Source organism: Ailuropoda melanoleuca, chromosome 15 (assembly GCF_002007445.2).
Source record: "Ailuropoda melanoleuca isolate Jingjing chromosome 15, ASM200744v2, whole genome shotgun sequence".
NCBI classification, from domain to species: Eukaryota; Metazoa; Chordata; class Mammalia; order Carnivora; family Ursidae; genus Ailuropoda; species Ailuropoda melanoleuca.
The window spans coordinates 38989177-39061265 of record NC_048232.1 but is presented as its reverse complement, the minus strand read 5'-3'; the positions used below and the strand labels follow the sequence as shown (position 1 = coordinate 39061265).

The 72089-nt window shown below is 39.5% G+C and overlaps 1 pseudogene; it reads right to left on the bottom strand.

Annotated features, from left to right (window-relative positions):
- Positions 1 to 41528: 41528 nt before the first annotated feature.
- LOC117796299 lies at positions 41529 to 43364 on the bottom strand (annotated as a pseudogene).
- Positions 43365 to 72089: the final 28725 nt, after the last annotated feature.

Genomic DNA, 72089 nt, shown 5'->3' with positions numbered 1-72089 from the left:
TTCTTTCTCTCTCTCTCTCTCTCTCTCGGAAGTGTACCATCACAGATATTCTGTATATCAGTGCTTTATACATTCAAACAATAAGTATTTTTTGGCCTCAAGTTCACTATCTGAGTTTCACCCCATTGGGGATGAGATCACCCTCATTGGAAATGCATACCCAAAGTTCTCACAGAAATTTCTCCTCCCGTCCCCAGCCACCTCTGCCGTCCCTACCACACCCCCAGAATCAGGCCAGGATTTGCCTATATCAGCTTTAATCATAAGTCAGGGGCTGCTGACACCAGTGAATCTGTCTTCACATGACAAACGATAAAAACAGGAAGATAGAACAAAAAAAAAAAGTCAAGTGGAATTTCATAAATAAGGTCTTAACTGACAGGGACAAGCCAAAGGGGGGTAAATCACCAGTTATGAGTAAAGACTGAATCACTGTCCAGAATTATCAGAACCCAAAACAAAATCCATACCCACCCTTAAGGAAACTGAAGGTATGGATAGCAAAGGAAATGGCTTTCAAACCAACACTGTTCCACATTTTCCTGATTTTTCTTCTCTTTTTTGTGTGTGTGCATGCGTGTGCGTGCTCCTGTATGTGCATCACGAAACAATTAAGCATAATTTAGATATTAGCTGGTATTACATCCTGATGAGTATTTAGAATCCTTCTAGTATATTTCATTTTGTTAAGCTCACTCAATAATTATGCTCCAGTCAATCTAATTTCCAGAAGCAATGTTTTGTTGATCTGCAAGCTTATTAATTTTTTTATTACCTTACTAAATCTCTAAAGCTGATTGTTTAGGAAATGACATAATGAGCAAAACCTCCAAGGATGTGCTAAATTTGCACTTGACATTTAATCAGTGTACCTATATGTATACATTTGAAAATATAATTATACCATGACATAATTAAAAAAAAATAAATCTAACCATAGGTAATTAGTGTGCTCATACTCTGATTTTCTTAATGAAGCAATTAAAGCAACTTCCCAGATCAAATTTCAAAGAGATTATTTGTAGACCGGTTCCTTTTGGTAGGTATGATCATTTGTTGAGTTAGACATTATTTTCTCTTAGTCTGGCATTTTAACCTGAATTAAATTCTTTGCTGAATTGTCCCAGCAACAAGTATTGCTAGGAATTAAATTTAAAGAACAATGACAAAAGTAGATCCAGTTGATGTGAATTATATCCTTAGGCTACTAAATAACATGATTCTCTGTACCTTCAAAGACTGAGAATCCTAAACCAGGAGACTGGGATTTCCTGGTTAAGCAGGATTAGGTTAACTGCCCTGAATTTCTTGAAGCATGGAGTTCTCAGTTTGATTCGCTAGCTATTTGGGCTAGAGTAAGTGAGGTGTTTGGTATATCCATTGTGAAGTCTGTGCTTCTGTGGGCTTTAAGCAATGACTGATATGGGATCAAAAATGGTTGCAACTTAAATTGTAAAAAAAAAAAAAAAAGAAGAAGAAGAAAAGAAAAGAAAAAGAAAAAAAGAAAAAGTAACAAAGAAACTAGTACTCACACGAGTGATAGGACTAGAATTTGTTACCATATTTCTAAAGGGCAGTTGGCAATATTTATCAAAAGCCTAATGTGTGCATACCCTATAACCCAGCAAATAGACTTTAGAAATTTATTTTAAAGAACAATGAGTATACCTAAAGAATTAACTATAAGGATAATAATTACAGTGTCGTTTATAATGATTTACTTTATGGTAAGCTCCTAAATATCCCACTACAGAGAAATAGTTAAATAAATGATGGTAGATCCAAACATTTCCTTACAAAAACAGGTAACAAAACTATATTAAAATATGAATTATAAGTAAAATAATCCAGTCTCAAAAAGACAAATAATGTAGGATCCCACTTACATGAAGTACCTAGAATAGACAAATTCATAGAGACAGAAAGTAGAATGATGGTTGCCAGGGGCCGGGAGTACTTGAGGGGAGCTGGTATTTAATGGGTATGAATTTTCGGTTAGGAAAGATGAAAAAAGTTCTGGAGATTGGTTTCACAATACTGTGAATGTACTTAATACTATTTAACTGTACACTTTAAGATGGTTAAGATGGTAGATTTTATATTATGTATATTTTGCCACAATTAAAGATTTATATCTTTAAGATATTATGAGTCATTTTTCTTCATTTTCTGTATTTTCTGAATATTTTCTATAAATGTATTTAGCTTATAATAAAGGGGGGCCTAATTATACAAAAAAAGAAAACCCATTTCATCTTTAATATTATTTTTTTAAAAAATATTTTTAGTGGCTAGTAACTTTGTGTGACAATAAAGAGGGATTCTGGTCATTGTCCTTGCTGAACATTTTTTCTTTATCTAGAATGCTCTCCCTGCCACACACCCCCATACTTGTCTACAGAAGACCTACATACTCTTCAAGACCCAATTTGCATCCATCTTCCCTAAGAAATCTTCTGATATGACCTCAGTGAGAAGTCATTCTCATTCTCATAGCATCTGTAATAACAGTAATAATAGTTAATGTTATTACGTGCTTAAATTTTAATTAGCACTAAGATTAACATTATTTCACCTCCTAATAGTTTTAATTAAGTAGGTGTTATCATGCTTATTATACAGATGAGGAAACTGAGAAACAGACACAAAACACCTTGAATTATAAAAGAGGTTACAGTCCAGGTCTGTCTGCCCCAGAACTCATAGCCTTATACTGCCTCTCCTATCTTGCAAGACTAGGGAGAATGCTATGCTGACTTCACTTACTTTGTGGAACAGAATTTTCAACCAGTATTTGGCAGGAAAAATATTTCTCAATTTTTTTTTCCTTTCTCCCAGTATTTCCCATGACATTTGCAGAGATACTAGACTCTAAGCTCCTTGCCATCGGGGAGAGAGATGATCGATACAAAAGTAGAGCCTAGCTAACGAGACTCTTCCTGACTGTGATTTCTGAGAGCTGCAGGACAGGCGAGAGGGTTGCCACAAGCTTCATGAGAAACAATAGGCCTTCCTTCTGTCAGCACTCCCATAACTATACCCCCCAATACCCCTACACATAAAGGGAATGGAGGAAGAAGATGTGTCAGGTGAGAACCAAAGAGAACTGTGACCTAGGTGGGCATCTGCAAGAGGGGACCGACGTCCCACTTCCCAGGTTGGAGCTGGGGTGAATGAGTGACTTTGATGCCTAAGTAGACATGGATCACAGAGGATTTCAGAAAAGTTACTGTGCCCCAGAGGGTAATGAAAACCTCGATTGGAGCACTAAAGCAGAGAAGCGTGGTCCTGAAGGAGTCAGAGGAGAGACTTCTCTTGCTGACCAACATGCCACCAGTCCCATGCCTTGGGCTGGGCAGGTAGGAAAACTGCTCGCAGCCTCGTCGTAGGGGGCAGTCATGGGACAGTATACCTTCCCCTTGTTTTCTGAGCATCATTAAAATTCAGTACTACCGTATACTGTCTGGGGTTTGCTTTAAAATAATCCAGTGTAGTGGGGATATAGATGAAACAAAAAAGTTATGATCATTGCAGCTGGGAGAGGAAAACTTGGGGGGTCCACTGCTCTCTATTTTTATGTATGTTTAAAGTTTTTCATAATTTTTAAAATTTTAACTTTAAAATTTCTAATAATATCCCAAAGATCTTAGAAGAAAGATGCCAGCCATATAGTTTCATTCCAACTACAATTACAGACGGTCCCCAATTTATAATGGTCCAACTTACAATGGTTGGACTTAATGATTTTTCAACTTACAAAGGTAAAAAATCAACAGGCATTCAGTGGAAACTGTACTTTGAATTTTCAATTTTGATCTTTTTCCGGGCTAGTAATAGGCAGCATGATGCTCTCGTGATGCTGGGCCATAGCAGCGAGCCACAGCTCCCAGTCAGCCACCCAATCACGAGGGTAAACGACCGAAACACTTGCAACCCTTCTGTCCCCCTTACAGCCACTCTGTTTTTCACTTTCATTGTAGTGTTCAACAAATTATATGTGATATTCAACACTTATTATAAAATAGGATTTGTGTTAGGTGATTTCATCCAATTGTAGGCTAAGGTAAGTGTTCTGAGCACATTTAAGGTAGGTGAGGCTAATTATGATGTTCATTAAGTAAGAGTATTAAATGTGATTATTTTCAATTTACAACAGGTTTACTGGGACATAATCCCATTGTAAGGTGAGAAAGGTCTGTATCTTGCGCTTGTCTACCCTACATTGGTTGAGTTACTCCAGTACCTAGACACTTCCAAGGAAGGCCATGCCAATGTGGATGAATGCAAGGACCGATGGGACAACGAACGGATGTTTCTGTGATGCCTGCATCATATGGAGACTTCATTTCTTCCCCTTCTCTCCTTTCCAGGCCTTGGGCCTTACTTCATAAGCCCCTGGAATTTATTAGATTCAATCCCAGGAGGAAGGTAGGAACACAAATGACTGAGATTGTGTTTCTACATAATGGAAACAGAATTAAAGGCAAATAAAGCTATATTTCTTATACCTGAGACTTTATTTTGATATTCTTCTTTGCTACAAATATTTTCAAGGTGCTCACTATACCCTGCCACTGCAAAATCAGTTTGCCAATATCTGATTCCATTGGTTCCAATAAAACTTATGTAAAAGTATAAATGTGCCATACTTCATATCCATATGAAGTGGGTAACATATCCCCCAAAGGCATTCAGGGCTAGGATTCCTAGTTGCTGGGGAAATTTTTTTTTAGGGTATAAGTTCCATTAAAAAAAAAACTCACATTATTTTTTAATGTTTTTTTATTATATTATGTTAGTCACCATACAGTACATCCCTGGTTTTTGATGTAAAGTTTGATGATTCATTAGTTGCGTATAACACCCAGTGCACCATGCAATACGTGCCCTCCTTACTACCCATCACCAGCCTATCCCATTCCCCCACCCCCCTCCCCTCTGAAGCCCTCACTTTGTTTCTCAGAGTCCATAGTCTCTCATGATTCATTCCCTCTTCTGATTACCCCCTTTCTTTATCCCTTTCTTCCCCTACCGATCTTCCTAGTTCTTACGTTCCATAGATGAAAGAAATCATATGATAATTGTCTTTATCTGCTTGACTTATTTCACGTAGCATTCTCTCCTGCAGTCCCGTCCATGTTGCAGCAAATGTTGAGAAATCATTCTTTCTGATAACTGAGTAATATTCCATTGTATATATGGACCACAGCTTCTTAATCCAGTCATCTGTTGAAGGGCATCTCAGCTCCTTCCACAGTTTGGCTATTGTGGACAATGCTGCTATGAACATTGGGGTGCATATGGCCCTTCACTACGTCTGTATCTTTGGGGTACCCAGTAGTGCGATGGCTGGATCATAGGGTAGCTCAATTTTTAACTTTTTAAGGGACCTCCACACTGTTTTCCAGAGTGGCTGTAACAACTTGCATTCCCACCAACAATGTAGGAGGGATCCCCTTTCTCCACATCCTCTCCAACAATTGTTGTTTCTTGCCTTGTCTATCTTTGCCATTCTAACTGGCGTAAGGTGGTATCTCAGTGTGGTTTTGATTTGAATTTCCCTGATGGCTAATGATTTTGAACATTTTTTCATGTGTCTGTTAGCCATTTGTATGTCTTCATTGGAAAAGTGTCTGTTCATATCTTCTGCCCATTTTATGATTTGTTTATTTGTTTCTCGTGTATTGAGTTTGAGAAGTTCTTTGTAGATCTTGGATACCAGTCCTTTATCTGTGGTGTCCTTTGCAAATATATTCTCCCATTCCGTGGGCTGTCTCTTAGTTTTTTTGACTGTTTCCTTGGCTGTGCAGAAGCTCTTTATCCTGATAAAGTCCCATAAGTTCATTTTATCTTTTATTTCTCTTGCCTTTGGAGATGTGTCGTGAAAAAGGTTGCTCTGGCCGATGTCATAGAAGTTGTTGCCTATGTTTTCCTCTATGATTTTGATGGATTCCTGTCTCACATCGAGGTCTTTCATCCATTTAGAGTTTATCTTTGTGTATGGTGTGAGAGAGTGGTCAAGTTTCATTCTTTTGCTGTCCAATTTTCCCAGCACCATTTATTGAAGAGACTGTCTTTTTTCCACCGGATGTTTTTTCCTGCTTTATCAAAGATTAGTTGCCCAAAGAGCCGAGGGTCCATTTCTGGGTTCTCTATTCTGTTCCATTGGTCGATGTGTCTGTTTTTGTGCCAACCATGCTGTCTTTGTGATCACAGCTTTGTAGTACAGCTTGAAATCTGGCATTGTGATGCCTCCAGCTTTGTTTTTCCTTTTCAACAGTTCCTTGGTGCCTTTTCTGGTTCCATACAAATTTAAGGGCTGTTTTTTCCAGTTCTTTGAAAAATGTCGTTGGTATTTTGATCGGGATGGCATTGAAAGTGTAGGTTGCTCTGGGTAGCATGGACATTTTAACTATGTTAATTCTTCTGATCCATGAGCATGGAATATTCTTCCATCTTTTTGTGTCTTCTTCAATGTCTTTCAAGAGTGATTTATAGTTTCTAGAATATAGGTCCTTTACGTCTCTGGTTAAGTTAATTCCAAGGTAACATATGGTTTTTGGTGCTATTGTAAATGGGATGGATTCCCTAATTTCTCTTTCTTCTGTCTCATTATTCGTGTATAGAAATGCAACTGATTTCTGAGCATTGATTTTGTATCCCGCCACATTACTGAATTGTTCTATAACTTCTAATAGTTTGGGCGTGGATTCTTTTGGGTTTTCCATATAGAGTATGATGTCATCTGTGAAGAGAGACAGTTTGACTTCTTCTTTGCCTATTTGGATGTCTTTTATCCCTTTTTGTTGTCTGATTGATGTTGCAAGGACTTCTAGTACTATATTGAATAATACTCACACATTTTGTTATGATGTTTATTTTACCTTTGTCGCCAGATTGTTCTCCAAATTAGCTTAACTGCTTAAGCCTTATTTGCAAAGTTGTCTGATGCAATCTGATAACACAACAGTTTGAATCTAAGCACCAGTTAGATTTTGAGATGAAAGAATGAGATTGGTTTTAGGTCTATACTTTAAAAGATGGGTGGGTCATTTTTGCCTGGGCATCCCGGATTCCAAATGCTTAACTGCACTTGATACACGTCAGATCTGTGCTAGCTCCCCTGTAACCGAGGTCGTTCCAGGGCAGCCTGAGGCAACAGGGCACATATTCAGGGCCCCTGGCTGCTACCTGCTAAAATCCACTGGAAGAAGAGCTACTTTCCCTGACGCCATGAGAACTACTCTACTGCTTTCCAGCTCTGTGACCCTTGATAGGTTTTGACTCGGCCCAGGCTTTCATTTCTCCGTAAATAAAGTAGACATCGTACTACCCACACTATCATAAACATATTTTGAGTACTTAGTGTCTAGCAGATAAAAGTGCTTAATAAATGCTAGCTCTAAGAAACAAATGTATCCAGGAAGGTAAAGGCACCAAACAAAGATAAAAACCCCACATCTAGAGACATGGTCAAAAACAAAACAAAACACAAAACACAAAACAAAAACTCTCCGGTGCAAAAATACAGTTTGGGATGACTCCCGACTGACAAAGAATGAGGTAGCCCTGGGGAAACAGCAGAACTGGAAGCCACAGCCGGCATCAGAGTTGAAGGTCAGGGCAAGTAAAGCCCATCTACCAGGCCTATCATAAAAGATTTGCTCTTTTTTATGAAACTACAGAAGACCACTGATAACGTTGAATTGGATTGGTCTGCAGTGCACGTGTGTTTGTGTGTGTGTGTGTATGTGCATATTGAGCTAAAATGAGTTGTATGCTATTCTGATTGCTTTATAGATAGAACGCATCCAACCTTCATTTAAAAAACACTTTAAACATCACCGTCCTCAAAGAGTGGGAGCTGGGATGCAAACCCATGAAGTCGAGTTCTTGAACTCACACACCTAAGGCCTGTTTTATGGGGCCTCAGTGTTTTGCCTCGTAAATTGGAAGCTTCCAAACCTCCTGTGTCAATCTGGCCCTATTCATCCAGCAGAAGGAGTAACAAGCTGAGAACTTGGCCTACACCTTAGTAATACAAAGTCAGAAGACACAAATGACCGGCCCCCCCCATACACCTCTCCTGGTGCCCTTATTGCCTTTGCTCAGGAGGCCAATGCCATCATCTTCTAGACATGCGGCAGACATGGGGAGCCCTCGAGCACAAGGCGACAGTTGCCAAGCTATTTTCTGCCTGGAAGATGTACACGGGCCCCTCTTTCACTGATCAAACTATCATCAGCTGACAAAAGGTACATTCTCTTTCTCCAAAGAGCAGAGCTATTGAATTCCAACCCCGGTGTCTTTTATATGGAAATGACTGAGGTATTCTGCTTTCTCTGAAAGTTTCTGGTTGAAGTATCCTTCTTTCAATTACTGAATAGTGTATGTCTGACCTGTCTTTTTACTCAACACCCAAGGCCTATTTGCCAGCTTCCATTTACCCACACAATGCACCAGTCATCCGATTTCAGTTGGAAAAAAAGGCAGATGGGAACAACCGTTTCATAAACAAAGACATTTTTATTTCATCTTAAGCATGCATCCTGGTGCTGCAGTGTTAGTAACAACACATTCTCATGGTAGAAAAACAGTCTTATGTGAAGGATAAATAATACGTTATTAGTTGACTCTTTTGCCAGTAAATTCCTATAGTAAATTTTTGACTGAGAGAAATGACTACATACTAGTGCATGACATTAAGTGAGATTCCATTAGTAAGTTCCAGTTTTCCCATCTGTTAAACAGGGTCTTGATCATAAAGAGTGCCCTTAATGCATAAGGTTTGAGAATGAGAAGTAAATACGATCTTCCGTGTACGTGGCCTAACACAATGTCTGCCATATATAGGCACTTGATATATATTAGCAATTCTAATTAATCATTTGAGAAAAGTACAAAAAGAATGCTGGTTTTTTTTTCTTTTTCAGTTTACTATAGATGCTTTGAGATGCTTAGTGCATGTTTCCTCTATTTGGACTTCTCTTTCATTGATAATGTCTTCTGACTCTAAAATCATAGCCTCACTCATTGCTGAAGGTGTGATTTGTCTATGGATTTTATATAACAATTGGTAAAATAAGACCTTTAGTGACTATAATAAAATGATGAATTAAATGTTCTTATAATTTGGAAGAAATTGTTTCTGTTGTTACCCCTTAAAACTTTTCTGAGATATATCAGTTTGTATATATTTTTTAAGATTTTATTTATTTATTTATTTAGAGCATGACTTGGGAAGGGGCAGAAGGAGAGAGAATCCCAAGCCAACTAGCCCCAAGAGGGGCTCGATCCCATGACCCGAGATCATGACCTGAGCTGAAATCAAGAGTTGGACGCTTAACCAACTGAGACACCCAGGTGCCCCTATTTCTTAACGCTTACAGTGTGCCCAAGATGGTTAGAAAGAACACAGATTTGAGTCACAAAGACCTGAATTTGAATCCTATGCCATTAATTTATCATCTGTGTTGGTTTCAGACTCTTTAATCTTTAACCTTTTTACCTACAAAATAGGGAATAAAAACAATTACCCATTTTTTTTTACTCGAATGTTCATGAATTGCTTGGTATCCTGTAATATCTAATTCTGAACATCAGCTCTCACTGTAAAATACTAAGAAATAAATTTAGAAAAATAAATTTTAGAAGGCACCTTATACCTGAAAATTTCACATGTAAAAATGGTGGTTGTCATTGCAGGTGGTTTTTATAGTAATTCCAGGAAGGCTTTTATGATGAAATGAGAAATGACAGGGAAAAGATGTATTATTTTGGGATTATAGTCAAGTCTTTGTAATAATGGGATAAAGTGACCAGGACCCAAGGCTGAAAGCTTCTCTCACTGACAAGCTTACGGTGATGATCGTGATGAGAAAGTTCCCCTTCTCCAGAGCCATGAAGGTCTGGGAGGTGGAAGCAGCCTTCATTCGCTATTTGAATTTTTAAGGAGTTTTGCTTCATTCTGCCTCCTCTCTGATTTCCCTGGCCTGGCTCATTCACAAGTGGAGCTTTCTACCATTCTTCTCTTACCCAGGCAGGCTCCCAGCAGATTACTGCTTTTAATTGTGTCTGTCTTTGGACTTCAGAAAGCCAGTATCTTTCCTTTGCTTCTTTTGATAAAGAGCTGTGTTCAGATTTGCTTGTTTAATACATAAAAACCTTGTTCTATGGAACTCTCAATTAGAAATTAGAAACTCTAATTAGAGTTTCTAATTAGAACTCTCTAATTAGAAATTAGAAATCTCAATTGTCTCATTGAAAGAATTCCATTCTTCACCAAAGACCTTCAGGTTCAAGTGCTGTGCCTCAGTTCCCACTCTAGGGGCAAGCATTGAAGGAACGAGAACTGAGCCTTCAGAGGTGAGAGAGCAGAATCTCCTTTCAAGGTTGGAGGAGATAAATTCATTCTGGGCAGAGCATGTGGCTAATGCTTTCATTGCCCCTTCCCCTTCCTTAACCATCCTAGTCCCCAGAGAACCTTGGGAAACATTATTGTAAACATATAACTTCAAAGATCCAATCTCCCATAACTATAATACTTTGATCCCAGACAGTTTTGGCTGGAGATTACCCCTGAATGAGCTTTACTCTGAAACAACCAGAATAGCTGGACCACATGGTAACCCTAGGGGTAACCCAGGTCTCTTCTCTCACCAGCCTGGGGAATAGCTGGAAACAGTAGAAGCCAGGGGAAGGGCTTCTCAAGGGTCCTATAGCCCTGGGAAGTTGACCTCTGGAGGAGGTCAAGCAATTCAGATCAAGGAGCAAAAAGCAAACAAACAGGAGACTGATTCATGGAGTTTTAGGACTATTTGGAGAGGGCGACCCTGAAGAAACCTGAAACATGTTGCTAATCTCAGCAGTTGCGGTCTACAGGTCATTGTGATTTGAATTCTAAAGGCAAAGTGATGTTATTTCATGCCCTCAGACTGATAAAGTAGGACGTATTAATTACACTCTTAATGCCTAGATTTAGTTTTCTGACCATAATACTTATTCTATTTTCCATATTTATTTATCAAGTCAGAAACGAAATTACATAAATATTTTGAAGCAACCACTAAGTACATTGTGCTGGGTTTTTATTAATACTAATTCGGAGCCTCCAATTTGCCCGTCATTGCTCCAGATGCTACAAATACAAGCCCTCAAAGTATCTGAGACAAGTTATAATAGGGAGTGAACAGTGATGCTTAGAAAATTATACAAGATTCAGAAGAACTCATAAACTGAAGAACTCACAAAACTTATGTATGCAGATGGCAAAAAGCTCAAAGCTCAGACATGAAGAAAGAAAAAATGAGAGGTTGAAGGGAGGAGACAAAGAGGGGGTGGGGAGAACACTGCCTACGAAGTCATGGAAGTGTTAGAGAAGCAGTATGAGAGCAAAGGTAACTCAGCTCAAGCCACAGCAGAAACACCAGCGGTAGACCAGAAGACCATCCTGTAGAGAGTCACAACGTAACACTGCTTAACACCTTCCCCTCCCTACACCCTAGCGCCAGCCCTGCCTTTAGTCCAAGAACCTGGCCCTGTTTCTGGTACAAAGCTGTTGAACACTCTCTCACTAACAACAGTGAAACACATGGAAAACCCCTCCAGTTCACTTGAATGTTCCAGTGAATTTCAGTTCATTAAAGTAAATTTCTGTGTGCTCGTTTTTCTACAATTTGGGGTCAGTACAATACATATATATAAGAATAAGTGCATCCTTTCCAAGAATGAGTGATCTATTCAACTGGAGGTAGCTAGAAATGTAGTGCCTTCCGAGGTACAGTGAAAGGGCATAAGGACAGTTCCAGAAAGGAAAGAGCTCTACTTGGGCCAACAACAGGGGTATTGAGCTAGTCTCATTGCCTTTTCTGAACTTCAATTTCCTCTCCTATAAATAATCTATAATTTGAGATGTGGCTGTCACCTTTCTTCCAGTGAGGGTGATAACACTAAAAGAAATACCTCAATTTTAGTGGGTTATGTTTTATTTTAAGTCCCAAAATGAAATATAGATCTATCTACAAGTACAGACAGGGTAGACATCAGAAACCTAACATCAGAACACTGGAAACGTCAGAAAGCCAAAGGGTAACATAGCCAAAGGTGGAAAAAGAATCTATGTGGAGCAGTTCAGTTTTTAAGCACAAACATTTGGAATAAGAACGAATAATTTAGTGGCAAAAAAAAATATGAGTAAATGAACAAACAAGCTCTTCCTATTCCTGACATCAGTAAAGTGTCATTTCTCAACCTTCCTTTCCATGCATTCTGAAAAGCGTAACACATAAATCCTAGCCTTACTGCAAAGCTGATTTCAGTGCTGGTGAAGGAGCCAAGAAAAATAAATCAACAAACTAGCAAACAAATGCAATGACTGCTTGAGTTATGAGGCTTCACCTTCATGAATGGGATTAGTGCCCTCTAAAATGGTCCAAAAATCAAATGGAGAGAGAGAGAGAAAACAAATATGACAAAATATTAAAAATTGGTGAATCTGGGCCAAGAGGGTATGGGAATTACTTGCGATTTGTGTTTAAATTTGAGATCATTTCAAAATTAAAAGTAAAAAAAAAAAAATCCAAACAAAAAACCTTTGAAGGGCTCAAGAGAGATCCCTCACCCGTTCCACCATGAAAAGATGCAAGAAATTGACAGTCTGCATCTCAGAAGAGAGCCTTCCCCAGCCCCTGACCATGCTGGCAGCCTGATCTTGGTCTTCCCGGCCTCCAGAACTGTGAGAAATAAATTTCTATTGCTCTCATTATGATGACACGAACATCAGTCTCTGGTGTTTTGTTATATATAGCAGCCCAAATGGACTAAGGCATATTGTAAGTAGTCTTCTGTATGTGGTCCATTTCTTTCAGCACGCTGTTTTTGAGATTGTGTGTGTTGTTGCTTACATTAGTAGTTTGCGTCTTTTTACTGATGAATAGTATTCCACTGAATAGGGATACCTACATTTTGTTGATCCATTTACCAGTTGATGGGCATTCAGGTGTTACCAGGTCAGGACTAGGATGAACAATAGTGCTATGAACATTCACATCCCAGTGGAGGTGTAGATACAGCTTTTCATTTCTCTTAGGTAAGTTTTAGGAGTGGAGTAGCTGGATTATACAGTAGGTGTACATTTAACCTTTTAAGAAACTGCTTAACTTTTCTAAGTGGCTGTACCATTTTGCATTACTGAACTGATTTATAATCCAGCATATTTCGATTACACGGAGCCACACTTTATCATCTTTGTTTATAAACCAGATTCTAAATTTGGAGCTTTGCTCTGCATTCTGCAATTTTTCTGAAAATCTGCTTCTCAGTGTCTCTCTCTCTCTCTCTTTCTCATATACATGCATGCATGGACGCACACACACCCCAGAGCCAAGCAAAATCTCTTAAGTATCTCTGCCCTTGATTTGAGGTCTTAGAGCCAGGCTGAGCAGTGGGGAAACCAACAATATATTAAATTTAGCCAAGGGGTGTAATTGACTATTTTTCACTTACGTGATTAGCTTCCTTTTCAAAGTCAGCCCTAGGACAAAGAACGAAATGTCCTTCTGGATAAACAAACAAAATAGCCAACAAATCTACATGAAAATGGAAGATGGCCTAAACCAGTTTAGGCTTAAGTGACCCTTAAATGATACCAGAGAAGGAGCTATCTTTTCAAGGCGAGAGAAAACAAAACAACAGAAGAATTCTCCCTCGGGAGAAAATACACACTAAATACACATTTTACCATTTTAGAAAATGCCTGCATAACTGATTGTCAGTTCCCCAAAAAAACCTTCTGATAGGCTCTTCAGGGAGACATGAAAAAGAATATTGTACTGACAAGCATTCCTCAAAAAGCATTAATCAGAGAATGGATTGCTTAGGTTTTAAGAAATGCTTGTTTCTTTATATAATAATAATAAATATAGTGATTTCAACCCTAGCCCTTTATAAGAAGGCTTTTCTCTGGGGGAAAAAAGGTAAAACAGGGAGATACAAGTCAATCTCTGCAAATTCATAAGAGCTTTTCCAAGCTTTCTTTTCAATCAATCTGTAAAGTTGATTTGTTACACCCTAAAATAAAGAACTAGTTGGGAATAACAAAGAGAGGAAGAAAACAATGTTTTAAGAAGAATTAGCAGAATTCCCACCCTGTCTCATTCTCCTACTTCACCTTTAGCCTGTCTTTACCCCCAGTTCTGTTACAGAGAATCGTCACTTCGTGTCACTTTAAAAAGCCATGGCCTTCCATAAACCAGAAGTTACATATGTTAATAAAAATTACTTTTGTTACTAAGAGGATTTAGGATTACCCCAAATTTTCAGTTCTCATCCAGGAACAAAAAGATGCCTGACTTTTCTTGTTTGGTATCTTTTAAAGAGTCGTTTAAATCATTATAGAGAAAACATTCACAGCACAATTGCATTAGCTTTATCCACAATAAGAAAACTTTGAAAACTGTCCTCGGTTTGCATTTTAGGGATGGTAGCTAATTGTCCCCTTCCCTCTGTCCCCTTCCCTCGCTTTAGGTTATTTGTTCTTTGTCAGCAGGGGTGCCCCATCTTCCTCGGGGGAACAGGAGGCTGGAGTGGTCTGTGAGTGGGACGGTTTGGCCTGACCTTGCTCTACACACCAAGACTTCATGGCCAATATCAGGTATTTACAGAATTCAACTACAATTCCTTGAAATTTTATAGACATTACCAATTGGTAACCTTAAAAATAAAACTGCCAGTTATTGTACCAGCAACGATGGGTTTATTGGAGAATGAAAGAGAATTGCAATCCAGGACAAACAAGGCGCAGCAAAACCATAGGCAAGACCAGGGAACCAAGGAGAGGCACGCTTTTTTAAGGAGAAAGGGGGTCGGTTGGGAAGGCTGTTATGAACTAAATAAAAGTCCATTGGAGGAAACTGGGAGCTTTAAGTGCGATGGCTTCTCGTGGGCAGACCTGTTGCCCAGACGGATGAGAAAATCATCTCTTCCTCCAGGTGGAGAGAAGTATCCATGTGCAAGTTCAAGTCCAAGTAAGTCCATCTCTTCCTGCTGGGTCTGCAACTGACTGCGTGTGGTTGTGTATGACAGCTACCCCTCCTGAAACTTCTGGAACTCCATTTTAGAGAGGTTTCCCATTTTTAATTTTCAGGTAACGATAAGTCACTTTTCATTTCAAGTCACAATGTATGTCTCACACCCAGAAGTTCTTCTGAATTCAGATCATATTCAAGTCAGGATTTAGAAGTGTACTTTGGGGCACCTGCCTCTTCCTCAGCTACCATTTTACAGAATATACCCATGTTTATAGGGGCTGTTACCTTATTATTGCCCCATGACCTCATTAGACCCTAGTCCCAGCTCCACCTCCAGAATATTGGATCAAACTGAACACTTGACTAAGGGACGTTATTTCACTGGCTGAACATAACCATGTGATTCCTCTCTGGAGAATTTGAACCAAGAAGCAAAATGACTATTGCCAAACAGTCTGGGATCTAGTGTTAAAAGCTCATCCAGAGGCAAGATCAGGGTTGGGGACAATGGCTAATCAGAACTTCTCACACACTGAGATTGCAAAAAATGAGTAAGCAGAGAAAGTTGATATACAGAAAGTAAATTAAAACAAACAAATAGAAGCATAGATAAGAGACCAAACAGGAAAAAAAGAAAGAAGAGAAGGTAAGATTTCTCTAATCCTGACTTTACAATTCTCCTTTTCAGTTTGCAGAAGGTTTGGCTATACTTTATTTCCAGATTTCTAGGCCATCGATGGCTTTAGGATTATTCATCAAATTCTTATAAAATGGGTATACTAATCAATCATTAAGAATTAATAAAACAACTTAAATTGTTTTCTCCCACTACCCCCTTACATTTTATTTGGGTTAAGAGAGTTCTTTCCCTATCCACTTGAAATCTATTTTCTGATCATTTTCATGTAACTTAACATTCTATGGTCAACTTAAATGATGAAGAAAAGTCTCAAATCTTACTATGTAAAAGGTCCTGCTCCATGTTAGAGACACAGCTTCCAACTTCATTCAAACTTACAGCTACTTCCTGTGATAGGAGATGATTTTCCCATGTTTCTGCATATTTTGCTAGAGAGGCACTGACTTTCTTTTGTTCTGTACCATCTTTTTCAAGGATCTTTGTATAGTGAACAGCCAGAGAAGACAGAGAGAGGGTCTCCCTCAAGAGGAAAGAACAGACTGCTTGATGTCCAGTATAATAAAAACTATGTCTCCCTCTGGAGAAAAGGGCAGACATGTTTACTGACCATTAAAAAACACATGGGCCCAATGTTTATAGCAGCAATGTCCACAATAGCCAAAATATGGGAGAAGCCCATATGTCCATCAACAGATGAATGAATAAAGAAGATGTGGTATGTATATACAATGGAATATTACTCAGCCATCAAAAAGAATGAAAACTTGCCATTTGCAACAGGGATGGAACTCAAGGGTATTATGCTAAGTGAAAGAAGTCAGTCAGAGAAAGACAATTATCATATGGTCTCACTCATATGTGGAATTTAAGAAACAAAACAGATGAATATAGAGGAAGGGAAGGAAAAATAAGATGAAATCAGAGAGGAAGACAAACCATAAGAGACTCTTAACTATAGGAAACAAACTGAGGGTTGCTGGAAGGGAGGTAGGTGGGGGGATGGGGTAACTGGGTGATGGGCATTAAGGAGGACACTTGATGGAATGAGCACCGGGTGTTATATGCAACTGATGAATCACTAAGTTCTACCTCTGAAACTAATAATACACTATATGTTAATTAAATTAAATTTAATTAAAAAAAAATCTGGGTTCTCTAAATTTAGAGTTATTTTCCTAGCATAATCCACTGCAAATGTAGGCATAATTTGGCTCCCTTTGCTTCACCATATGGGAACTGGGGCTCAGGGAAACAGCATAAAAACACCATTGCTATGAGTAATAAGCCGTCGTCTGTGGCCCAGAAGTCTTTTGTCTTCTACTAGCATCCATGAAATGGTAGCAGGCTAACTTGCAACTAGGATAAACTCTCAAACCATTCACAGTTCTTGACACTCTCCAGGTAGGAACTTCTACCCTGGGAATGGTATATTAGTACCCTTTTCATCAGTTCTTTCCACCTCCTCTTCTTGCTGGCTGCTTTCTGGTTCCTAAAGGGTTTGGGGAATGGACAGTGGGACGGCAGAGAGGGTAACCTAGTAAACGGCATCTACAAAAAAACCCACAGCTAACATTGTACATAATGGTGAAGATTAAAAGCTCTCTCCCTAGGATCATGAACAAAACAAGAATGTCCAGACTTACCACTTATATTTGGCATTATAAGAGAGGTGCTAAACAGGGCAATTAGGCAAGATTAAGAATTAAAAAGCATCTAGATTGGAAAGGAAGAAGTAAAACTATCTTCATCTGCAAATGATATAATGTTCTATACAGTAAATCCACAAGAAACTTTTACAGCTAATAAATTAGCTTAGCAAGGTTGCAGGTTACAAAATCAATGTATAAAAATTAATTGTATTTTTGTACATTAACAATGAGCAATGCAAAAATGAAATTCACATGGGACTCATATGGAAATGCAGAAACCCAGAATAACACAAAACAATCTCAGAAAAGAAAAACAAAATTAGAGGACTTGCATATTATGGTTTCAGACTTACTATAAATGTAAAATAAGTAAAATTATGTGGCCCTGGAAAAAGCATAGGCAAGTAGATCAATGGAATAGAACTGAGAGTCCAGAAAAAAAAAGAAAAAAATATATATGGGCAATTGATTTTTTTTTTAATTTTATTTATTTGAGAGAGAGCATGAGAGAGAATGAGAGCATGAGCAAGGGGGAAGGGTAGAGGGAGAGGGGTAAGGGGAGAGCGAGCATCAAACTCCCCACTAAGCAGGGAGCCTGATGTAGGACTTGATTCCAGGACCCTGGGATCATGACCTGAGCTGAAGGCAGACACTTAACCAACTGAGCCACCCAGGCACCCATGGGCAATTGATTTTTGACAAGGATGCCAAGAAAATTCAATTGGGGAAAGAATAACCTTTGCAACCAACAGTGCTGGGAAAACTTGATATCTACATGCAAAAAGGAAAAATGTATTTGGATCCCTACATCACACCGTAATCAAACACTAATTTAAAATGGATCAAAGAGGGGCGCCTCGGTGGCTCAGTCGTTACGTGGCTGCCTTCAGCTCGGGTCATGATCTCGGTGTTCTGTGGTCAGGCCCCGCATCAGGCTCCCTGCTCAGCGGGAAGCCTGCTTCTCCCCCTTACTTCCCCTCTTGTGTTCCCTCTCTTGCTGCCTCTCTCTCTGTCAAATAAATAAGTAAAATATTTTTTAAAAAATGGATCAAAGACTAAATAAAAAAGAATTAGAAAAAAATTGTGTAAATTGTCATGTCCTTTTAGTAGGCAATGGTTTCTTAGATATGATACTAAAAGCACAAGCCAAAAAGAAAAAAAAAAAGGAAAAAATAGATAAATGGGATTCACAAAAATGTAAAACTTCTTGTTTCAAGGGCACTATCAGGAAAGTGAAAAGACAATTCATAGAATAGAAGAAAATATTTGCAAATCCTCTGATGGGGGTCTAGTATCTAAAATATATACAGCACACTTACAATACAGCAATAAAAAGCAAATAACCCATTTTAGAAATGGGCAAAGAATATGAATTAGCCATTCTGCCTAAGAACATATACAAATAAAAAATAAGCACTAAAAACATGATCAACATCATTCGTATTTAGGGAAACGCAAATTAAAACCACGGTGAGATGCCGTTTCACACCCACTAGAATGGCTATAATAAAAAAGACAAATAGGGGAGCCTGGGTGCCTCAGTCAACTGATGGTCTGCCTTCAGCTCAGGTCATGATCTCAGGGTCCTGGGATTGAGCCCCATGTCCGGCTCCCTGCTCAGCAGGGAGTGCGCTTCTCCCTTTCCTTCTGCCCCTTTCCACCACTCATGCTCTCCCTCTCTCTCCAATAAATAAATTTTAAAAAACTTTTAAATTCAGGCTCTTAATTACACACATTACTAGGTGGGAGCAGAAGTCTGGAGGGCTGGAAGGCAGAGGGAAGGGAAAAAATGACTGAATGAGGAAAACAATATTATAATATCATCACATTTATACATTTATAAAATTAGTAGTTATATATAAAGCCATTTTTAACAATAAAAAGTAAATGAAATACTACAGGAGTGTATATTGGAATTTTTTAAATCAGCTTATCTTACACAAAGAGAAGATTATCTTAATTATAATGAATTCACTGTAGTTCTTATTTTTGTTAATATTTTATTCATCCAATAAATAATGAGCATCTACTATATGCCAGGCAGTATACTAGACGCAGTGGAAAACAACAGCAAAGGCATGGCCTCGATTGACTCAAGACACTGACAGCAGTCAGATCATCTCTCATCATCAACTTTCCTCAGTTCCTCATACTAAACGTTTCACTCAGCTCAGCTAAAATAGCGTAGGTGGACCTAGCATTACCTCCATAGGCTCAAGTGACCCTAACATCTAAACCAAAAGGGAGTCGAGGCAAGAGTAAACATTTGATTTGTACGTCTTTTTGAGATTTCAGAAGTTCAGTACATGGTCACAGCTCTGGCCACAGCAGAAAAAAAGAAGTCATACATATCCTTGGATCCAGAATCTGCGTTAAGTGATTTGGATTTATACACAGAAACTAAATCCACAAATGCACAAATCCGTGCTGATCCCCTTTGGATGGAGACCTTCTGCAGGGTCATTTGTCAGGGTCTGCACAAAGATTGGTCAGAGACTCTTTCCAGAACCACTTTTCAAACTACTTTATACATTGAAGCTGATTATACCAACAAAATATTTGTCGAAAAGGTGTCTCAGAATACTAAATGCTGATTTTGCAAAAATCCTCTCAATTAGAATCCCTTTGTGGAAGCCCAAATATGCCAAGTAAGGGAGCATCTGGTTACTAGAGACTCACAGGAACAAACTGTGATGGTGTTCATTCCTATTTCGTAAACTACATTAAAAATAGCATGGAATAGCATCTTAGGGTTTTTTCTATGAAAGTACATTGAGGCAAAATAAGGTCGTTGAGCGCCTCACTGCAGAACAGGCAGGAGAGAAACAAGACACTGAGGCCTACTGGGCAGGGCTTTCTCCGTCTTCAATTTTGGGATTCTGGAGAATCTTGCAAAAGAACCAACAAAAGAAAGAAGACATAGAACTTTCCTCTGAAGCAGCCCCTGGCACACAGGTTGGCAGGAGTATTCATGAATAAATGGTTTTCCAACTGCATCCCCTATCCCTTACCCTCTTTCTCCTTCAATCCAGTCACACTCATTTCTTTTTGCCTTTCTTGCTCCTGTCTCAGTACCTTTGTACTTGCAGACTTCTCCACTAGGAATCTGTCCCCCAGTTTTCCCAGAGCACGTCATTCATATTTCATGTTTTACTTACTTACTTACTTATTTTTATTTAAATATTTTATTTATTTATTTATTTATTTGACAGAGAGAGAGAGACTGCAAGCAGGGGGAGCTGCAGAGGGAGAGGGAGAAGCAGGCTCTCCACCAAGCAGGAAGCCCAATGCGGGACTCGATCCTAGGACCCTGGGATCGTGATCTGACCTAAAGGCAGGCGCTTAACCCACCGAGCCACTCAGTCGTCCCAATATTTCATGTTTTAAAGATTCCTTCCCTGGCTACCTTGTCCAAAGGAACCCCATCCTCCAGACTCACCAGATTCTTTCCCTTTTCCTTGTTCTATCTCCTGTAACAGGAGTCACTCTCTGGTATTCTCCCCTTGAGTAATGTTTTTTTAGGACGTAGCACTGTGCCCAGCACATAATAGGCACTTGACTAGTACTTGTTGAAAGATTGAGAGATTGAGAGAACATGAACACAAGGAAGACCGCAAATGCCCATTCCAGCTCCAGTTAGACACTCCCATTGGATTTTCCTCAAAAATCCACCAAAACCTCTAGCAGAGATTCAGAAATCTTGCTTTTTAGAAGATTATGACATGACCAAATCATGCTGGGTAATTCCATTTGAATATCACAAGGCCAACAGTGGCTTTTTGCCCAGGGGATTCTTTGATTTTCTGCCCAATCTGGGTCAAGGGTTAAAAACTAGAAGAAAAGGTGAGAGAGAGCCCCTCAGTAAATCAGCAGTGCTGGCTTTATTTCTGTGGTGTCTCTGGTGCGTTCATGCTGGGGGCAAGGCACTTGGACATCGCATTACTTCAGTCTCCTCTTCTCTGGGGGACTAACATGGCTATTAGGAGGATTAATGACCTCATGTTTCTGTAATGCCAACAGGTGCCATGTAAATTTATGAAAAACATAATTAAAATGCTATTTCCTTCTCCTCTCCTTGCTTTTCTTTTGTGCCTAACCCAGGATCTGGGATTTCATCTCCTTCTTCCCACAAATTACAGAAAAGTTACTACCATTGCATAACTGCAATTTAAATGGGCCTCTGGAGTACGTGTCTATTTTGTAAAGCCCTGCTCTCCCCTCTCCTGGCATTGAGTCCGAAGACTGAGATGCTCTGTTGGTAACCACGGTGATGATAAGGGCTCTGACAGCCTTCTTCCTTTATGTGTCATTATTGTAGGAATCATCAGGCACCCAGGCCACACCATGGAAGCTGACTGGATTCTAAACATTAAAACTGCAATTATACAAACACTCCTGATGACTTTGCTCTTCTCATTATTTTTATCATTTGGGGAATCATCCAAGTCTTTTACAGAAATATTTTAAGTATCTCTGCTGATGCACACGCCCCCACAGACTTTTCTCTCTCCTCTCTGCCACCTCCACATCATTTTGCTTATTTATCAAAACAAGGAGGGGCGCCTGGGTGGCTCAGTCGTTAAGCGTCTGCCTTCGGCTCAGGGTGTGATCCCGGCGGTCTGGGATCGACCCCCACATCGGGCTTCTCCGCTGGGAGCCCGCTTCTTCCTCTCCCACTCCCCCTGCTTGTGTTCCCTCACTTGCTGGCTGTCTCTCTCTGTGTCAAATAAATAAATAAAATCTTAAAAAAAAAAAAAAAAACCAAGGAGGGTGATGTGCCAAAAGGGTAACGGTTTGCTAAAAGCCCTGATAACCTCTGTGTCACTACTCACAGTGGCTACATGCAGGCCGGGCACCTGCTTCCCACAAGTGGACCCGTCAATGCAATGCAGAGAAAACGTGTGCCAGCGAGCTGCGGGAAGGCTGTTGCACTGAGTGCTGGAGCCTGACATTTCCTGGACGGTTTAGCGAGTAGCTTCCAGAAGGAAAATGGTGGAGTCGTCTCTTTGCTGGTCTGTGACCGAATCCCATGCCCAGGATGCTGAACACCTGCCCTGGTCTTCAGCACGTACGCCTGGGGCTCTTGGCTTCTCAAACGTGCCACACACCCTCCTTAGGGCCGTCAAATACATTTATTCTGTCTCCCTCTCTATTCTCTCAAATCTTGGACAACTTAATTCCTGATCGTGCTTTAGTATTTGTGAATTACCACTTTCTTGGGGGAAGTCTCCCTGATCATTGAGAGTAGATCGATATATGAGTCGGGAAGTGTTGGCTGCAAGCAACAGAAAATACCCAACTAAAAATGTCTTTAACAACGAGAATTCATGTTTCCTCACCTGACAGGAACTCTACAGGCATTTAGTTCTGGATTGACTCAGAGGTTCAAAGTTCCATTTGAGGGCTGCCTGAGCTTTCTGCCAGTTTCTTGACTTTTCCCTCCTAGCCACAAGATGCCTACCACAGCTCCCAGCATCATGTCTTTATACATCAATGTCTAAAGTAAGAAAGAAAGGAAAGGTTTTCAGGGAGGGAAATTTTTCCTTGAAGTGCACCTACGCTAGCAAATTTCCATTCAGACAGCACTGGACAGAATTTATTCACATGCCCAAGCTCTGTATTGTGGGGGGGGGGCATGGGGGTCTGGCAGTTTCAATTTCCAAAGTAGGAGAATTTTGTTGTCAAAGGAGAAGGACCATTGAGTAGGCAGTTAAAGTCCAAGTCCACCACGGCAGGTTCTCCCGTTTCCATGTTTTCATAGCACTCATACCTTTCCTTTGTATCTCGTATAACAATTGTTATTATGTAATTACCCCTCTGATCGTGAGGGTAAGAGTCTGTCTTACTTATCTGATTATACTCCCGTTTCCTAGCATAATACATGTCCCCAGGTCCAGCTACATAATTTGTGGGGCCTCTGCAGAATGATAAACAGGGCTTCTTATTAAAAAGTAGAGCAAAAGTACTATTATATTATTAAAGTATTAAGTATTAAAATAGAAAGCATTTTTCTTCTATGTTCTCTCTCTCTCAACTGGTCATGGTGTTCTTGTTGCTACTTAACACAGTTCAAAATTTTAATTTTAATTTTAATTTATTAGCAGGATTTATATAATTCATCTTTACATTGTATGTTGCCAGCTTCAAATACAAATATACTTGCATTAACCCATATGAGGAATCATCAAAATTACAGTTTGTGCTAGTAGCATACACATGCATATGCGATTTTTACCATCATAGTAGAAATGCTGCACACAACTAAGTCAACTATTTTAGTTCATCACTTCCTTATATGTGCACATTCTACCAACACCATCCACCCTCAGCTTATTTGAGTACGGACGGCTAAAAGGAAAAGGAATTGTCTTTCTCTTTCTATAGCACCATTTTCAATGAAACAAAGCTAAGAAAGAATATGATAAGGTTCCTTGATAGTCCATTTCTTAGAACACCAATATTGGTCTTCCGTCTCTGAAGAAAGCTCTGGTTTGAATGGAAAGTGTGGCCTTTGGGGACTGTCAGTTCCCCTGCATTCTTAGTCCTCAGTGTAACATGATTTTCTTCTATTTGAGTCTCACTGAACTCCCACCCATCATGAGTCCCTGGGGTTCTGTACTCATCAGGGCCATCACATATACCACATGGGAATGGGACAGCAAAGAATAAGGTACACATATTGAGAATAAGATACACATGTGTGTATCTTCTCTGCTCATGCTCCATTATCCCATCAGACTTCCCTTAAAAATCACATGTTCAACCATAAAATTATTAAGAACTTCAAGAGGGTGACAGTGAAGCATTAAACTAAGCACAGAGTCATTTTGAGCATGGGACCCTCTATAACCACACAGGTCACATGTCCATGAAGCTGGTCTATCTGGCTCATCTAGGTGCTCAATAAATAATGAATGAATGAATGAGTGAATGAACGAGTGAGTGCATCTCTTCGACCTGTTTTCTGATCATTTCCATAGGTTTCTGACATTTCCTCTGAATGAGATCCTCAGGCTCTTAAAGCGTTTTCCTAATCATTTTACTAAGTTCAGATGGAAGGCATGTGAGGCTCTTAGTAGTTCAAGCATATAAGGACACCCTGGAGGAAGGGTGAAATGTTGGGTGATGAAAGGATGAAATGTGCCTGCCATGTCATAATTCTCAAAACAGACATATTTTTCCAGTTTTCATATTCTCCAAGATGCTTGTTGGCTTGACCACTTCAAAAGCTTATATCATGAAACGCTTAGAGAAAGTCTAAGTCAGAATGTATAATATCAAAAAGAAAGATGCCTTGATATAAAAAAAAGACTATTCCTGTTTAAAAACATCCACCTGTACAAAATCCTTGCAAAAGTAAGTTCTTACGTTGACATTCAAACCAGTTACAATATTGCCCCAACACATCTTAATGTGCTTACTTCCCACCAGTTTCAATGCAGCAATCAGCCTGAGTACCCACTGCCCCGCTAAATATTACTCATGGCTGCCTGTCTTTGATCATGCTAACTGCGTATTTGAACTTCCCCCATTCACTGCTCTCCAGGTTCCTCATAAAATTGCTATTGACTCACTGTACCTACCTATAGTCTCTATTTCTACAGTGCCTCACTTTTGCCTTCCCTACTCTATCAAGAAGACTTAACATATATGTTCATTTTTAAAAATAAATAGGTTGAGGGAGACAAACCGTGAGAGACTCTTAACTACAGGAAACAAACTGAGGGTTGCTGGAGGGGAGGTCCGTGGGGGGATGGGGTAACTGGGTGATGGGCATTAAGGAGGACACGTGGTGTGATGAGCACTGGGTCTTAAACACAACTGATGAATTATTGAACTCTACATCTGAAACTAATGATGTACTATATGTTGGCTAATTGAATTTAAATTTAAAAAAAGAAAAAATAAATAAACAGGTTGGATTACTTGGATATCTTTTCCCAGGGTTTGAATTTGGTACCTCCCTCCTTGTGAAAGTATTTTCTTTCTTTTCTCAGTGTCTACAGTTCTGTATTAACCTTTGAAAGAACCTTTTATTCTTTCTGCTTTCTGTGGGGAAAAAAAAAACAAAAAAAACCTTATACTGTGAACTGCCAAGCCTCACCCCTGAAAGTATGACTCTCACAAGGAATTCTTTGGCTTTCATCTGCTTGAGAACTAATAAAACTCTCCAAATTTGAAAAGGAACAATATCTTTCCACAAAAAACAAACAAAAAAAAACCCCACCCTTTTAATCCACTGAGAGAAATCAAGTGGTATTTCAAATTTCTAAGCATGTCTACAGAAGCTCTATTTCACTATGCTTCCCCAAAACTGAATTCTTCTTCACACCCCTGCGTTTACAGATTACTCCTAATCTGATTTTAGAACAAACAAACAACTCCCTTGACTTTAAACCTCTTGGAAGAGTTGCCTCTAGTCACGACCTCCACGTTCTTCACCTACTCCAACACGCTACAGCCCGCTCTGCCCACAAACCTGTTCTCCTGGGATCTCTGTAGATACTTCTACTCTGTCCTTTGCCATCAATGATCAAACAGTCAACACGGTTGCCCACTTCATCCTTCTTGAAATATCTCCTTTTCTTGGCTTCCATGACATCACCTTCGTACTTTTATCTCACTGAACTGCTACTTTTCAGACACCTCTGCTGACTAGTCCTCTTCATCGCATCCTCTAAATATTGGAGTAGACGAGGGCTGTGTAACAACCCCCCTTAGATCTCACCCAATCTAATGGTTCAAATTGCATCTATAAGATGATGAAAGCCAAATCAAATCTCTAGGTTTGTCTTCGTCATGAAATGTAAATCCCTGGACAATATATCCAGTGGCCCACTCGAATCTTCACTTGGATGTCTCAGAAATAACATGGCGAAAACAACTTGACTCCACAACCCTTCCCCAAACTGATTTTCCTCCAGGTTTACCAAAAGGCATCTCCAACTATCTAGTTTCTCCAGCCAAAAGTCTACGGCTTAAATTTGAGGCCTTTCTCTCCTTCACCTTGTATATCCAGTCTATGGAGCAGTCCTGTCCTGCCTTTAGATCATATCTAGAACCATCTACTTCTCTGCTTGTCTCCTAAACCACATCCCCTGCGTCAGTCACCATCACTTCTCACCTGGACTTACAGCAATGGGGTTTCTTGAATCACCTTCCTGCCTCCAAGGTATATCTTGCTCTTCCACAGAATATTCTCCATTGTATTTTCTTTTAAAAATAAATGATCTTTTAAAATGTACATCAATACATGATCCTTTAAAAGTGTGTATCAGATCAAGTCATCCTCTGTCCTAATCATAACTGAGAACCCCTGGATGGCTTTCAATCACATTTAGAATAAAACCTGAACTCCTGGCCTTAGTTGGCAAAATGCTTCATGATTTGCCCCCTCTCATCTCTGATTTCTCTCCCCTCAGCCACTCCACTCCAGCCATAGAAATAAATACTCCTCATTGTTGGCTAACTGAACATAATAATAATAATAATAATAATAATAAATAATTAAAAATAATAAATTAGATCAAATTAAAAATTTAAAAATTTTTTAAAATGTTTTAAAAAAGAAATATTCCTCAAACACACTGAGGTTATTCCAATCCAAGGGTCTTTGCATTAGCTTTTCCCTCTGCTTGGAATATTCTTCCAATTGTTCTTTGCATAACTGCATATTTCTTGTCACTTCCTTGAGTTCTGTCTCCTCCAGGGGACCTTTCCTGACCACTCAATGTAGAGTAGCCCCTGCTCACTAATATCTTTCCAGCCCATCCCCCTGCCACTTATCATATCTCCTATTTTCCTTTCTTTCTTTTCCCACCTTCCTTCTTTCCTTTCTTTCTCTCCCTTCTTTACTCATTTCTGTACTTTCACCCCAACCTTGTCACAGAGCATAGGCTCCCTGTGAGCAGAGTCCTTGTCTGTCTTGATCACCACTCCCTACAGAGCCCTTACACTGTCCCTGAGGACATTGCAGAAGCACAGTGTATATTTATGTCCCTTTACACACACGCACACACACACACTCTCTACTGGACCCGCAGGATATACATGATTTGTGATTCAGCTATTACAGAGCAGACAAGTAAAGATAAGGCTTCAGAATCAGGGCAGTAGGCACCAGCCTGACGGGCAACCACTCTGAGCCATCTAAGTCTAAGACAGAGCCAGCAAGGGAAGGGAACATGTGATCACAGCCCTCAGGAATGTAGGATGCTTCTATTCTAAACAGACATAGGGGCGGCCTTCCAACAAAAGCAGGAAATCATCATGCTGGGGCCGTTCCACTTACAGGGTGGTAAGGACGTGTCTGAATCTCACCTCAACCCCACCCCACCCTGACCTGAAAACTAGGTCATGTCATGTGTTAAAGTCAACAGCTCTGACCATTATCAGTCTGCTTTTCATTTTTTCATTCTCCTCTTGTTTGTTTTGTTTGTTTTCAACAAAACTTCAAAGGGGAGTAGCATATAAGAGGGATTTATTCCCAGTCAAGCAATGACTGGAAAGAATTCAGAAATACCAAGAGTCAAGCAGGCGGGCAATGTCAGAAAACACAAAAGCAGGAAAAATGATGTAGGAAAATATATTTACTTGAATATAGATTTTCTATTCATTTCAAACATTTTGAACCCATTACACCTTGGATCTTAAAAATTATTCTCTTAGACTTGACCAGTATTTGAGGAGCATTGATCAGTTCTCCTCTTCAAGTCCTAAGCAGATAAACACATCACTCCTACTAAAAGAGTCATTCTAGGTGCGGATTAAAGTCTTTCAGAAAATATGAGGTGAAGTCTCAGATAAGCTCTTCTTTTATTCCAATAGCTCAGGGGGTATTTTTCTGAAATGTTTTCCTTATGCTACCTTATCAGATGTTCCAGAAAAAAGAGACAGAGAGAGAGACCAGTTTTAAACAATATGAAATATTTAGAAACTAATTAGGTAAGCTTGCCAGTTTCTCATAATTTTTTAAGTTGATAAGTAGTAAATAAGGTCAACTACTGAATATGAAAAATATTATTTCCTAAAGCTTTATTTGTTTTTTATAAAATGCAAATGCTCTAACATTTTACTTGTATTTTCTTTGTAAATTCATTGACTTAATATATGCTTCTAGAAAAGGGCAGCATTTTAGCAAAATGAGCAATAACAAAAAAGAATTGGGGCACCTGGCTGGCTTCGTCACTACAGCATGCAACTCTTGATCTTGGAGAGTTGTGAGTTCAAGCCCCACATTGGGTGCAGAGATTACTCAAAAATAAAATCTTTAAAAAAAATCATAAAAAAGAATATAGTGTATTTGTGGACATACTTATACACATTTCTGTTCTTTTTAATTTGAGTCATTAAAATAAACACCCTAAAGATAAGAAACAATGTTCAATTGTTTAATAAAGAGCACAAAGGAATTTCAATAAATGATATTAAACATCTAGTTTGACAAAAATGAAATTTTTCAGTATCTATTCACTATATTATAACATTTTTTTCTTCCACTATTTATCTGTATTTCTGTCATCTCTGATTAGGCAATTTTACCTATTCTAGAAATAAAGGCCAAATGTATGTGGTAATGTAATACAAATTATTATTTTGCCCAGAACCCTCAATATTTAAAATGTTAATTAGCATATTTACATTCACCAAGGAGAAGAAATAAATATTTGGTTTGGACAGACTTTTAGTTTTTGTTTGCTTTTGTTCTTACGGTTTTAACACAGATGGCAGAAAAACAGAATTGTTGTTTGTTAAGGGATCATCTGTTCCTGGAATTCACTGTTCACCTTTACAACAGAATCCAATGTTGCAGCATCAGAGCTTGTTACTGTGAAGACAGAGTTCTGATGGGGCCTCCTGATAGGACATAAAACTACACTTTGTGCTGCACTATTTTTTAAAAGGTGGGCGGCATTATCTTTTTACAAGGGATACTGCAAACAGAGAAAGATGGTACACCTAAGACTTGGCTTATGTAAGTCTTTTGGAGAAGACAGGATATTATGCTAGGCAGGAACTATGGGGAAACAATAAACATGTAAGAGGAACATCAGCAGTTAATCAGTGGAGAATTATTCTAATTATACAGGATTCCACACTTTACTAATAATTGCAGGGGAAAGTCTTTTTTTTTAAGATTTTATTTATTTATTTGAGAGAGAGAGAGTGAGCAAGAGAGACAGCATGAGCAGGGGGAGGGGGAGAGGGAGAAGCAGGCTCCCCACCGAGCGGGGAGCCTGAAATCATGACCTGAGCCAAAGGCAGACGCTTAACCCACTGAGCCAGCCAGGTGCCCCCAGCAGGGAAAAGTCTTTTAAAAGAAAGAGTTAGGGAATCAAAGGAAGTCATCAGCATGAGAATGTCTGCAGCTGTGTCCTCGTAGACTGGAGAGCTGGAAGCAGCCCTGAGACTGTCTTACAGAAAACCTACAGGACAGTGATTAAGGGTCCATGATCGGGGTCAGAGTCAGAGAGCCTACATTTGAATCATGATCCCACACTTTCAACTCTTGTGAACTTGCCCAAACTATTAATTTCCTGGTCTTATTCCTCCTTTGTATAAAAGGTGTAATTAGAACTATCACATAGACATAGTCTGTTAAGAGGGTTAATTAAGCTAGGGTATGTAATGTGCCTAAAAAGGCCTGCCATAGAGTAAGTATCCATAAATGTTAACTACTATGATCCAGCCATAAATGAAGTATATGAGACCCTGAGCAGTCATGTGGTTTACCCAAGCAATTGGTTAAAATTTGTGTCTTCGACCCTGGGTTTCCCCTTCCACACTGTGGGATATACAAAGCTTTGTTAAGACATGGTCCCTGAAATTAAGGAGCTAGAGAACAAGGATGGTGTACTGGAAAGAGTAAAGACTTTTGCTATAGAAACTAGGTTAAAATTCCAGAACTGCTCCTTAAAGCTATATGACCTAGGCCATATAATCTGGATTTTTCATAGCTCCAATTTCTTTATTTATAAACTCCTTGACTAGGGTTATTGGGTCTCTCACATGCATACAGTGGCAGACACATTGTACGTCTTTGATACACGGTTTCTATGGTATAGAAGAAAAATAAAATTGACTTTTCATATCGTTTCAGTCATCTTTCGTTTCTCTCCATCCCAAAAGGTCGGGGGGCAGGGGTACCATAAGACATGGGGCCTGCCTACAAAAATAAGGTTAATTTAAGTTTTGTTTTGAGACTATTTTCAGGATTGTGTAATCCCCTTAAGTAACAGGAAGTTGTCTCAGATGTCACAAAACAGTGGCCGGGACACACCAACCCCATATAAAGAAGCCCTTCTCAGAGAATGGCAAGGGGTACCCAGCCCACCACGTTGAACAAACATTGCCTCGTAGGGAGTCAAGTTTGGCATCTCTACTTCACCTTCTCCCTTCAAGTACCTCCTGGCAGGACCTCCACAGCAATGTGAAAGCTCTGTTATACGGAAGCAGGTAGCAGTGAGATTTCAGATAAAGACATCCAAATACAAAACCTAAAATTATTACTTCATAATGACCCACTAGTTTGCAATGATCCATGGTAACTGGGAAATACACTGGCAAGTGATATTCAGATATAATTAGAAAAACTTTAATTGTCAGTTATCCCCTCCTCCCCTCAAACATTTGTAAGTGTTGCTAACAAGAAAAAAAAGAAAAGTGCTGATTTTGACTCCATTGTCACAGGCACAAAATAACTGAGTGGCAAGAAGCAGAGAGCATGAATCGCCAGCTAGATGCCCAGACTCAAGTCAGTGCAAACACTGGGAATGGCAACGTGTCATCACTGACCAGCTCACCAACCAAGAAAAGAGAAAATGACCCTGGAAGCTCCATGATAATATCATTTGAGGGAGCAACTGCTCTTACTCTATCCTTTACCATTTTGATCCCTGGAACATTGATGACTCCGTATCTTTTGCTCCCCAACCCCGACGCCTGCCACCCTGGCACCAGGGCTTCAGAAGAGTCTCTTGGAGACTATACCTGACATTAATGGCTCTTATTTTTCACAACACTAACCCGGATGAGTGGGAAAGAATCCAACAGAGCCACTTTTCCAGCAATTTTAATGGGCTCAACCTTTAACCAGCTGTCTACAGCTCCCACCAAGCAGTGAATTAAGCCAGTACTGTGGTACTTGACCCATTTCCCATGATCGCTGAGAGAAGTCTTGCATCATTCCTTCACTTCACTAACACAACCTTTACCTCTCATGGAGCTGGTTTTCCTGGCCAGACAGTGTTTATCCTCTTTTAGCCTGGATTCTGATCTCTACTGTACTTATTCCCACAAGGATTTTTAATTTACAAAGTGAAAGATTTCCAAATATCCACTGAAAAGAGGAAGATAATTAAAGGGAACTCACAAACCACGGGACAAGTCACAAGTGGCATGCATCGTAGGCCTTCGAGGGCCCCAGTCATTTCCCTCTCTAGGGCTGATGAAAGAGATACGGAGGAAAAAATATGCCCCTTCCCCAGCATCACGCTCTCTCTCTGAAAAATAAAGAAATAAAATACTTCTTTTCTTTAAAGAAAAAGCTGTATAAGATTTCAAAGTTAGTATTTTCTATTTTTAAATGTTCTTTTGCATTTTAGCTTTGACTACTACTTGTATTATCTGCCTACCAAGTAAACCACAAGTTTAAGAAGAAATTAAACAATGCTTACAGCACTCCAAGATAGCTCGAAGTGATGGCATTGCCTTGTTTTCAAACACTGTGTGTGTGTGTGTACATGTACAGATAGGCTACTATCAGCCCTTCCTATGAACATGGATTTGTGTCTCTAAATATTACACCTGAGCCTAGGATCCTGAGAGGCACAGATGACTCACAGTTTTCTTGTTTTTGATCCTCCTGCCTGGCACTACGACTGCTGAGTACATGTTTCCTGAATACTGAAACTGCAGTCAGTATTGGAAAGCCCGTAAGCGTGTGTGATTCTTGGAGACCCACCTGTGCATGTCGTCTTCCCCTAAAGAGGACACTACTGTTTCCGGCTCATGAAGAAGCGACCGTTTGCCACGCTGGTTTCCCAGCTATAGTCAGGTGGCTTTAAGCTGTGTTTCAGTACATTTTAAACCATTTCTCCCTCCCTGGCTTTCAATGCCTCAAACTAGTGGCAGGACTAGTGGGAAAGAAATCTGGGGACAAATTACACCAATGCATGATTGCCCACCCTGAGGGTAGGGGCTGAAATAGATGGACAACTTCAAAGGGAATATGGACAAGGAGGGAAAGGTTCGGGGAGGACAGGGGAAGGAAACATGAGGTTGAGGGGCGTCAGGAAACGTGGTGGTACATGGCTCCTAAGAGGGAACGAGCACACTAAATCTAACCCAAAAATGTTCACAAAGCATTGTACGTACATTATGTCACAGCAACTGAGTGAAGTAGATAACGTCTTTATCTCAGGGACAAGAAAAGGGGCTCAGAGAGGTTGCAGGATCTGTCCAAGGTCATACAGCTAGTCCCCATGCAGTAGAGCTGGTATATAACCTCCAACGTTATCATCGTCATCAGACTGGACCGCCGCATTTTCTCTGGGTACATGACCGCCCTCTGTACTAGTCCTTTGCCCACGTGTCTGTAGACTCCACAATTAAGTAAATATATTCAAGTACTACTTAGTAAGAGGTGAATGTAATCATGGGAGAAGGAGAAACTTTCCAGACATCAAGCAAATTAGCATTACTTACTTTTCTCAACTATAAATTGGATATATGAACAATAAGCTCCAAGAGGTAAGTAGGGTGTTAACATGTTGAGATCTCTCACAATGTATATGCAGATTGTTTGGGAAAAAAAAAAACAAAACTATAAGAGCAGCAAAATAAAGATGCAGGCTGACTGTAAGCTAAGCCTCACCTGCGTGCTTCAGACTCTAGAAGAGCCAGGACTGCCCTGGTTTTACAGATGAGAAGACTGAGGCACGTCAAGGTGGCTAAGCTGCAAGTCACAAGCTGTGGCATCTGGAGCGCCCTGGCTCTGCATCCTCTCTGGGCCAGGACACCATGTGATTCTAGGTATGGGTTTCAAAATAAATTAGTTCTAGGTGATTTTATTATCAGTTCAGTAACTTTCTCTGTATATATTTTACCATAAGTGTATTCAATTTTATATTGTGCTTTTGAAGCTTTTTAAATTGGTAAACTCTTGAGAATGACATCATTTTCATGACATCATAAGGGCATCATTTTCCTATGACACTTAAAGTATTCATTGTAGGGGCACCTGGGTGGCTTGGTCAGTTAAGCATCTGCCTTCGCCTCAGGTCATGATCCCAGGGTCCTGAGATTGAGCCCCTCATCGGGCTCCCTGCTCAGCGGGGCACCTGCTTCTCCCTCTCCCCCTCCTCCCGCTAGTGCTCTCTCTGTCACATAAATAAAATCTTTTAAAAAATAAAATATTCATTGCACATCTTTTCTTTTAATTACTAAAGTAAACATAACCCCAGGGTAAAAAAGAAACTAGAACATTACAGAAATCTAGAAGAAGACAGTTACAGTCCTGTGTAAATTCAGCTCCTCCTCATACCACTAATCACTATTAACACCATCGACTCCCTCTAAATCATCTCAGTTATAATGAACTCGCTTAAAACTTGAGTCCCAAACTTCCAGCAATGCACGTTTACAGTGTTCAGCTAATCGTACCCACAGCAATGACAGCAGGAACGCAGCACCCAGATGAATTCAGTCAGTGTGGTGAGTATTTCACTGGAGGCTTTTACTTCTATCCCTCAGCCTGTCCCAGGGTCCTTGAGGGGCATCCAGTCAGGATGAGTACAGCTTCCTGTGGGGTCTTCAATTGCACGGAGAGGAGAGAGAAAGGAGGCCAACTGAGGGGAGCTAAGCGCAGTAAAAGAAAGAAAAATGAAACCACAGGCAGACCCTGGAGCTCTGATGCTTGTCAACAAAATCCAGAAACCATTCTCTTGTCACTGGTAAATTGGCTCTGAAGACAATGCCAGAGAAGAAACGCCATCATCTGTGGGCAAGGTCAAATTCATTCAACACATTTTAATCATCACCTACCAGTATATGCCAGGCACCATGCTAGGTGCTAGGAATAGAAAACTGAGCCACCTAGACCTGCTTCCTGACACATGGTGCTGATGGGGTAATAGTGAAGACAGATGTTTATTCATCACACGAATATAATGTAAAATTCAGGCTGTGGTAATTGTTAAGAAGGAAAGTTATACAATAATATTTGTAAAGGAGCTCATACAGATGACTAAATTGCTGTGTGCTAGGAGTTGGGGGAAGTTACTCATGATTTTAAAGATAAAATGTCGTTCTTTACACGACTCAGGACGGAAAGGGGCAAGCAGCGCTCTTGTGTTGCATGCAGTCCAGTTCAAGAAAAGCCCACCAGCTGTGTGTCTGACTAATTTCATGGATCCAGGGGCAAAAGCAGTGCTGGGAACCTTAGAACCTGCCCAGCTTCCAGCTGCAGCTTTTCGATAGGGATAAGAGCAATGCGGAGGGGGATCAAAGGGCAGAAAATGCATATGGCAAATAAGGTTTCCATCGGGCAAGTTAAAAGGCAGACGTGTTTTGCATAACATCAGAGAACAAGACCAAGCTGAGCTGCGGAACTGAAAGGAGAGTTCTAGAAAGCCGTGGCTGCTATTAAAAACAAAATACTAACAATGTGGTATTCACAGCTTAGATCTGATACAGAGAATTGATGGAAAAGGGGTGGACAAAACAGCCAACAATAAATCAAGTTCTCAAAATTCCACCAGGTGATGTTACCTCTGCCCTAAAGAGAAAGAGCTTTTCATCAGTAACTGTAAGAGTCTATCAATGACTGCTCACTGATTTGCTACAGGAAAAAAAATGATTTATATGTACTGATTTATAAGACATTATAACATGATATTTACGAATGGTTAATTCATTGAGTTATTTACATTCAGTTGAATTCACTACAGAGGACTTGAACCGGTGCAGAGTTTAGATGTTCTATTTGTATTTTAATAGGAATTTGTGGGCATTTTAATTTTAAAAAGTTGTCACCCACCTCTTGGACAGGACAATACCCTGCACTTTCAGAATTTTCTATAGCATAGTCTGCTTTTGCCTATGTCCGAGGTTCCCAACCCAGGATACAAAGATAGACTTCAAGGAGTTCACCAACCTTCTAAAATTTCACATCTCTAGGCACTTTCTTAGGAGAGGTTCTCTCTCTGTATATATATTGTATGTATGTGTGTGTGTGTGTGTGTGTGTGTTATGTGTATATATATATAAAATACTATACATGTGCTATATACTATATATATATCTCTTTCTATATGTATTATATATAATACTAAATATATACACATACACATTTAATTATATATACATACATGTACACACATGTAAGTGTGAAGAATTTTGAAATAAATGTAGATATGCATGTCGTGTAATATAACATACATGATTTGATGACTAATAGTTACCCCCAATTATTATAAACACCTTGCAAGCAGAAGCTGCATTCCAAACCCTCTGCCTACCATACAGCAGGTGCTCAGTTAAAAAAAAATGCTGAAATAAAGTGAATCACTCAGACCTGACCTAAACAATATATCTAAGGAAAAAAATGGAGTTAGTTCATGATCCTTTGACTGTAACATCAAAAATATATGAGAACTTTAGGACAGATTTTTTATTTTGGGAGACTTCAACATTGAATTTTATTAAAATATATTTATAAAGAGATACCCTTGGTCTCTTTTTTAAAATTTCTTTTACTTAGGGTGCCTGCGTGGCTCAGTCAGTTAAGTGTCTGACTCTTGATTTTGGCTCAGGTCATGATCTCAGGATAATGGGATCAAGCCTCAGGTCGGGCTCTGTGCTTAGCATGGAGTCTGCTGGAGATTCTCTCCCTCTCCCTCCCACTACCCACTACGCTCTCTGTCTCTAGCTCTTTCTCTCTAAAATAAATAAATAAAATCTTAAAAAAAAAAAACACTTCTTCTACTCAACTGTATAACAAATATATTGAGAGATTTAGGAGGTCAGTCATATAATTCTCACTCCACAACCAGCTACTGCTTTTCAATAAATATATGAATCCCACACTAAGGATTAACAACATACCCAGGGCTTTCGTAAGATTTGACACAGGGAGTAGGAGGAATGAAGTCCTGAAAATGAAATATTTTCTGCAAAGAAAGGTCTTTGCCCTTATTTCAGAGTTCCCAACTGTTTTCCTGGGGGAACCCTTGCTTCTCCTTGTCTTTTTCATCGTCCTTGTTTCTCCACCTTGGCCTCCTTCCCCTTGCTCTAAATACCCATGAGCATTAGAAATAAAATGTGAAGAAATCTGATTTAGCTTATTAAATGCATACTAAAATTTTAGATTTTTTAAGAAACACAATTGCAAACTTGGAACTTGTTCATTCTGCTAAGTTTTTAACAGGTGTGGAGACTGAGTCTCATGGGCCTTGCCAACCATCATCCAACTAAAGGAGTAAGAGCAGAGTTTAAAAACAATCTAAAATTTAAAGAAAATAATCTAAAATTTTTATCTCCCCATGATATTTGCATTTCTTATTACCATGGATATATTAACCAGTAAATACTGATTGATACCTGGATAACTGTACAATATTTGACATCTGACTGACAGTAATTTACTGGACCTCAAGAAGGAAATCACCATGGACTGAGTGGTCAGGGAAAGGTGGGGGGTTAGAGGGAGCAGGAGGGGATAGGAAAAGCGACACAAGAGTAAGGCTGTGCTTCTCATTCACCGATCTGTGGTGTGTAGCACACATATTCTAGCATGTGGTACACTTTCAATCCATGTTGGTTGAATGGATAAACAGACAATGAAGGGATTTAGCATGAAAAAAACACAATACCATCAAAGTCAGAGAGATGGGAATGTGCATCCCATTTAGGAGAATTGCAAATAGATCAATGTCACACAGGGTTTGAATAAAGAAATAGTGGGAGGTAAGTGGGAAATACTGGTACCTTTCCTCTGTTCCTCACTATCCTTGTTTGGCTTCTATCACACCATTATGGCACTGCACGATGAATGATGCTTTACTTGTCTGCCCTCCCCTCTACAAGATGAGAATGTTTTGCTTTGAGGGCAAGGACCATGATCTCCGTCTGCATGTCAAACTTTAGCACAGGGAATGGGCCAGCAAAATGTCAACTTATATTGAATGAATGAATTCACGAATCAATTTATATTATCTTGCATAATGCTCACAATAATGGTGCACTTGATGTAAGACTAAGCAGTTTGAATTTCATCTTGAGGGCCGTGGGTAACCAATTAATAAGTTCAGTTGGTGTATAATATGACATAAATGCTAAGAATCAAAAGGCTAATGTCATCATGCAGGTAAGAGTTGGTGGGCTGGAATGATGGCAGTGGACTTGAACAGGAGTGGATGCAAAAAGTATTACATGTAACCCCAAGTATGCATTGAAATTGACACTATGCTCCAAAAACCGTTAGCATTCTTGTTCTATTGATCTGTTTCCAGCTACCACCTACATCATAAAAATATTCCTATCTATTTTGAGTTCAAAATATTCTTGGCTCTTACTCTTTATTGTGTAAGACCTTTTACTTTCTGTAGTACAATTATCTAGGGCATTTTAAAACCATGTTCCCTCATATCCTTGAAATCTGACAAGTACACCATAATTTTGTTTAGAGGAACAAAGAAAAGAGCCTTACTACTTAACCTGATAATTTCCGTTGATTCTGTCAACAGAAGCTTCAACATACAATGAGAAAACGGTAAATCAGGTCAACAGACAGTGTTTTTTTGTGTTCCAGCCTTAGCTCACCTTAAAATTTTGATATGGAAACAAAAGAATGCTATTTTAAGACAGTATATAGACACAGATCACAGACATCTAGATATTTTTAAAGAGCCTTAATTGAAGTGGGTTTTTAAGGGCTTACACAATAATTTTTTCCCCTTGACTAGAAGTATTTCCATGACACAACAACCATCTGGTTCTAAAGCAAATCTAAATGCAATTATCTAGGTTTAGAGAACAGAAATTATATAAAACCATCAATTTTTATATACGTTGTACTTTCCAGAGGAGTTAACATGTTGCTGATACTTATCAAGCATTGAGAATAAAGAGCTTTTCTTGGGGGGGCACCTGGGTGGCTCAGCCATTAAGCGTCTGCCTTCGGCTCAGGTCATGTTCCCAGTGTTCTGGGATTGAGCCCCGCATTGACCTCCCGGCTTGGTGGGAAGCCTGCTTCTCCCTCTCACACTCCCCTTGCCTGTGTTCCCTCTCTTGCTGTCTCTCGCTGTCAAATAAATAAATAAAATCTTAAAAAAAAAAAGAGCTTTTCTTGGGAATTCAACTATTAGCTGGCAAGTTAATATTTATTAAGCATTTATTTATATGTCAGGGAGTGAGTGAAACATTTTCTATAATTAGTTGTACTTAATCTCAGAACACCTTTGTGAAATCAACATTATTATCCCCATTTTACAGGTAGAAAATGAGGCTTGACAAAATCAAGTGACTTGTTTAAAGTCACACAACTTGTAGCTGATGGAGGCAGTATGGAATAGATATGAACCTTAGAATCCAAAAACCTGAGTTTGAATAGTGGTTCCACTCATTAACAGCTGTGGGTCACTGGCCAATTCACTGACTTCCTGAGTCTTGGCTTTGTTTTTAAATTGCAGGCAATACAGAATAGTGGTTACAACATAAACTGTGGAGCCAGACTGCCTGGGTGTGAATCCAAGTGCTCCCGCTGACTGGTTGTCTGACCTTGGGTAATCTAACTCCATACTTTAATTTCCTCACCTGCAGAAAGCAGCTGATGATATTACTAAGAGCTACCTCAAAGGACTGATACATCATTAAATGAGTTAATACAATGCTTAGAACTGTGTGCACGTGGCACATATTTATACATATATATCAGCTATTAGAATTATGACCTACACCTCCAAGGATTGTTACAAAATACGTAAAGGAAACATGAAAGCACCACATCCATAACAATAAATATTCACTGAATAGGAGTCAGGAAAGTTAACATTAAGATTCAATGACAAAGAAATCAAGATGTAATAAGACACATGAGAAAAGCCATTCTGCTATCAACCCTGTGAAAATTGTCAAATGCCTGCAGGTGTTAGGTGACGCCCAAATAAGCTAGCTGAGTTTCCCTGGGCTGAATTCAGAATTCCATTTTTATTTGTGCTCCTGGCTCTTTGATTCTGAAGGCAGAGGTCGGCTCAGTCTGACACTGGGTGATTTTTGCACTCCGTGTAAAGATGCTCTGAGTTCCACAGAGATATGGTAGACTACAACAGAGCCCCTGGCTCCTTCTCAGTCTTCGGGATCCAGATGTTGCCTCAAATGCATTTCTCCCACATGGGAGAATTCATAATTCATCTCCAGAACACTGAGAATTAAGAATAGAATCCAAAAAAAGAAAAAAAAAAAGGATCCCAGAGGTACGCATCTTGTACGTGGGATTTGTGTGCAGCTGTTAGTAACAGAGGTTCAGAAAACAGTGGCTTAAACTATTTCCTGGAAGGAGTCCAGAGGTAGCCCTCCAGGGCGGGTACTGCAGGGTCATTAAGTCCTTAGGGACTCATTGCTTAACTGTGCTAAGTGTGGAGAGAAGGGACTATGATTATGGTTGAGAGTCATCGATGAGAGAACCCCAGATCCAAGATTCGACCATCTTCAATCCTTAGACTTCGGCTTATTAGCTCAGGTGAGGTCCTGGGAATTCATTTCAAAATGGGGCTTTGAGCACCCCCGCCCCCTTGGATTTGTTCCATTAGGGCAGTTTATTCGAGTCCAAATTCTGAACATTCAAAAAAAAACAAGCTTGCAATACCAGAGACCTGTTGGAACTAATAGTTGACAGCTTCTTCTTGCTTAGTTCTTTGAAGTCTGCTTAAATTTAGCGATGAAGTTTCAGTAGTTGCCAAGCTGAGGATGAGGCCCTAGAATTTAATAGTGGAATAAAGCCTTCAGTTTATCGATCACAAGCTCCTGTATGCCTGACACTTCAGATGCTTTTGTTCTAACACTGAATGTTTACAACAACCCTGAAAGGGAGGAATGATTCCTTCCATTTTCTCGATGAAGAAAATTAGATTCAGAGAAGCTAAATGATGTATCCAAAATCACAGTGCTAATAAACGCTAGAATTATGATTCAAATCCAGTCTTTAGTCTAGCTTAAATAAAATGTGTGTGAAGTTTCAAATTACTTGCCAGGATAGCAGAATGTCACTCCTTGCCTTCCTAGTTGAACCTCTGCCATCAGAAGGCTAATCCTACCCCTGAATTCTCTTTTGTATTCTCATCTAAAATGTGAGTCTAGGGGCAGATTCAGTGTCATTCCAAGCATTTTGTTCATTTTTGTTTTTTACCTAACTACTATGATACAGATAAAAACGCTAGTCTGTTGGCACCAAATCCATATGCTTTCCTCTGCGATAGATGAGGATATTAATCTACTTAGTTCATACTCAAGCATAGAAAATCCCTTCATTGAATTGAGAAGAAGTCTGCTACCTACAGAAGGAAAGTCACTAATGATACCAGGGTTTCAATGTTGGAGATGTCGGTGCGCTCATTCAGTAAGCGTGAAGGAGCCTGGCCTCCCACTTGTGGCTATAGGAGGGGCTGGGGCTTAGTTGGGAACCTGGCCTGCCAAGAGTCTGGGACATCCTAAACATGTCTAGGTCCAGATGAAATAGTTAGAAACAGCAGGAGTAAATTAGGGCTTGGGTAAGTACCACTGCTGAACAACCTGTTGGAAAGGAGAGGCAACCAGATGCTAAGCCTTAACAACCCAATCTCAAGGAAGAAGCAGGATGACAGGCAGGGTCAGGAAGCGCTTTGTGGTGGGGAATTGGAGGATTTACTTAAAGACCCCTCTTTGTGTTCTCACTTGAGGGACCAAATGTTCTTGACATATTTTCCCTGTCTCCTCTCTCTTGGCCCTCTGTACCAGTGCTTCAAGAAGACTGATTTATTTTTTTTTAGGCTTAACCATTCATTTAAGCATTTTTATTTGATAATGTTTATATCAGTACACTAAAACTAAATTTTAGAGACCCTGGATATCATTAATTTGAATACCATTAGTTTATTATAAAAGAGAGACATGAAAATTATTTACATGCTGGAAGATTTCCCAACTTCGCCAGAATGGGCAGCTTTACTTGATGCCATTTCAACAGTCTACATACTTTCTGAGGATGTCACCATCTCTAAATAATAGTCCTCATTATCTAGAACTACTTTGGTGCCTCCATATTCTGGGAGAAGAACTTTACCTCCAACTTCCATGCTAACTGGTTGAATCTTTCCACCCTTTTCCTTTAAAGCCTGATCCAACAGCTACTACTGTTGCTTGCAATACTTTTCTTTGAGATTTTTCTGGAAGCATAATCCCTCCTTTTGGTTACAGTTGCACTTACACTCGGTCAAAGAGGGGAAGAAACTTTCTAAACACCCATCCTGCCACGGCCCCAGCACCCTCCTCCCCACTCCCAAGTTGGTAGTCCTGCAGGCTGACCCTTGGGCCACGTGAACCAAGAAGACTGAGTAATGGCTCTCCTGCTGATTTCCAGATCTTCCTTCTGGACCTTTGCTTCCTCAAATTCTCTCTATATTATGTAGGTTTTTAAATTGTAGGACACATCTCTCATTCCATGGTGGTTGTGCTTCACTGACTCGTAAAGGTCTTTCTAATCTGAATGGGCTCTTGTTCAACTAGAAAGCAGCTATGTGTCCTTTGATCCAGGAAACCCCCTGTTCTGTCTCAGCATCCCTCCACAAGGAGGAAGGAAAAGGCTGATGGCTGAAAAGAAGCTAAATTTCCCAAGTCAATGAAGCAGATATTCTCTGACTCATCCTCTAGCACATGTAGAACCCTCATGATAGAATGTTCTAACTTTATTTCACCCGCTGCCTTTCCAAAGAGCAACTGGTCTGAATCTCATCTGCAGGATAAGCAGAATCTGCCTTGATCTTCTCTGGCAAGCAAACATGGGCACGTCGAGTTAAAATAAGAGAAATGGTCTAATGGCAAGGCAGAGTGTTAGAATGAGAAGGAAACTGGTAGTTTGTCAGAACTCATTGCAAGTAACACTAACTGACTCAATTCAAGCTAAGTTAAACAAAATGATAACTTATTTCATATGATTGGCAAATCCAATGGTGATCCTATTTGAAGCCTAGCTACATCTAGGGGCTCTCTCAACATTTCTTTTTCTTTTTCTTTTCTTTTTTTTTTCTTTTTAAGAGAGAGAGAGTGTGTGTGAGCATTGGGGGGGGGTATTGCAGAGGGAGAGGGAGAATCTTAAGCAGCCTCCACACTCAATACAGAACCCAACAAGAGGCTGCATCTCATGACCCTGAGATCATGACCTGGGCTGAAATCAGGAGTTGGACGCTTAACCTACTGAGCCACCCAGGCACCCCTCTCATCATGTCTTGATACTGTTTCTTGAGAAGAATTGACTTAGTTCTCAAGCAGGCATTCTCCTGGTGGTGAAAAAGATGGTTATAGATACATATCCTGTAAGTTAACTACTATTATATAAAGAAAGAATCCAGGTGCTTTGACATAAACATCCAAAGAATGACTTTGATCTGGTTTGTGTCTCATGCAAGTTGCTAAAACACTCATCCTGGCCAGTAAAAATGGGGTGCTTTTTTGGGATAAACCTGAGTCATGCGTGATATTTGCTAGAGTAATGCTACATTTCCATAGCAAAAAGATTCAGAGATAATTCAGTGCCTTCCAGAATACAGAGGTATACTTCACTCTCATGTCTCAGCCTGAAGTGATATTCCACATCAGTGGGGCTCTGTTCCATGGAGTCATTCAGGAATCTAGGTTTCTTCTCTTTTGTTTTTCCACCAGGCCCTAGAGTGTGTATGGTTAAACGTGGATGACAAGCACAACCATGTTCCAGCTTCTGGGAAGGGGAATGAGAGTATGGAAGAAACAGACTCCTGCCTTTCTCAGAATGTGTATGCCTCACTTTTGCCCACAGTCCATTGGTACAACTTTAGTTATATGGCCACTCCTAAATGCAAGAGGCAGGGAAATGCAGTCTAGCTAGGTGCCCAGGAAGAAAGTGAGAATGTGCAATGACAGTCTTTACAACAAGGGCTCAACTGTGGCTAGGAAGAGGAAAAAGATGTCACATCCAACCCACGTAGGATGAATTTCCACATGGAAAAGAAGATTCTGATAGAATAAAAGGAACAGATGTTGTTCAGGGGAAAACAAAAACAAAAACAGACGTCCCCTACAGGTAGGTATCAGAATGGTACATCCAAGGACATGCTGAAGCCAAGCATAGTCAAATGAGCAGGTGTTGGAGTCAGACAAATCCAGCCAACCAGAAGAGCATTTCTAAAGGCATATGCTGCAGAAGCCATGCAGAACAGCAGTAAATTATGATGTTATTCTTAAAAAGAAGACCTATAGTGAACTAAGTTTGGAAAACACTGGGTTAAGCAAAGCAAAGCAGATCCCTTGGCTGTAAAGGTCCTCAGAGTGTTTAATATACTCATCTCCAAGTTGACAACATTTGTCAAGTTCATTTAAGATCATGGGGATATCAAGGGACTACTGCTCTGAGGAACAAACTATAGGAAAGCCTGCAGCGGTGTCACCCTTACAAGGTTGGTCTGGGAGGACAGCTAGCAGCAGGGTGACTGGAGCCAATTGCAGGGGTAAGGGTGAGACAACTTGAACTTCTGTCAATAGTGAGGGGCTAGGCGAAGCGTTCTGAAGGACACTCAAGCAGTGATGGAGAGGGACTGTTCATAACAGTTTCCTCCTGGGTTAATCTCCACCAGCAGAAGATAAACTCTGCTCTCCATTCTTATGAATCTCACTCTCCAAAGCTGTGCTGTTTGATACACTGACCAGCAGCCACGTGTGGATACTGAGCACTTTTGAGGGAGCGACTGCAGACTGAGAAATGGAATTTATTTTAGCTAATTTTACTTCATTTAAATTTACATTTAAAAACTGAAGCAACATGAGACATTTCTCCATTAAACACAATTGCACTGTTTTGATAGGACTATATTTCTCTTTAACCATTGAAAAATTAGTATCTGAATTGAAATTTACACTATAAGTATAAAACACTGTATTTCAAAGACTTAGTACAAAAAAAGTATAAAATACCTTATTTTTATGTTGACTGCATGTTGAAAAAATATTTTAGATATTTCATTTAAATAGAATTATTAAAATTAATCTTATTGATTTCTTTTTACTTTTTTTTAATGTGACTACTAGAAAATGTAAAGTTTCATGTGTAGCTCACATTACATTTCTATTGGGTGGTGCTGTTTTAACATCATATAAGATCAATCCCCAAAACCAGACTTTCCCAGGTGATTATGTTTTCAGATGCCCTCCAGAGTCTTATAATAAAGCAATCATAACTAATCAGCAGACTCTGGGGAAAAGTTAAAAAAAAAAAAAAAGGAAAACCAATTAGAAAATCTATTAATTATCATACTTCTGAACTTAAGGCATTTGTTTGAATCCACTTTTCCTTTGCCTTCCTCATATAAATTAGTATCTGTCAACAAAAGCTAATGTGTTTGAACTTTACCAGAATGCATAAAATTTGCATGCTGTGACTTTTCTCATGGTAAGTCAGGATCAAACAAATTTTCATCTGAAGAAAGACAGCCAAATCAAGATCTAAAAATACTTATTAAGTTAGAAAGTGATTGCCCTTCAGGCTAAATCTCCAAACAGCCCTTCAGTTTTTCTGTTTATTTCTATATTTAGACATCAACCGCATCTCAGCTTTAACAATTATAATAATTCAAGAAAGAAATCAAGGAGGTTGGAAAGGTATGTTTTGCATAAACTTTACTTGTGAGCTTGACATTAAATATAATATGTAGTGTTGAGGAACTGCTCTGTGCCAACATTTTTGGGACCCTCTGGGGTAAATGCACCCCTGTGGGTCCCCATACTCATATTTGTAGCCATGCTTGTGGTCCATGGCCCAGTCCCTCCTTCACCACTTCTGATTGGACAGGGGTTGACATCTGACCAACGCTGTGACTATCAGAATCTCTTCTTGGAATTTAGAATTGCAATATAGAAGCTGGACTTCACTTGGTTTCTGATGAGCTCTAGAGCTAGGAAATCAGGCAAAGCGGAAGCTGGGATGAAAAGGTGCAGGCCACTGCATACTAAAATAACCTACGATAAGATCAAGGGAAGATAGTGTAAATGTACCCAAAAAAGGAGAGCCAAGGGGTCAAATATCCTAGGAAATATAGAGCAAATAACTTTGGATTTGAATTTTTTAGTTCCTAGTTTCAGTGTCTTATGACATCTCTCTATAATTATCACTCTACAATTATTAGGAGTACCTTCAGACATTTAATAACTTCCTATTGTTTATTCATTCATTCACTGATTTATTTTTTGTTTCTGACCTAAACTAGTTCATATGAGTTTCTGTCCTAACAACAAAACTGATCCTTGCTTTAGTCAGCCAAACACTGGGGCTTGTTGTCCATTACGAAATTATTTATAGGAAATTTGTGAATACATTAATTATAGAAAAATAAATATTAATAAAATAATATGGTACTCTCAAAGAAAAAGCAGTGTGATTACCTAGAATATTTTCCATTAAATTCAAACAAATATCTTGGTAGTCACACAACTACTATTAATATATGTAATAAGAGGAGAAAATACAAAACAGGAGGAAAAAAATAAAGAGGTAGAAACAAGTCAGCTCTACATTTTAAGCTTTTTCCTTCATCAATGTCTACTCTTTACCCTTTTGTTTTCTTAAGATCCTCCAAAAAAACTAATCTGAGACATAGGAATGTACGAATTAAACAGTAGTAAGCATTATATAATGTTGGGAGAATCAGCAGAAAAAAGCACTGATTCTTACAGGGAGGGGCTGCAATCAAGGTAACACCAACAGCAGAGTCATTACTTGGACCTACAAAATTAGAGTAATTTCCTTGGATCTGAGTCTCAGAAAAAGGTTAGGTCTGATGGTATTCTTCACTAGAGCAAGGAGAAATGTGTACTCAAGATAGAATCAGCTTCAGAGCAGATGGAATATCCGAATTGTCATCAAGGTGTAGATGGACTCATAGACAGGACTATAATACTCCAAGAGAAGACTAAAGAGAGAGAGAGAGAAAAATGAGAAAGAACAAGTAGGTCTAAAGTTGAGAGGATGCAGATCATGATAAATACGGAGGAAGAATGGGCCAAGATAAGTGCACTGGAACAAAGACCATGACTAGCAAAAGCTAGCACAGTGCCCTGTTATATGGGGCTGTGTATGGGGCCCAGCGAGTAGATGGTTGCTCAAAAGGAGGGTGAATGGGGTGCCTGAGTGGCTCAGTGGGTTAAGCATCTGCCTTCAGATCAGGTCATGATCTCAGGGTCCTGGGATGGAGCCCCGTGTTGGGTTCCTGCTCAGCGGGGAGCGTGCTTTTCCCTCTCTTCCTGCTTGTGCTATCTCTGTTGCTATCTCTCTCTCTCTCAAATAAATAAATAAATAAAAATCTTTACCAAAAAAAAAGGAAGGTGAATGATTCCAACAATGGATAGCGTCTAAGGGACATAAAGTCAGAGCCAATCCATAATCTCACACCACCCACCAATGTAATCTCTTCCCCCCCCAAACATTCTCCCTACCTTCAAAACACAGCTGAATGTTTGCATTGTATCCATTGTGTCTACGTTGGATCATCCAGACGAACTCATTAATTTTAAAGACCAAGCTACTAAGGGCCAGAGAAGTTCTACAACTTCATCAACACCATACAGCTAGTGGCAGAGTCATGACTAAGATCCAAATTTTTAACCTTTAATTTCTCAGTAGGGGGGTTCCCACATATAAATTCTCCCCAATTCTGCACATCCCAACATTTTCACTATCCTCAACAATAGACCAGGGTCTTTTATCTCCCCAGGTATAGAAAGAACTAAAGAAAAAGAGAAGATAATTGATGATTGGATTGGTCAAAGGAAACTTCAGCAAGAAAATGGAATTGGATCTGAATTTTTGAAAAATAAGGATGATTTAAGAAGAAGAAAGAAGGGAAGAGATTCCCAGGAAAATAAAGAAGATCCTCACGGAGAATGGGAGCTATGGAAGCCCACGTCTTACAACAGGATGAAGGGGAGAGAGGGAGAGGAAGAGAGATGCTCCAGTCTTAGCCTCCAAGTCACAAAGGATGCTAAGAGCTCTGCTTCACAGGTGTTCTCTCCTCAAAACCTCCATCCAAAGAGCTCAATAACCATTTATCTGAGACTATTTGAGAGGCAGAAATATCAGTGATTAACATTGCTTGACCACCAAAATCTCTTCAGAATTTTAAGAAATAAAATCCTTCCTCATAGGAGTCCTGTTGCAATGCAGTAATGCTGCTTCACACTTCTCATATTCCTCATATTTTAAGAGCTCCAGAAAATGATTCATACCCCAATAGTCTGTTCTGATGTTTGGCATCTTCTAGAACCACAACTCCACATCTGGTCTTTCCACCTCTGCGGTTGCTCTGTCCCTTCACTCATCTCAAACGTTTTCCTCAAACATTTTCCTATAGGAGTAAATTAGACATTTCCTCCTTTTTCTTTCTAAAAATAGCTATGTTTTATCAAATTAATATGCGGACATCATTTTAAGTCTAAAGCAGTAAAACAAGGACCATAAGGATAAACAGCAGTCCCCTCCCTCACACCTTCCCACACAAGGCCTGCTTCCCTCACACAAATGACCTAACTTCCCATTTTGAAGCATAAAAGCAAAACTTCAGAAGGAATGAAATACATATATGATGGAATAAGACACTATTATTCCTGCTTTATTAATTCTCTTTACCACATATCACTATCTAACACACTAAATAGTATACTTTGTTAATGTTTATTGTTGGTCTTTCTCATTAAAATGGAAGCTCTGCCACAGCTGGGTTTGTCTATTTTGGATTTCTGCGATTTCTCAGGTACTCAGAGCAGGGCCTACGCACAGAGAACTCTGTGTTGGCAGAGGTCATATGTTACAGTTCTCTGGTCCATAAGACTTGAGAGTCTTGTGCACAAAAAATCCAGTTGTCCATGTTAAACAGTGAGGCCTGAACTCCCAAAGCTCACAGTGAGTCCCAACTCCCAAAGCTATATTTCCCTCCTTCCATTGTACCAGGATATTTTCCACCATTCGATTTAGAATTTCAACATAAATGTCTTTCAACAATAGCAGAAGTCAATGACAGCTAGAAAACGAGCCACATTCTGCCTCACATTGGCTCATGTTCCCTCACATTGTTCATACATTTAAATTGGTGTTTCATATCGTACAATTACATTAAAATAAACACACAGGATGATCACTGCAACATTATGTGTAAGAGCAGAAATTGGAAAATCCCAAATGTCCATCAGTAGAAGCCTGGTGAGCTGCTGGGGTGGCTCAGTCGGTTAAGCGTCCAACTCTCAGTTTCGGCTCAGGTCATGATCTCAGGGTTGTGAGATCCGAGCCCCGCGTGGGGCTCCCTCTCCCTCTCCCTCTGTCCCTATGCCCACTAGTGTGCATGCACACAGTCTCTCTCTCTCAAATAAATAAAATCTTTTAAAAAGGTATAGAAGACTGGTTAAATAAAGTATATGTCATCCATACAACAGAATACAGAGGTGACAAAGATCTACGCAGAAGTACTGACTTGGAAATCACAGCTCCACAGTATGTTTCATGCTCTACAATTTCTTATCCACGTTTCCAAAATTGAAACTACTCTAGAAACTAGAAGTCCTTTCTGAAACTTCAGTGGCAACATCTGAGCAATCCTAAACTTGACAGCAAATATTTACCTGTCCTGACATGAAATATGTGAGACTTAACTGATCTCATATGGTGTAAATAGAACATCCGTACCTTCCAATGCAAAAACAATTTAATGTATTTAATTATGCGGTACTGCCTCAGACCACACCAGCTGTGTTATGTGATATTTGGTGTACATACTATATCATTACCCTAAAATCCAAAAAAGGGGCGCCTGGGTGACTCAGTCAGTTAAGCATCTGCCTTTGGCTCAGGTCATGATCTCAGGATCCTGGGAGTCAGGCTCCCTGCTCATCGGGGAGTCTGCTTCTCCCTCTCCCTCTGCCCCTCCCCCCTGCTTATGCTCTGTCTCTGTCTCGCTCTCAAATAAAGAAATAAAATCTTTAAAAAAAAAGTTTGAAATAAAATAAATTCCAAAAGATTCCAAACTCTTAAATTCAGCTGGACCCAAAGGCTCTCAACAAGGGATATAACCTATACAAAGTGAACAAACAAGATGCAGAGCAGTGTCTGTGGGATGATGCAATTTGCATAAGTTAAGAAGACACATACAATGGTTTATGCCTGGAAATTCTGAAAAGAGTATATGTTTTTATATTAAAAATTGTGTACATTGATTATGTCTAAGGAATGGAACAGAAGGAAGTGCTGAACAATTCTACCATGACAAGAACCAACTCATCTCCTGGGGCCTGGAGCAGCAGGAGGGAGCTTCTAGGTCTTTCTCTGCACTGCAGCCACAAGATGATTCTCCACCAAGCACCCTGCATCCCTGTGTGTCTCAAATGAAGATTGCAAGCTCTAGTGACAGAAGCTGATTGACCCATCTTAAGTCACATCCCTGGGGGAGGAGACAGGGTGGAAGGCAAGATGAAGTCTCCTTTAACTAGCAGTGCAGATGGTGCCTCCCCCAAAGGAGGCAGTGCTGAGGCTCTTACAGGGGGAGAGGAATGATCTACTGGGCAAACAACTAAAAAAAATGTCAGCAACACACAGGACGGACCTGACCTGATTGTATATCTCAACAGCTACAAGCTTATTAGTAACTGAGTAAATGTCATAAGCCCCTGGGCCTTGGTTTCTACCTGGGGAGGGAGAGAGACGTCCATGCTCTCACAGCCCTGACAATTTGCCATTGGACACACTATCTCTCAGACTCGAAAGTGCATACAAGTCACCTAGGAATCTTGTTTAAAATACAGATCCTGGGGCGCCTGGGTGGCTCAGTCGTTAAGCGTCTGCCTTCGGCTCAGGGTGTGATCCCGGCATTTTGGGATCGAGCCCCACATCAGGCTCCTCCGCTAGGAGACTGCTTCTCCCTCTCCCACTCCCCCTGCTTGTGTTCCCTCTCTCGCTGGCTGTCTCTCTCTGTCAAATAAATAAAAATAAAAAATCTTTAAAAAAATAAAATAAAATAAAATAAAATAAAATAAAATAAAATAAAATAAAATACAGATCCTAATTCAGCAGGTCTGCAGTGGCCTGCACCAGCTCCTAGGTGATGCCAGAGTTGCTGGTCAACCCGACCACACTTTCAGTAGCAAGGTCCCAGAGCACTCTGCTGTGGCTTGCAGAGTATATGATGCTAAGATAAAGTTAGCAAAATTTGAGGTTTGAATCACTTGATAGTGATCTCCTGATCAAAACCTCCTTTGCAGCATAGTTTATTGCATACATTGAAAGTACAGAGGGGGCCAGTGGTGGGGGTCTGTCTTTTGTGAAGGCAAGCCACCTTTGATTTAATCATTAATCTAATCAATAATTATTACACCAAGCGTTCATCCATATATTAATACTCTGAAGTATATAATCTAAGAGCTTTACCATGAAATATATTAGGTAGCTAAGAAACAAATGATTCTAACTTTGGCTTAGAGCTAATACAAACGATAATCACTTTTCAAGGTCTTCATGATTCATTTAAACTTCAGAGAATTTTTTTGAGCTGTAGGCCAACCCATTGTCCAATAACACCAGGACATTAACCAACAGAATTTAGCTCGGGAGGCCCCTGAGGAAGACCTAAGTTTTCATTTATGGCTGTTGAGATGGGTTTCAATAAATAATTAATTATAATGGAACTAGGGGACTCTAAAAGTGAGTTGAGTACAGTACTGAAAATATCACAATCAGTTTGTTTATCTAAGGTTGTGCCTACATCAGGAAACCAAATCCCCTCTGATAGGTTTATTGGTGTTTAGTCTACATTAAGTATAATTTTAGAAGTCAAGTACTCTCATGCCAGACATTTTCCAAATTACACTTTCAGACTAGAAGCCACATCAGAAACCCGAGTTGATTGCGACATTAATTACCCCCAATCAAACACCTCCCCCTCAGCCAGTTTTCCTCCTTTCTGTGTCCTCTCCCTGGCATTAAACTGGCATGCCTTGGGGACACAGGAGGCTGGGAGAGCCAAATAAGATAATTACCTGCAAATTATTGAATAGGACAGTGTTCTGAACATTTCAAGTTATAATTTCTCTCAAAGACATGGAGCAGTTGAAAACATTTTTTTAAATCCTCACAAGGCAGCATTTTGTCCCAAGCACACAGCTTAAAACCTTAGGCACCCTGGGATCTTAGACAGTGAGAGCCAAGAAATAACTATAAGGAAAGGGTTTCTAAGTAATGAGACAAAAATAAATAAATGGATATTTAATTTGACAAATGGTAGCAAGGAATTTCTGGAAGCACTCAGCCCAGAAGGCAAGCTTTTCCCACTTAAAGCTAGGGAGTGGACAAGCTCCCACCGGTTGCAGCGTGTCTTTCCAGAAAGCTATCAACATATGGATGGCCATCCAGTGGAGCTGGTCTGAAGATGTGCACCCCCAGCAGGCGAAGGGTGGACATTTAAGATTTACTCGCTGAGCAACTTTCAAGTATATAACTGTTATTAACTTAATCAGATCCCCAGAACTTACTCAGCTTCTAACTGGAAGTCTATACATTTGACCAACATCTCTCAATTTCCCTTTTCCGGCCCCTGGTAATCACCACTCAACTCTTTCTGTGAGTTCGACTTTTCTAGATTCCACGTATAAGTGGTATCATACAGTGTCAGTCTCGGACATTTCACTTAGCATAACTCCCTCAAGATCCATCCATGTTGTTACAAGTGACTGGATTTCCTTCTTTCCCGTGGCTGAATAATATTCCACTGTATATGGACTCTATGTCTTGTTTTTCCACTCATTCAAAAGTTGTTATGAAAATAGATCTTAAATGCTCTTACCACAAAAAAGAAATGGTCAACACGCAGCGTGATGGAAGTGTTAGCTAACAGCTCAGTGTGTTGGAGTGAAACCTCAGGAGCTCTCTGGGTGAAATCTGAAACTGGCCCCGAACACAGAGGGCAAAGAGAGACCAGAGAAAGAGGCAGCCACTCCAGATTGGCGGGTGGCAGGTCTAACAAGCAACGGAACTCACCTGTGAGACTTGTCTTGGGCGGCAGCAAGACGAGTAGACCTTCCCACCTGCTGGCCAGCATCTTAAAAGTTTATATAGAGCCTTCACGGTGTCCAGTCCTGTATACGCCCAGATAGACTCAACAACTTGCTCTCTCAAGGCTTTCTCTTTGAAAACAGCTGCGGCTGCGGTGGGCGGAACCTGCGTCCCAAGAACCGGGGCCGGCTGAGGAACCACCTATCGCCTGGTCAAGCGGTGGTCATGTCCTCCCAAAGATCTCCTCCAGCACCGTGGTAATCATTTTGCGATATACAAGTGTATTGAATCAACGCGTTGTACGCCTGAAACTTACACAATGTTCTAAGTTAATTGTATCTCAATAAAGCTGGGGGGGATGTTTCAAATAAAGATGCTCATTTTATTTTATTTATTTTTTATTTTTCAAAGATTTTATTTATTTATTTGACGGAGACAGCCAGGGAGAGAGGGAACACAAGCAGGGGGAGTGGGAGAGGAAGAAGCAGGCTCCTAGTGGAGGAGCCTGATGCGGGGCTCGATCCCAGAACGCCGGGATCACGTCCTGAGCCGAAGGCAGACGCTTAACGACTGTGCCACCCGGGTGCCCCTAAAGATACTCATTTTACAAACCATAATCTCCATCTCTAGCTAGATTCTTATCTATACACTAGAGGAAATCTAACGTATATGCATAAGGGAATGTGTACAAGGAACTTCACTGAAGCTTTCTTTTTAACAGCAAAATATTGCACTTAACTTTACTGCCTATAAACAGAAGACGTATTAAAAATCTAAGGTATATGAATGTAATGGCAAGCTGTTAAGTAGGTAAAACTAAATACAGCCCCATGAATATGTGTAAATAAATCTGTAAAACAATATTGAGTCGGGGGGGGGGGAAGCGAGTTACACAATATGCCTTCTGTTATGGTAAACACTACAACCATCCAAATCACTAATGTACATTGGTGAAAACACAACCATCTAAATCACTAATATATATTGGTGAAAACACACAGGTGTGGTGAATGGGGAAAATATGGATGGAAAGAGGAATCACCAATCTAAGCACAGTTGTTACTTCTGTGAAGAGAAGTGGTGGCTTGCATCAGTAAGGGTACAGATGTAGCTGCAACATTTAACTACAGTATAAGTAATGAATTTTAAAATGAAAAGTTGGGAGACAAATATAACAACACACTAACATTTTACAGTATAAGTAATGAATTTTAAAATGAAAAAGTTGGGAGACAAATATAACAACACACTAACATTTTACAGTATAAGTAATGAATTTTAAAATGAAAAGTTGGGAGACAAATATAACAACACACTAACATTTTACAGTATAAGTAATGAATTTTAAAATGAAAAGTTGGGAGACAAATATAACAACACACTAACATTTTACAGTATAAGTAATGAATTTTAAAATGAAAAGTTGGGAGACAAATATAACAACACACTAACATTTTACAGTATAAGTAATGAATTTTAAAATGAAAAGTTGGGAGACAAATATAACAACACACTAACATTTTACAGTATAAGTAATGAATTTTAAAATGAAAAGTTGGGAGACAAATATAACAACACACTAACATTTTACAGTATAAGTAATGAATTTTAAAATGAAAAGTTGGGAGACAAATATAACAACACACTAACATTTTACAGTATAAGTAATGAATTTTAAAATGAAAAGTTGGGAGACAAATATAACAACACACTAACATTTTACAGTATAAGTAATGAATTTTAAAATGAAAAGTTGGGAGACAAATATAACAACACACTAACATTTTACAGTATAAGTAATGAATTTTAAAATGAAAAGTTGGGAGACAAATATAACAACACACTAACATTTTACAGTATAAGTAATGAATTTTAAAATGAAAAGTTGGGAGACAAATATAACAACACACTAACATTTTACAGTATAAGTAATGAATTTTAAAATGAAAAGTTGGGAGACAAATATAACAACACACTAACATTTTACAGCTGGGGCTGCTAGGCTCCCACCTCATGTTTGCTCTTCACTTTCTCTCAGTCTTTAAGATCTGCTGTAATAACAAGGAAACCTGTTATGATGAGCCCTGGGCAGCTCCTTGTACTGTTCCTCCCGGAAGCAGCTGGCTTTTGTTTGTTATCCGTGTGATTAAGAAAACTGAGTTTGTCACCACGTGGAACATTTAAAGTAGAAGAGAAAGAGAGGAGAAAGTCAAGGAATGCAAATATCTGAGAAATGCCACACTAGAGGAACTTCCCATATAATTAGACCAGATGCCTCAAATTTGCCTGTAGGGAAATTTCTAGGTCACACGGGGAATATCCAAATCTTTTGGAACCTTAGATAAGAACCGGAAAAAGCTTCAGCAATACAAGGCACTTTATTTAGTAACCTGGACATAAAATATATTTTGAAGAGAGTTAAGAATATATGCTTCTATAAGAAAATGCTTGAAAGGACAGAAGTGTTATTTAATGCTAAAAGCTTTTAATTATAGGCCTGTGTGTGTGTGTGTGGTTGCAGTAGCTTCTCGCTTTGTCATGAAGAAACACAGTATTGTTTTTAACCTTCTTTGTTCCATGTTCCCTTAAAAACATAGAGAATTTGCATCTGGGTGTAACAATAGTTAGCATTATTATTACTAAGTCCACAACATTCCTGCAAGGACAATCCTAGAGACTGGGGGCTGCAAAGATAAAATTTGTGCTTTGAAATCAGATTTGTATTCAAATCTCACTTCCACTGCTTTGCTTGTATGGCCTTGGTATAATCATTAATTTCTCTGAGTCTTCATTTCCCATCCATTTAAGAAGAATGCTTAAATAGCTAATTCTTTCCCGCAATGCTGCTGTAGGATTAAATACGGTAATTCTATAAAGTCCCTGGTGCATTAAGTATTATCTGTGCTTAATTAGTGGTAAATACTTTTGTTATTAGTGACAAGAAACAGGTGGAAATCCTCCCTGACTATCACACAATATTAAAATTCCTGGGAAAATAAAAGTCAGTCAAATGTTTAACTTGTGTGACGCAAAACTCGTCTGACTACATTTTTTACGGAATTACTTAATTTTGATAGAGTTTACTGAATTTTGTTTTTAAATAGGAAGAACCTGTGTCCATGGATAAGTTAAAATCTGCCTGATTATAAATTCATCAAAAGCACGCCTCATCACCTCACACCTGTCAGAATGGCTAAAATCAACAACACAAGAAACAACAGGTGTTGGCAAGGATGTGGAGAAAGCGGAACCTCTTGCACTTTTGGTGGGAATGAAAACTGGTGCAGCCACTCTGGAACACAGTATGGAGGTTCCTCAAAAAGTTAAAAATAGAACTACCCTACAACCCAGCAATTGCACTACTAGGTATTGACCCAAAGAATACAAAAGTACTAATTCAAAGGGATAGAGACACCCTGATACTTAATAACAGCATTATCTACAATAGCCAATTTTTTGGAAACAGCCCAAGTGTCCATTGGTTGATGAATGAATAAGGAAGATGTGGTATACACACGCACACACCACATACACACAGTTGAATATCACTTAGCCAAAAAAAAGAATGAAATCTTGCCATTTGCAGTGATATGGGTAGAGCTAGAGGGTATTATGCTAATTGAAATAAGTCCGTCAGAGAAAGACAATGCCATATGATGTCACTCATATGTGGAATTTAAGAAACAAAACAAATAAGCAAAGGTAAAAAAAAAAAGATCAGGAGAGAGGGAGGCAAACCAAGAAACAGACTCTTAACTATAGAGAACAAACTGGTGGCTACTGGGGGGATGGGTACAACAGGTGATGGGGATTAAGGAGGGCACTCGTGATGAGCACCAGGTGATGTAGGGAAGTGTTGAATCACTAAATTGTACACCTGAAACTAATATTACACTATATGCTAACTGGAATTTAAAATAAAAACTTTTTTAAAAAGCACATCTCATATTTTATTGATTCAATAAGAGAGGCTTAATAAATGTTAGTTGATTTAAAATGAACTACTCTAGACATCAGGAAAATGCCGAATCCTCATGGTCATGGGGAAACTGCTGAACTATTATTGAGTCCATAAATTTAGCAGTAAATATTTACTTAGTCCCCAGAGGGTATGTGGCAATTTACTAGGCATTTCAGAGAGCTATTAAAGAGTCATGGTTTAAGTCTTCAAGGGGCTTAAAATTCTTTTAACCACCTTTTTGAGATATAATTGTCATAGAATAAACTGCACATATTTAAAATGTACAATTTGATAATTGTAATGGTTCTTAGCAAACATTGTTCTGTTTTCTGTCACTTTAGATGAGTTTTCATTTCCTGAAATTTTACGTAATAGGAATCGTACATAAATGCATTCCTTTTTCCCAGGCTCATTTCATTCGCATAAACATTTTCAGATTCATTCATGTTGTTTCATGTATCAGTAACTCAGTAGTTCATTTTTATTGCCAAGTAGTATTCCATTGTATAGATATACCATAATTTGTTTATTCACTCACCCTGTTGATAACATTTGAGTTGAATTCACTTATGAGCTATTATGAACAAGGTGCCCAAAGCTCTCTCCTGCCTTCTGTGTCTCTTGGGTTCTATTTCCTTGACACTGCTTGTATCCTACACTAGGATGACCTTAACCCAAAACTAATTAACACTCTCTTCAACCTACAGCAGCCCTCATTCATATCAGCCTTTTGGAGGTGAAGTTTGGGGCAGTGATTATAGATTGTGGTGTAATGTATGGAGAGGGTCACACTGTGACCTAAAGAGCCTTCCTCCCATCCGATGGCTTTATCTTCCCTCTCTTTTTTCCATCTCTGTTCATCTCTGCTGTGCCCTTTCATCTCCTCTGCCACTGAACCATCAGCTTCAATTTTTCGCCATTGTGCTAGGCAGCCTCACCTTCCTCTGATACCTGGGTGCCAGTTGACACCCCAGCCACTGGGGAACTCATCTTCTGCCCTAACCACATATCAAAACCTATTCCCTAATATGGAGTTTCCTCTGTAGGAGGAATTTCAATGCTGGTTGCTGAGGTAAAACCATTACCTCCTCATAAGTTTACTTGAAGCTACAAAGGGAGATATAAGAAGATACTCAGTTGCTCAGGTTGAGGAAGGTAAAACTGCAGATTTCCTTGAGGCCAGGTGTCACTGGCCAATAGATCAGAATCTGTCCTGCCTGGAAGCCTCCACTCTGATTGCTGTTACCACGCCTTTCTCTCCCACCATGACCGAGAAAAATATGGAGACCTCACGAATGTCTTTGTACAGCTGTCCCTATAACATGCTCCCTTCCTCCTCATGGCAAATCATATGGTTTTAAGTGGCTGAGTCAGTTACTCTAAAGTTGGTCTAAGATGACAAACATTAGAAAAAAGCTCTGGAATGTGAGGGTTGGCTAATGAGAAAAGGAAAACTTTGGGCAGAAGTTCAAAATGAGTCCAAGGCCTAGGGAAAAATCAAGCCAATTATAGATGTTTTGGTGGTCAGGGAGATTAAGAAAGTTGGGCAACAGGTTTCAGAAGCAGGAGGCTCTAAGAAAAAAAGGTGCTGGGTGGCAGGAATAGAGTCACTAATGAACTAGAGTTTAAGGTGTGGAAACATGTTAATGGAAACTACCATTCAAAATAGGTACTAAGTAACCAGAATGCATAACCTGAAATCAATTTCTTGGAGACCCAAGGCCAGAGTTCACGGTAATAGCTCAATACCTACAGAGGCTGAACAGCATTATGGCAAAGGAGCCCAGCCTTTGGACTCAGAAAACCCTGGGTTCCAATCCCAGTTCTGCTATTTACTAGCTAGATCACATAAAGTTAATATTTCTGTAGGCTTCAACGTCCTCGTCCTTAAAATAGGGTTGATAATATAGCCTACCTGGTATAAAGACTAAATGAGGTTGATAGGTCTTAGAGTCATCCTTGACTTCCCCTTTCTCATACACACTTCCTGATAACCCTGTTGCTCTGTGTTCAGAACAAATACCCCGCATCTAATCCATTGTCACTGCCTCCATGGTTACTCTTTGGTCTGAGCCCTGTTCTTTGCTTGCCTGCATTATATATAGTCGTGATCACCCCCTAGCTCATTAGCCCGCTGCCATTCTCACCCTCCTAGCCACAGTGGTCCTTTTAAAACATAACTCAGACATAACAGCCCTCTGCTCAAAATCCTCCAATGGCTCCCAATTTCATTTCAAATGAAAACCAAAGTCTTTATCATGGTCAAAAGGCCCTATAGGATCAGTCCCCAGAGCCCCAGTGCCCAGCCACATTGACCTTTTTACTCAACAAACACACTTTTGATGTAGAGACTTTAACTATTCCTTCCAGCCAACATGTTCTTTCTCCAGAGGTCCACATGGTTAACTCTCTCAAGGGCTTCAAATCTCTGCTCAATTATCATCTTCTCAGTGAGGTCCATCATGACCAATCTATTTAAGATTGCATCCCACCTCTCTTTATACACGTACATTCTTTCTACTTTCCCTCCTCTGTACTTCTCACAATACTTATCACCTTCCCATATAGTCTATAATTTAACTACTGATTATGTTTAAATAAAATCTTTTCAGTTCATTTAACCTGTCTTCAAAGGCATTGCTTTCAACTCTCATCCTTATTATTATGACTCTGTGAATGCTGTGAAGTTAGTTCTCCCACAGTCCTTATAAATAAATGTGAAATTCATAGCTGAATATTGGAGACAGACAAGTAAAATAATCCTTCTCAATCAGGCAGGCTATTTTGAATAAAAGCATTCAGTTGTCACATGCTGAGAAATAAAAGTGCAGAACACCCCCCTTTGTTAAATAAAGAAGCTATCTTAGGTTAGTATCATCCTGGTTTCCACATTTTAGAATTCCCAGTCCCTCTGGCTGGGAAATGATCAAGAAGAGAGTACATTTCTTGGAACCTATAGTTGTAACAACATTGTGTGACAAACATTGTATGACAAATGCTGCATCCAGATTTCCAAAAAAAAAAAAAAAAAAAAAAAAAAAGAAGGCTTTCCTAAGAGTGTCTGCTGAATACTGATTTCACGGAATATTAACAGATGTTTCTCAGGGGAAAAGGGGCGAAGTGGATCTTCAGTCAATTTAATTTAAGAAATTACACAATCAACTTTAAGCAGATTTCTTTACTGCAAGATTTTTGGCGATTGCATTTGCTGATGTGTGACAGTGAATATCCAAGTGGACGGCATAATATGCAACCTTTCCTAAAGTCACTAGGCCGAAGAAGCCCTCTTGGGAAGAGTTCCTTGAGATGCCTATTTCATTCATTCAACCAAAAGTTATTGAACACCTACTATGTACACATGTGGCAAGTACCCGGGATTCAGTGGTATACGGGACACACACAGTCCTTGAATTTACGTGGGATTTACAGTCTAGTAGAGAAAACATACATGAAATGCATATGTGAAAATTGATGAATGTAATGAAGATAAAATACAGGCTGATGTAAGAATATATAAGAGAATGGTGTTTAGTAAAATGAACTGTGAGAAAGCCTGACCTAATAGTTTTCATGAGTTAATCTTAACCTTAGATGATTCATCACAAATTGTACTGAGTGATATTGGGAAATACAGATGTCTAAGACATGAACATTTCTCTTAAAAAATTTCTTTAATTAATGTTAAGACCAATAAAAATAAAAGAAACAATGCAAGTCAGAATAAAATTACACATAAATTTGAAAGTTTCAGCTGCACATTAAAATGCTACCTATCCTTCAAAGATAAGTTATCATAGCTTTGGGAACCCTTCCCCCACCTTCGCATACCTTCTCTACCTTAGGTTGATTTTCCAGTACTTTTCACACAAGCCTTGGAGAGTGATCTGTGTGTCTCTGATCTACCAAACTGAAAAGTCAAATTCGTGGCACAGACCCTGGATCTTTTAAATCCTTGCATTCCTCACAGGGCATGGTCTCTTGTGGGAACCAGCAAGATATAACCATTAAGATCCAAAGCTTTCGAGTCCTATCAACTAGATGAATTCTGGTGCTGGTTTGAAACCTCAGGAGCTTCCCAGGTGAAATATGAACCTGGCCCCACACACGGAGGACAAGGAGAGACCAAAGAAAGAGGCAGACCACTTCAGATTTGACGGGTGGCAGGTTTAACAAGCAAAGGAACTTACATATGAGACTTGCCTTGGGTGGCCACAAGATGAGTAGAACTCCATACCTACCCACCAAATCTTAAGAGTTTATATAAGGTCTTAAGTGGGTTCAGTCCAGATGGTCTCAACAACACATTGTTCTTTCAGGCTGCATTTTTTAAATGGTTCAGGCGGTAGTGGGCAGAACATATATTCCATGCCCTCTCAGTGATCTCTTCCAACACCTGGCCCTAGCATTTGTTAGCTGTATGACTGTGTAAAACTCTTCATTCCTTGAGCCTTGATTTTCTTATGTGTAAAATGGAGCTAATAATACCCATATCTTCCTAATCCTGTAATTGTTTGAGCAGAGATGAGGCATATAAAATAACTTAGGGCCTGGCATAGTAAGTACACCGTCATAAATGATATCGTCATTACCTCTATCATTATACAGGGCCCTCAGAGAAGTGCTCAGGCAGTCTAGATGTTGAGCAAAAGGGAGAAGGAGGTCAGGCCCTGGAGGATGTGGCCCAGCACCTCACCTGTCTCTCACAAAGTTCCAGTACAAAGACAGGATACTAGCTACTGCAGATTGAGGCCAAGGGATGGCAAGGTAGGATAAATGATGTTGAACAGACATGGATAAGCCTGATGATGGAGGTAGAGAGGACTTGAAATAATGACTGAAATCCTCAGATTTGATCTAAAGACAGTGGATAAAACTAAAGACTAATGAAGAAATTGTTTTCAAGAAATATTAACTTGCTAACCGATATCCCCAGGAACTAGATGGAAAGAACCAGCATCTAAGAGACCAGTAAGTGACAGCTATGTAAAATAATAAAGTAGGCAGACCTAACACAGAGTCTTGCACTCTTTTTTATACTCTGATAATTCATTAAGTGAATCAGGGCCTGGATAAATGTGGAATTGGGGAGAAATTGCAATGTGTGTTGAAGGTTGGTTCATTGCTACAAACTGAAAGGCCTAAACCATAATTCTGAACAATGAATTCCAGGATGGCATGGGGCCTATCATTAACCACCAAATACTTCCTCAAGAAACTATACTTCTCTTTAAGAAAATAACAATTTCATCACAACATGGTTAATTTAGTCACCAAACATGGACAACATCTACATAGGAAATCTCTGTGGCTTTTTAACAGGGAGCTTGAATTAAATACATCATGGGAAAAGCAGGTAAGAAAAGAGTTTGCTCATATTTCTCTAAAGAATTTTTTTTTTTTTTTTTAAGACAGAGCGCGCACGTTTGAGGAAAGGGCAGAGGGAGAGGAGAGAGAATCTTAGGCAGGCTCCACGCCCTGTGCAGAGCCAGACGCAGGACTCAGTCTCATGACTCTGAGATCATGACCTGAGCTGAAATCAAGGGTCATTTGCTCAACCCCCTGAGCCACCCAGGTGCGCCATTCTGAAGAATTTCTCATTAGACATTTTCAGTCTTGCATTAATTTTACAGAAGAAAACGTAACTACTGAAAGTAGCTACATGAGAACATACTGATATAATTGACTCTTTTAAAAGATTCATTTACCTTCTTGAAATAATAAAATACTCACTTTGACCTTGTTCTAAGCTAATGAGTTTCTGAGTCAAGACAGAAATTTGAAGGTACAATGTTTGATCGTTATTCAAGTACTATGATGAAAGTCATGGGAACATTTCATCCCTTCCCATGTTCTTCCTTCTCCACCCACTAACCTGGGGAGATTTGTTCTTAAAGTTCTAGATTAGATTATAATGCATTTTCCCATAGCAATAATGCTATAGATAAATACATATACTTCAAGTATTAGTTCTATATATTGGACATTTAGTTTCTGGGCTAGACCACAAAAAGTAGTCCAATCATAATACACATAGTATATTACAAATTAATGTTTGACATGCGATCTGTTCATAATTTCAGGACTCTCTAAACAGTGAAAAATTGGGCCATCAACTACATTCAGGTAATGACTGCCAGAATGACACATGGATTCGCAGTAGTAAATTTATACCTGGCCTCCTAATCCTGCATGACAGATTTCTAGAAATCATAGATTCACAGGACTTTAGAGCTGGAGATACCTTCAGAATCATGCAAGCCACCACCTCATTTTGTATCTGAAGAAATTGAGGCCAAAATGGTGAGATGATTTGTGCAAGGTCACTTAACTGATTAGTAGGCAAGTTAGGACTTAAAAAGAGTTTCCAAATTTTATAAACCCTGTTTTCAGTTGAGAAAATGCTGAAAAAAAATTGATTGACTCTCACTTTTTCATGAATTCATATATTCTTCATTCATATAATGAAGAACAATTTGCTACATGCCTCCAGTGTGCAGAATATTCTGCTAGTTGCTGAGAGAATTCAAAAAGAATATGAATTGGCTTGGGGCACCTGGGTGGCTCTGTTGGTTAAGCCTCCGACTTTTAGTTTCAGCTCAGGTCATGATCTCAGTGTTGCGAGATTGAGCCCTGAGTCAGGCTCTGTGCTCAGCACAGAGTCTGCTTAAGGTTCTCCCTCTCCCTGTGCCCCCCTCCCCACTCTCTCTCTCTCTCTCAAATAAATAAATAAATCTTAAAAAAAAAAAAAGAATATGAACTGGCTTTTGGTCCTAACAAGCTGAGCTCTAATTGGCTATAAATTTAGAAAATTAAACACAAGAGTTACATAAACAAAAAAGTTATGTCAGCATACATGATTAAAAGTGAATTAAGTTATTCAGGTAATGTGTTAGGAGTTCAGAGGGTGGAGAGGTCAGGGTGGATTTAAGGTGTCAAGAAAGCCTTCATAAAAGACAAAATTTAAATCTACCCTTCTGTCCATTCCATAGACATTATTGAGTACTTGTGATTTCCTATATACCAAATTGAACCCTGGGAATATAAGGATGAAAGACAATGCCCCTATTCTCCACGATTCACAATCTAATGGGGAAGACAAAGAGGGCAAAATACAACAAGAGGTAGAGGGTGCATATGGCATGTTTGTAAATACAAGTAAATACTTATATTTACTATATTAAATATAAGCAGAGGCAAGATTGGGAGTAGAAAGGCAAACGAGACATCTAGGGCACAAAATTTAAGGAAGCACTCACTCTCAAGCCGTAGCAAGTGCAGACTCAGCACTTGCACAGAACTGAGAGGCAGTGTCTCCTTAAATTTTGCACCCTAGGCACCTTACTGCCTCACCTTTGTGCTGGCCCACTAGTACTATTAAGTCATAGGTGGCATAAGTGGCAGAATGGTGTAAACAACAATAACAAAACAAAAAACAGAAAATCCTGAATAAGGTCTGAATAAAATCTGCCACTAATAACCATGTGATCTTAAGTAAGTTTTTCATTTCTCTGGACCTCATTTTCCTCTGCTGCAAAATCTAGGGATTGACCTAGATTAGAGCTTTTTAGACTGTGACTGGCACAGCATGTGGAGTCTTTAGAAATAACTCAGATGAGGAAGGGTTGACTGGGTAGAGCTCTACAGTTCTTACCCTGGCTTTAACCAGACTAGCCATCTTTATTGCTTTTATTAAAGATGATTCTTACACATTTGTTTTTTAAAGCTTTCAATAATTTAAAAAAATCAATCAGAAAAATCAAACATCAGGTTGACCCTAGGTGATCTCTAATGCCTCTAACAGTTGTCCATTTATCTTTTGAAGGGGTATCTGGTTTCCGCCAAGGGTCAGTGAGAGCAGTTATAACTATAGTTTCAATGACCAGTGGTAGTGAGTAGTATCCAAGGGTATTGATCTCTTATTAGTCCCATAGTGAGTATATGAGTTTAATTGTTCCCCATATGAAGGGCTCAATGATTCTTGATGAATTGGGTGGAGAAGAAGAAATGAGGGATAGGCTGAAACTAGACCAATTTGATGTTAATCTAGGGGTACAGTAGAAGTTAATATCTATGAGTCCGATGATGCTTTGGAATTAAAACCAGGAAGTATTGATGCAATCAAATGTCATACCCATAAAACAATGCCTCATGAACGTCATAGTACTTTCTATTTCCCCTTCAGAAACACCACTTACTCAATGATTGGTCACAAATTGTCACACATATGGTACTTATTGAAGAAATCCTGGGCTAACTTTGTGATTAACAGCTAACTGTGTTATTTGTTCCATTCTAAGAAGCAACTTTATGATCTCTAAAGACCTGTGAGTCTTTATAAGCATTCTAAAACAATAATCAGGGGAAAAGGTGCAGTGGGAGAAGAGAAGAAAAAGCACTGTAGTCTGGTCCATTGCTATGAGGTGGCACAGTTATCTAAGTAGTTGTTGAGAACATGAGTAAAAAGCATAACTATAATCTCATTGTGTGAAACCAGGATGGGTAATCTCATGTTTCAAATGGTAAATACAAAGAATGACTTTTGTATTTTTTAAGTTTTAGGAACATCAGAAACAAAACTTTTTTGATAATAAACCTCAGCCCTGTGCCCAAATTGAGATGAAGATGAAGGTAAAGTCCTAGCGGAGTCCAATTACGGAATATCTACTTCCACTTCCCGTCAGCACTGTGGAGACATCATCTCAGTTAATACAACTTAAGCTGAAGAGTATTAGTCCTAAATGTGGATAAAGAACCCAAGTTTCAAGGAGAAGTCAGTTGCCCAAATCATAAAGGTAGTAATAAATAGAAGAGGTGGTCTTCAAACCAAGGTTTTACAAAAAGAGTGAAGAGTATTTCTCCAATACAATCTCAAAGATGTGAAGGAAGGATTATAAAGATTTAATCATTTCTATGGTTAGTCCACTGTGTGAGAGTCACAACTCCCAAAAAATACAATTTGAGAGGCAAAGGTGTATTGAGGAAAAAATCAGAAGCTTGTGAAAACCCATTCAGTCACATAAAAGATTGCTAAGTGAAAGGTGAGGGAGGAGGAGAGGGGAATGAGGATGTGATGAAATCTGACACACAGTTTCTTGTAGCTTCTAGAGAGTCGGGGCACACTTGTTTAGTTCACCACCGTACGTTCCAGCACCCAGCACAGTGCCTGGTGTCGAATTAATGAATAAATATCAAAGGACAGTTGGGGAGATGGTGGTAGAGTTGCATGTACCATCCCAAACCTATAACAAATACAGGTTTTTGAGGCACATATTTATCTACCATATGTGCATGGAAGAAAAATGTATGCCTTCTGCTGAATAATGGTCACATTCATAAAACTTCTGCCTTTATTTCAAAGCCAACTTTATTCATGGACTGAATACGTAATTGCCTGTTGGATGTGTTTCAATTCCAACATTTCTCCTGACATGCTAGAGACTCCCCTCCGGCAAAGTCTAAAATCCCCACCACTATTTGCTTATTTTCAGTAAACTTAAATTTAAATGTAACAGGAAATTAGAATGAGATTTTTTTTCTAACTCAGTTTTGAATGAGGCAATAGGGTACCACAGCAAGAGTGTGACAGTCCCCCACACCACCACCCCCATATGTGGATTTACAAAAGAAATGGACCTGAGAAATTCTTCCAGAGCCCCTGATCCCCATAGTCAATTGAAAAGCACAGAAAGACTTTAGAGAGTGGGCAGGAGGTGGACTGGTGAAGAGATTACTTGGGACAGGCCAGAGTCCGGGACCCACACCCTCACCTTGTGTAGGGGGTGCAAATATCTAACCATGAGCTTAAAATGACCACTCCGAGAACTGCATTCCCCAAATCTGAAGACAGAGTACCACCGCCTGACTTGCACATGAGAGAGCTTCCGTTGGTTCTGGAAAGGGCTCTGATCCCCACCTAGGAAATCTAGACAGTGGGAGAAAGTGTTAACCACTTACTGAGGGAGGAAGGAGAGGGCTGCTCTTGCACAGTCATCCTACATTCCCAGAGATTTGTGGGGCAAAGTATGTGCCTTCTCAAGGCCCAATGGCTTGGTTATATTGGGTCTTTCCCAATAGCTATGGCTGTCTGGAGTGGACTGCACTCTTTTGCAGAAAGAAACTGAGGTGGATCCCCTGGTTGCCCAGGGGCTGATAAAGGAAGCCAACCAATTTTCATTTGCTCAGGTCAAGGCACCTGCATGATAGAAGGGTCTAGCAGAGCTGCTGTCAGCATAGACTGTTGGCCTGGGTTGAGAGTATGAAGCTACTGAGCCAAGCAAGCCTTGGCCAATTGCCTTACTTCTCTCCATGTACCCCACTTCCCTTCAACCTTGTTGACATCCAAAACCATAACTCATCTGGTGAGCATAAAGAGAACAGAGTAAAAGAACCACATTCCCTTTTCCTCCTGGAGTATTCCATCCTGAGGCTCACCCAGGCTGGTGGAGAGGAGTCCAGAGTTTTGATAATTAAGAAATATTAGACATTCTAGTTGCTGGATTTTGAAATTGTTTTTACCAAAAGTAGCCAGAGGACTTTTTATTTTCTGACACTGACCAGAAAAGATACACCAGCCAAGTCTTCATTTAGGAAGGCAAAATGTAATTGTCAAAAGATAAAAACCTGTCTCTTATATAAGCACAGAATAAACATGTGTCAAGATTTATTCAACTCATGGGTGAGAGAGTTAGAAGGATATTAATGCTGGGTTAACGAGCATTTGAGAAACTGCATATAGGAAGTGAGTGAAGATAGGATATTGGAAGATTGAGAAATTAGAAGCTAAAATGGCTAACCTCCTACAGGGCAATAAAAATCGTAATCTTTCAATCTGTTTTTTCTATCAGACAGAAATCATTTGTATCTCTACTGAGCAAAAATCTAAAGGTGAACATGCAATATCACAAAGTATGGGCCCTAATCAACAGTAGTGAACAATGGCATATTCCCCTAGAAAATGAAGTAATCCTTGGATGGGTCTGTGAGACAACATTTGGGTATGATCCAGAAAGAACAGATAACCATCCTCTTGCCTTAGTTCCAAGTTTTTAATAATTTGTTTTAATAAGGGTTGGAAGAAATGAGCCCCTCTCTATCCCCAATCAGTTTAAAGGGCTGTGGGAGACAAAAATAAGGCTGCATTTTGATCATGATCTGGGGAATATGGTTGTTCCACAAACCAGATATATATTTTCAGCCCTGAGAACATGGCTCGTAACATTCTGTCCTGACCAGAAGAGCAGAGATTTGGTGATCCAGTTCATCACCGGGGTGCAAGACTCAGATGGCTGGGCTCAAAGAAGAGAAGGAAAAGTTGAGACAAAGGTAGGTCTGAATACTCACGGAAGCAAGAGGGCAAGATACCGGGAAAGCCTGGTCCCCAAATGCACTGTTTAGGGTTGCCGTGGGGATAGAAGTGGGTACGATTAGGGAGAAGGCACAGAGGACACACTTGGCTTATCGCACGTTTCTTTCTGGCATTTTCCAAAGCAAAGAGGATTAGTTTGTTTTCAACTGTACTCAACATTAAGGTTTTATTGTTTTCTATGTGACCTAAAAATCTTTCCCTAAAAGAAAAATAGACACACTGTCTACTTGACCAAAACATTAATACATATTTAGTTTAATCTAGTTGTTGACAGTAAACTTAAATGAAATAAACCAGTGTGCTATAATCACTGTTCTTTGTAATTTAAGATAGCCAAACGTTTTACAATTCAGAATTATATTTTTGTTCCTCGTTACCGACAGACTACACATGCCAGTAACTCTTCCACAGCGTGTTCTGACATTATGCAAATGTCTGTGGACCCAATTGCAAAGAACACCGTGGTTGTTTAAGAAGGTGATACTATCTCCCTTGGTCACACATAGGACTTTCTAAATTCTAATAAACAAAGTGCCATACTAGAGCCAGAATTGCCTTTGCTTTGTTTCTGTAGAAAAACGGGTCTACCACACAGTTTTTGCCAGGCTTTCATGGTTCATGCTCTTTCCTTGAACATGGTCCTGAAAAGTCAGCTGCTGTGTGTGTGCTAGGCCACCGTCCTGTAATCTGGCCTTGGATTTGGATGGCTGACGGGGGAGTGGAGTCTTCCTTATGGACCCCCCAAGCTAAAACAGAGAAGCAGATACGTGTTTCAAAGAGAGATGCTTCTGCAGAGAAACTGGTAGGACAGTGATGGGGTTAACACAAAATAGAAAGGAAGGAAAACTCAACACTATCCCACAGGGCAAAGAACGAACAAAATCACTCGGAAGGATTGGAGAAGGAGATACAGTCTTAGAATGGTGATATTTTCTAACACAGAGGATATTCAGAACACAATTACAAAAAAAATAATAAAACCTCATTCATTTTTTTACTAAAATCATGGAAAAACAGTCTTGCTTGATAAATAGAAAATTTAAAAGAATTTGTGAAAGGGGAAGCAATGAACATGACACTACACTGGACTTGACAAAAGAACCCCTTCAAATCACAGATAAAGGAGGCCTTTTTAAAAAAGATTTTATTTATTTATTTGAGAGAGAGAGAGAGCGCGTGCGTGAGCACGCGAGGGGGAGGGGCAGAGGGAGAAGGAGAAGTAGACTCCCCGCTGAGCACAGAGCCCTATTTGGGGACCCTGGGATCATGACCTGAGCCAAAGGCAGACTTGGGATCATGACCTGAGCATAAGGCAGATGCTTAACCGGCTGAGCCATCCCAGGCGCCCCTAGAGGGGCCCTTTTAAAATTCAGTTCTCAAGTGTTTATTTGAAGAATCAGTAAATGGTAGCAAAAAAATTGTTTTATTCAAAGGCCCTTCATCTTTTCATACCACGTATAATGAGGATAATGACTTTTAAAAATAATAACTCAAGTCTTTGAGTTAATATTTGCTCTGATTTTTCCCCATCAGAGAATTGTTTTGGTGAATAATGTCCTTGGTCTTTTATATCTGTCAGGTACTGATTTCACACTAACAGTGAGAATATTCAAAAAAGAAAAAACAAAGGCTAACAACAAATGTTTTGATTCCCAATTAAATGTGCTCTCTACTAAGAGATGAAAATCAGAGACCCATAGTTATATACAACCCCAAATTACTTATATATGCCCTTGGAGTGAATTTTTACTTCTCTCTGAATCTAGTTCAAGTACAGAATTATAACCTTTCAACTAAACAGGTGGCATAACACTGAAACCTCAAGAGAGAATCTCAGTCCACTTCGTTCATTGCTTCAGACTTAACTCAGACCTGCAAGCCTGCCTCTCTCTCTGAGCTCCCTTTCCTGAAAACACCTTTCATGGAGTGAGATGAAGAAGAAAGATGGCAGGAATTAACTGCTTTGTTTAAAAGGCTTTTCTGAGTAGCTGAGACAGGGGCAAAAAGTAAAGGCAGTGCGCGTCACTGGATTGAAATGTGGAACTGGGACATGGTGAATGAACTTCTTGACTTTCAAATTTTTAATGTCCAGAGCCTGCTGTGAGCCAGCGTATATTCAGAATAAAAAACAAAAAAGCTAATGAGAATATCAGCAGAGAATTTGAAAATTGTCTGCCATTTCCCTGTGGAAAAAAAGAAACGAAATTTTTGTATTTTTGTGGAAATCTTACTGTAAACTCTCTTCGGCAGAAAGAATGAGGAATGAGTATTATCTTTGATTGCATAATTGAGATTTGTTTTATCTACTCTGTGTGTTGTTCATGAAATATTTAGAGGCTAGAAACAGGTCTTAATTGACTTTCACACATGAAGCTCTTAGTAAAAATGATAGCTACCATTTATTAAATGCCTCCTATGTGCCAGATACGCTGTAGGCACTTTAAAGATGTTATTCTAGAATATCTCAAAGATAAAAAAAAATTCTGACTTATTCTACAAAGTTCCAGTACCTAATACTGATGAGCCCCATTGTCAAACATTCACAGTGTTGTGTGTGCTCAGACATGTATAAGCACTAACCTCTAGTAAGCTTCTTCAGACTTCCCATTAGAGAACAACCCAAGTTAGCTCTTTATTTTTTTAAGATTTTTTTTATTTATTTGAGAGAGAGAGCACAAGCAGGGGGAGGGATAGAAGGAGAGGGAGAAGCAGGCTGCTCTGCTGAGCAGGGAGACCGACGCGGGGCTCCATCCTGGGACCCCAAGATCATGATGTTAAGCTTAAGGTGGATGCTTAACCATCTGAGCAACCAGACGCCCCCAAGTTAGTTCTTTAAAAAGCTAAGTTGATTTTTAACTGTCATGCTTTGGCACCTTCGGTAACTTCTGAAAATATTTTTCTATTGATTGTTTTCAGGAGCAATAGCAAAACAATAGAAAAAAATTTAATGGGAAAGAACAAATTGGAGGATAAGATAGTTATTTTTGGGTAGAAAACACTGATGGATGGTATCCATGAAAATCCACTGTATTTATGAAAACTGATTCTGAATTTCAAATTGTAAAAATTTACTAACGGACATTTCCTACATATTTATTAATGCTTTAATAGAAAGGTCAAAGACATAAAGTATAGGGGCATTTGAAATACCCTTATATTCAAATTTAGGACACAGTTTTGTTTTCTGGAGGTATTAAAAATAATGCTTTTCAATGTATGAATCACCTGACTGGTATAATGAGGACATTGATATTAAATCTGGTAACTTTTGGACACCAAAATTAGGATGCTATGGACACTGGCCTAGGTTTAAGAACCTTTTAGCTCTATCTTCTTTTATTCTAGAAAGTATTACTAAAATTCCTCTGATTTGGCCTTTAAAGGAGACACTTTTTGTTGTCATTCCCTTTGCCCTAGCTATTTATTTATTCATTTATGCATTCAACCTTTATTTAATGTATATAATGTATGGTAAATATTGTAGATTCAAAGAGGAAAAATAAACAGCCCCCTTTTTCTCAAGTCTCTTTTACATTGCAGGAATCAGATTTTTTAAAAAAGATTTATTTATTTATTTGATAGAAAGAGAGAGCACAAGCAGGGGGAGAGGGAGAGGGAGAAGCACACCCCCTGCTGAGCAGGGAGCCTGACTCAGGGCTTGATCCCAGGACCCTAAGATCAGGACCTGAGCCGAGGGCAGACAATCAATGGACGGAGCCACCCAGGTGCCCCTGGAATCAGATAATTTTTTAAAAGATTTATTTATTTATTTATTTATTTGAGAGGTGGGGGGACAGGGAGAGAGGGAGAGAACCCTTGAGCAGACTCCCTTCTGAGGATAGAGCCCAACACAGGGCTGGATCCCACAACCCCGAGATCATGACCCGAGCCAAAATCGACAGTCGGATGTTTCATCAACGGAGCCACCGAAGCACCCTAGGAATCAGATAATTTTACCGTAGTGTGATGTTCTATAATCAGGGATAGAGTTATGTACAGGGGCTTTGGGAATATAGAGAAGGAAGCTCTTAACTGCTGAAAGGATGTGGGGACATGAAAAAATGAGTCAACCACTGGGTGTCAGGGGCAGGGTAGGAAGAAGGGCTTGGTGCATTTCAGGCCAAAGAACACAACCTGTTCAGACAG